Source organism: Primulina eburnea, chromosome 14, assembly GCF_022965805.1.
Source record: "Primulina eburnea isolate SZY01 chromosome 14, ASM2296580v1, whole genome shotgun sequence".
Lineage (NCBI taxonomy): Eukaryota > Viridiplantae > Streptophyta > Magnoliopsida > Lamiales > Gesneriaceae > Primulina > Primulina eburnea.
The window spans coordinates 29,411,971-29,467,860 of NC_133114.1; the positions used below are offsets into that span (position 1 = coordinate 29,411,971).

The following is a 55,890-nucleotide window of genomic DNA, read 5'->3' on the forward strand; positions in this document are numbered from 1 at the left end:
TTTTGAAGTAGTGGGATAAAAGTAAAGAATATTTGGAAATAAAATTTTAAAGCTAATACAAGCTAAAGTTTGATTGTAGAAAAAAATTTATTCCAAAAACGTATTTATATAATTATTATTAAATTTTGAATTTTTTTAAATCAAAATTATATTTTTTTATAGCATGAATGCTTGAAAATTTATATAATATTTAATAAAAATAAAAAACAAATGAAATTTTTTGTATAAATTCACAACATATGTAAAAAAATAAATATGGAAATGTAAATTATGAAAAAAAATAATTTTTAAATACAATATGCTTGTAATAAAATATGATTTTTAATCTAATGAATTTCTTTCGAAACTCTTAAAAATTCATGTATAAATAAAATTTAACATTTTAAAAAATATTTATTAAAATTGAAAGTAATTGTAGAAAAAGATAAATTTTTTAAATATTCAAATATCAAATTTTAACTTTAAACTATAAACAAAATTACATAAACAGAAAAATCTCAATTTTATCCCTTGAGAATCCAAAGCAAAAACTAGTTTTCTTTCATAAACACTCCAAAATAATTTTGATTAAAAATTATAAAAATTTAAAGAAAAACTAGTTTTCATAAACACCCCAAAATAATTTCATCCCGTGAGAATCCAAAAAACACTTCCTAAAACTCAATCAAACACTCCCTCTCTCAAATGTATTCTTAGTTACAGTTAAGTGGTCAAAGCCCGGATCCTATATTCAATCTTTACTGTACTAACAGATAAACACCAGGCTACCTCTATTATTACTTTTCGAACCAAATTCTCTCTCCTTAGCTGCTGTCTGATAAAGCCGTTAACCTTCGTCTCTCTGTGTTTATCCTCCATGAGAGAACAAAAATAAAATTGAAACTACTCACGAGCAAACACTTTTACGGAGATTTTTCAAACTTCAAAAAAAGGGCATCCACAAACCATAAACTCCATGTCGAGTTATTAATGATTATATATATAGGACAAGCCAAAACAAAAGCTTAAAAACAAAATCTACATAGCCCCCTTGAGTCAATTTGTGGTGCATATCCAATTCTTCCATTCTCGACCTTGTCACACCTGTACGCTCCCAAAAATAATAAAAGAAAATTACAGCAGCGAATTAAATCCAGACAGACTTATATAAATCTGAGTTTCTTGTTAGTTTATTTTATTTTTTTTTTGTTGTACACACACACGCAAAACGTACGCACATGTTGTTCATTATATGAGCTGTATTTCATGAAATGTTGCATATAGATTGAGAGAGAGCTTGAGACTTAGTGAATCTAGTTAGTTGAAGCTCTGGAATGCTAGCTGTTTCGCCATTGAGGAGCGCAAAGAATGAAAGGGAAAGTGAAATGGAAGGGTTTTCAATGGAAGAGAACGGGTTTCTTGATTTCTCAGGTGGCAATTTGCTGGACAACATTGATTTTGATGACCTTTTTATGGGAATCAACGATGGAGATCTGTTGCCGGATCTGGAAATGGACACGGAGATTATTGCTGAGTTCTCAGTCAGTGGAGGCGAAGAATCAGACAGGAACTGCACCACTTGTTTATCAGTTGTCTCGGTTAATCATGATGATTCAGGAAAAGATGAGAAAGTTTCAGTTTCAGTTTCCGCTTCAGCCTCGGCTTCGGAACTTGGCTCAAGATCGTCCAGCTTGATTAATCAAGGAGAGGAAATCGTTAGTAAAAGGGATGCACATGCTGCAGTTAATCCATCCCCAGAGGAAAGCCATGATAATAAGGGAAGAAAATCATCCGCTCTTTCAAAAAATTCTCTGGGCAAGAGGAAGGTGAAGGTATAAAAAATTTACATTAATTATTAGATTCAGATCTTCACTTACCGTTAAAAGTTCAAAATTAATCCTAAATCCATGTAAAAAACAGACTTGAAAAAGGAATATATGCTGTAAAAACTAGGTTTGCAGTGTGAACTAATTTATTGCAAGTACGAAAAAGGGAAAGAAAAAAGGTCTTTACTAAAAAAAACATAAACTTATCTATTCAGAGTAGTTTTAGGTCTTTTCCTTTCTTTTTCATGGATTTGTCACACAAATCATGGGAGCCAAAAGCCACGTGAATCTGGGGTGCTTTCTATTGAAACCGATCCTATGTAAATGCATCTACTTTTAACTCATTAAAAGCTTATACACAGCGGGATTTATATGGGTTTGATTTGATAAGAATCTGAAATGACTATATATATATATATATATATATATATATATATATATATAACATGAACAAAGGATGAAGAGATTTCTTGAAATGTGTGTTTAGGTGGATTGGACACCAGAGCTGCACAGAAGATTTGTTCAAGCAGTGGAGCAGCTTGGCGTGGATAAGGCAGTTCCTTCGAGGATTTTGGAGCTTATGGGAATCGATTGTCTCACTCGCCATAACATCGCAAGCCATCTTCAAGTATGTATATTCATTAATTCCATCTCCATGATTTCTTTTAATGCTTGATTTTATGTGTTCTCTCAGAAGAAATAGGATCCGAGTCCATAACAAAGTTCTCGCCGCCAACCCATTAATTTAGATCCTGGGTTGGAGCGAGAAGATAACTTAATTCCATTTTCAAAATTTTAAGATTTTTAAAAACAATTATTCAAAACATGAATGCATTGGCATTCAAAAAGAAAAACATGAATGCATTGTGTTGAATTAAATGTGTTAGCAGTATTTATGTTAATTTTTATTTTCTGTATTGATATTTAACTAACTCAGTTTCTGCGACTTAGTATCTATTTTTCTTAGAATTGTAAAAGGGTGTAAATTAAATTAATATTTCAATCCTTTTGTATGTTTTGGGGCAAAAAAATTCATGTGCAACATATAACACCGAAATTTATAATCTAGCTCTATATATATATATATATAATTCTTAGAGATGTGAAAGAACAATGAAAGTTTTTGGCCTTCCATGATTAGCCTATATATATATATATATATATATATATATATATATATATATATATATATAATTCTTAGAGATGTGAAAGAACAATGAAAGTTTTTGGCCTATATATATATATATATATAATTCTTAGAGATGTGAAAGAACAATGAAAGTTTTTGGCCTATATATATATATATAATTCTTAGAGATGTGAAAGAACAATGAAAGTTTTTGGCCTTCCATGATTAGCCTATCTCCTTTGTCCCGTGTCTTTTGTCACTTCCCGTTAAAGCCTTCATTTTATACATTCAGATTACTTTTCAAATGAACTCAAAATGCTCAAGATTTTTCTTTCTATGGATTGACAAAAGCTAAAAAAAGAAACTTCACTTTAATAATTTAAATAAAGTTGACGAACAAACAATTATTTACGTTGTATGATTGATGAAATCTTTTGTACTCTAAACCCAAATTATGTATCCCAATAATTTTGTCTTCCCACAGTAGGTATATGTTGTCCCGTTTCGAGTAATAATTTAGACACTGTGCGTTTTACTTACTATATGATTTGAGGATTTTGGATATTTCACATTTTTTTTTGTAAATTTCTTAAATATTATGTGAAAACAATCAATACAAAGTTCCTGAACGGGTATGTTTGACAACATTGGCGTGGCGGTATTACAACATTATAGATTTACCTATTCGACCAAATTGAACAGCTGATTATACAGAATAAACATATGGGATGTTTAGTATAAAAAAATTGTTTTATTCTTATTCAGAAATACCGGTCCCATAGGAAACATTTGCTAGCCCGAGAAGCTGAGGCGGCAAATTGGAGTCAGAGGCGGCAGATGTACGGTGCCGGATGTGGCACCGGGAAGAGAGACATAACCCCTTGGATTGCACCCACCATGGGCTTCCCTCCTCCTGTGTCACCAGTTCCTCATTTTAGACCCTTGCATGTTTGGGGTCACCCATCCGTCGACCAATCATTTATGCACACATGGCCTAAACATCTATCGGCACCCCCACCACCACAATCTTGGCCTCCACCGCCACACCCCTTGCTACCGCCACCATCTGCGGACCCTTCTTTCTGGCATTCCCACCACCATGTAAGTCCAAAGGCATAAAGGTCTCCAGAAAAAAATTTATGTTGATCAGAAAAGAAGTGACTTTATCTGAATCTTGATTTTATATGTACATGTGATTTTCCTACGGGATCCGTGCTTGCATGCATACGTGTTTACACGAACCACATTCTTGAACTTGTCTCTATAATGCATCATTATATTTGTTTTTGTGTGTACATAGGTGCCAACACCAGGAACCCCTTGCTTTCCACCACATCTGCCACCCACGGTAATAACACTAAACCCTACTACAACATTTTATTATGGCTTCAAAGTTTAGTAGCATATCTCTACGTACTTTGTTTTTGGTCATTCTCAAGTTTCCATGCATACATATAAATTAAATGTTCGGATACAAACTAAACAATCTAATTTTACCAATTCATTAATGTTGCAGAGATTTCCCACAGCTAGAGTTCAAGGGATACCACCACCTCCTGCAATGTACTCAACCGTGCCCTCCGGACAAACTCTGCCCCAACCCCCTTCCGACGTCCATCCGGTAAACTTTATATGATTTTTCTCTTCTTTAATTAGTCATACCCACAATATTAGGAAATATATCATTATCTCAAACGAAATATTTATGTTATATACATCTATAATTGGCCATATATCACTCAAATTTATTTTTATAACATCTTTTTTGTTTTAAAACAGTCAAAGGAGAGTATAGATGCAGCCATTGGAGATGTACTATCGAAACCATGGCTACCGCTGCCACTTGGACTAAAGCCTCCATCTACTGACAGTGTAATGTCGGAGCTACAACTTCAAGGAATATCAAAAATACCACCAACATGTTCCAACTAAGAAGCTTAACTAATCAAGCTCTTTGCAGCTTTTTTTCTTTCTTTTTTTTTTCCTGGATTTTTCCAGATAAAAAAAAATAAAAACCCTAAAATTCGACGACATTTCCGGCACACAGATCGATGAATTAAAAATCATGGTCTAATCTTCATGTTTTCCTCTTTCATCTGTGTGTGTGTGTGTGTGTGGGCTTTGTTCTTTTTCCCATGGGTGCAAGAACATACTGTGTATCGGGACGACGCTACTTTTTGTATGTTAAATATTTAATCTAAAATAATAATAAATAGAGTCTCTTTTAACGGCAGATTGATTCTTGTTTCAGTATTGATTGGTTTTTAGTTTCATTTCTTGTATGGATATACATGAGTTTATGTTAAGACCAAAATTTTTAATTCAAATAGAGACTAATTCATTTGTACACAATCATCCAACTCTATTACTGAAAGAATGGTTTGGGTTATTACAAACTAACTAAGACAGCGTTTGTCTATACGATGATATTCGACGTCTTTGTATTAATCTCATGTTTAGTTCAAATTTTACAACAATATCAGTTATTTTTATATTTCAATTTATCATCTCATCTTACGAATCAAACGTATGGATACAAATTAAAACAGCCTCAAAAATTCAATAAACTCATGGTGAATAATCCCATATGTATTAAATTGATCACTTGTACTTTTATCGCACACTTTAAAAGGCCTCGTTTACAACTCATTTCGGTGATTCCTTATTCAAACTTAACGTAGATTAATGATAATCATTTCTTTATCATGTAATTAAACATTATTTTGATTTATCGGTCAACTTTATTGTTCTCCAAATAATTAATAAGTCATAATTTCATAACCAAATATTTAGGTCTTTTCAATAATATTGATTAATAAAAATAGTAAAATTCAATAATGAAACATTTCTTTAGAAAATATAATATATATTTAATAAATTAAAGTATTAAAAAACCAAATGATCCAACTATATATCGAGCAAAGAGACCATTCAATATATTGACAACTCGACTAACTATAATGTTGTATTAAAATTGATAGATTTGATAATATATATTTCAACTTCATAATAACAAAATTCATATAACAAATTTATTGGTCTGTTCGAACAAATTTGATTGACAATTATTTAATTTTATTTAAATATATATATAAAATAATTAACTCACAAATAAATAAAAAATAATAATGAGGATGATGTGGCCATATGGAAACCACAAACAAAATGTGGCTATTGGGTTTCTCTTATCATCTGTCCCAAATCGCATGTTTCCGCAAAAATAATAAACAGAACTTTCCCAATCACAGTGATTTGTCACATATTTTGGCGCACAGTCTTAATGCTACAAAATCTATATATTTTCCAGATAATGGGGCCATATCTATATTATTTTTATTTATTTGTGAGTTAATTATTTTATAGTCTTTTTTTGGGGGATATTTTATAGTCGATTTTGAAATGATGAATACGTTGAAATGGACTACTGAGAAAAGCTAAGTCCAGCACAAAAGGGCCCTCAAAAAAGATTGTGCTTTCTTTTGTAGACCAACTACAGTGGACAGTGTCTCTTGAGTTTGAACACACATATATAATCGTTAAAACGAACCAGACTCGTTACGTGTTAAATAGACGTGTTGAGTTGATAATATTTTAATTCGTTCAAATGACGAGCTAACACATTCTGCCCCCACTAAATGATGTGTTGCAGCAGGTTGCGAATCAGTATGTTCTAACCTGTAAAATATAACTAAAAATTGATGAGTTAGTCTATCTGTCAAATGAAGATTGTAGCTTATCTAGTTGTCCGTATATCTTAAGATATATGTTAATTACTAAGAGTACATATATGCATGTAACATGAACTAAGCTACCTTATTTTAATTATAAATCTATAGCTAACAGGTACATGTATCATATTTCTAAAAAAATATATTTTTTTTTATTCTCGGATAATATATTTTAATTATAAATTTCAATTTAAAAAATAGTAATATAATAAATTTTAATATAAAAAATGTGATAATAGTGAGATTAAATTTAAAAAGTTATGAATAATATTAAGTTCGTGGAAAAATAATAATTCAGGAATAGCTAGAATATTGTATAAGATTTGTTAGATAAATGAACATTTTTAAGCAATTTATCATCATATATTTTTGTTGTAATTTTTTATTTTAAAATTTAAGTGATAATTATGTGTACATACTTAAAAATATTATTAATGAGCTCTAATTATATATAGCATAGATTAGAGTTAGTTTACGTTTTGATTAATTTAAATATTATGTGGCCAAATCAATACTGATCATCTACAAAATTTTGATAGAAATACTTATGCCAGTAATTAACAAGAAAAAATTTATTTCAACAAGATGTTTAATTTGATTTTATAGCTATCTGATAGATGAAAAGCTCATCATTAAAATTATTAATGTGAATGCTGCTTGATCAAATCTCTTAGTATCTCTTTCAAAAGCTGTATAGTGCACAACCATTTTTAAAATAGTACAATTTTATTTTTTTTATATTCGTGATAGAGCATATTGTATCTATTCGGGTACTAATGACTCGGGCTATTATGTTCATGAGTTCGGAGAGTTGCATGTCTATCTTCAAATGTTGTCTCATATCTAAATTAGTTTTACCCCTTTCCTACCGTCGATCATGTTCTCAGTTGAGACTATATTATCAGTTAAGATCTGACGTCATTCTTTTACGGTTCACCTAACCAATCAGATCAAACGGCGTAACTTCAATAGCTTGATGCACCAAAACTTCTCGGGATATCACTTATCTCAATTCTACTATCACTTATTAATTTACACTTAAACCAACAACTTTTTTATTTCCCAACTAAATTAGCAAGCCATCACCTTAGTTTACATTAAATTATGTAGAGAAATTTATTAATGGCATCAACACATTTCTAATATCGTCGAAAATTTGTGATAATGTACTAGCTAGCTACTCCACGTACCCCACTTTTCATCCCATTTTGTTAGAGTATGTCTCTTATGAGATGGTCTCACGAATCTTTATCTGTGAGACGGGTCAACATTATCGATATTCACAATAAAAAGTAATATTAATCTTAGCATAAAAAAGTAATATTTTTTCATGGATAATCCAAATAAGAGATCCGTATAAAAAGCTTATGTGAGACCGTCTCACATAAGCTTTTACCGTTTTCTTATGATGCTATCGTCAATTCTATGGTATGGACTCAATGACTATCTAAATCTTTTAAAAAATTAGTTATATATGCTAAATCAAAAGCTTGACATAATTAAGGAATAATTTGGAAGATTGTACAACGAGCATGCTAGGAAAGTTATTTGGTCTCTGATTTTCGCATGATGCTATATCAACTTGCAACCATATCAATGATATCATTGTGATTTGTAGTTAAAATTATGAATGACAAAATTTATATATATTTAGTGATGATATCTCTAAACTTCATAAACCCCTCATTTTTTCGCCTTCAATTATGATAACTGGATTATTGTCTAATAATATTACATGTATAATTAAATTTATAAAACAATTCTTGCAACGCATAAAATTCAATGAAAAATTTCATTTATCAAAATCTCATGATAAATTCAATACAAAATCTCTTGATGTAAAAATAAAATCTCATGATATAATTGTTATAAACATCGTTATACAATATATTTGTGGGGGCCCGTGCTCCTGATTAACGTTTAATGACCAAACAACCAGGATTTATTAACGTAAACAGCGAAAGCGATTAAAAATTTTCCATTTTGGGCCTACAGAAATTTCAGCATGACCTATTCGTAAATAGGACATCCCAAAAAAAATCAAAACATCACAAACAATATTTATATACTCGAAATAAAGTCACAACATCAATTCACAACCTATAGCCGCACTGGCCGGGACTAAACACATGCAGAGCCGGCAAGGCTCGATCACACAACTATCCATTCAAAACATCGTAAAACAACATTACAGCTACACGGGGCATCTCCCCGGTAAATGTATGACTCCATAATATAGTGTATATATATATCTGGGAAACTCTCAACCACGACTCGACGACTGGGCACCACTACCTGACGCTCCACCAGACGCGTCAAATCCTCCTGGATAACCTGCTATGACATCAAAAACAACCACAGCATAAAAGAAACGAGGGGTCGGGCCCCAGTACGACGAACCAGTAATATTACGACAAATATAACTGACATGAAATAAAATCAAGTACAATGCTATGCGATGCAATGTAATGCAATGCGTGAAAGGTAACAACAAAATAATGGATACCAAAGCGGAGTCCAAATGAAACGCATCAGCAACAAGAACAGTGGCCACCCGTGCCAGGAATGCAGCAACGTAATAGCATGCCGCCGCTATCCATGCACGTAGCATCGAGGGTACGGGTGCGACCCGCTCAGCCCTCATGCAAGTCATCAGGAGTGCTAGTCCTATCACCCATTCCATCGATGAGATGTCAGGAGTGATCTAATCCTATCACTCACTCCATAGATGACGCAACATCGCAACAGATCAGTAATGCTAGCAATCAACGGAGTCAAGGCTCGAAATGCTATGCATCAACTCAAATAAATCCATGAATGCAATCAAGTATTCACAGAAGCACATAAAGCACGTCACAACTTATTACAAAGTACTTAACGTCATTTCACATCACTATAGACGTCATAATAAAACGGTTCATACGTACCTCAACAGACTTTAATTTACCACAAAATATCTTAAGGATTTCTCGCAGAATCCAATCCTGTGGCAAATAATACATTTCATATCAAGTCCCATTTATTTTTCCAATATTCACTAATTTAGCCTAAAATTCCAAAAATTCTTAATTTAGGCTTTAAAATTTCTAAAATTAATATATGTCAATTCTATAGCGTCTAAACATTTAATTGTTGAACACTAAAATTCGAAAACCCAATCTAAAATTCTTGAATTTTCGAAATTATGCCCAATTAAATTCTGAAATTTCGTTAATACCTCCAATGAGCTCCGATATATCACCTACAATCAATAATACAACATATATTAATTATTGGAACTCAATTGACATAAAATCCCCAAAATTCGAAACCCTAAATTAATAATTATACCTCTGAAATTTCGAAAAATGCTTAAAGCTTCGAATTTAAGCTTTACACAACCTAACCCAAGCTTCCTTCCAACTTTTCCGGCGAAAAACAGGCGACGGTCTCCGACGGGTTTCCGAGAGTCGCGAGTTTTCTGTGAAATTTTGGTATCAATGGATAGCTCTCGTCGAGAGGATTCCGAATATGTATTTACTTTATTTTTTTGGACAATCGGAGCGGCCACAATCGACGGTCAAAGCTTAGAAATCGAAAAGAAAGAAAGGACGATGAAGCTTTCGGTGATGGAGGAAAACGGGGAGAGAGAAATAAATTTTTACGTTTATTTATTTTTTTTTTTAACTTACTTAATGACATTTGGGCTGGGCTTTGAGGAAACTTTGGGCTGGGCTCTCACATTCTCCCCTACTAATAAAAGATTTCGTCCTCGAAATCTAGCATACACAATATTTATACAAAAGTGGCTTACAAACATTCACCACTGATAGTACATAGGGAAATCAGAATACATGGAATAATTTATTACATTTTCAAACAAGTGAGGCCAATCCTGACGCATCTTAGCCTCTAATTCCCATGTAGCTTCTTCTCTCCCATGTCTACTCCATTGCACCATGACCAATGGAATCGTCTTATTCCTGAGTTGCTTTTCTTTATGATCTAGAATTTGCACTGGATGCTCAACATAGCTAAGGGAACTATCTAACTCCAACTCATCAGTCCTCAAGACATGAGAAGGATCCGGCTCGTACTTTCGCAGCATAGATACATGAAACACATCATGTATCGCAGATAAACTCTGCGGCAAGTCCAAACGATAAGCCAACGTGCCAATCCTCTCAACAATCGCATATGGACCAATATAACGCGGAGCTAGCTTCCCTTTGCGCCCAAATCTCATAGTACCACGAAACGGTGATACTTTCAAGAAAACCTGATCGCCAACCTGAAATTCTAAAGGCCTACGCCTTTTATTAGCATAGCTGGCTTGACGATCCTGCGCTGCTTTCATTCTTTTCCTGATCATTTCAACCTTCTCTTTCAATTCTTGTATAAATTCTGGTATTGCCATCTGTTTTTCTCCTACATCTTCCCAGCATATCGGAGATCTACATTTTCTACCATATAAGGCTTCAAATGGTGCCATTCCGATGGTTGCTTGGAAGCTGTTATTGTAAGAGAATTCCACAAGTGACAATGATTCCTGCCAACCACCACTAAAATCCATCACGACTGCTCGCAACATATCCTCGAGTGTCTGAATGGTCCTCTCTGACTGACCATCTGTCTGTGGGTGATATGCAGTACTCATCGCCAACTTTGAACCCAATGCTGATTGCAAACTACCTCAAAACTTTGAGGCAAACCTGGGATCACGATCTGATACTATGGTTACAGGCACACCATGCAATCTCACTACATGATCGATGTACATTTTTGCCATTTTCGTATAAGTACAAGTACGATCATAAGGAATAAAATGGGCTGATTTAGATAATCTATCCACAATCACCCAAATCGCATCACAACCACGATTAGAACGAGATAGGTGTGTCACAAAATCCATAGCAATATGCTCCCAATTCCACTGTGGCACTTCAAGACTATGTAACATACCACCAGGTCTCATTATCTCAGCTTTAACCTGTTGGCACGTCAAACATCTAGCAACAAAGTCAGAAATCTCCTTCTTCATACCTTCCCACCAATAATGAGATTTCAAGGTATGATACATCTTTCTGATTCCAGGATGAACACTGTGCCGACTACAATGAGCTTCACGAAGTATAGATTCTTTCAAATCTATCAAATTCGGAACCACAAGTCTACCATTATAGCGCAGACATCCATCTGAAGCAACACTGAACTTGTCTGATTGACCTGTCTGAGTCAATTCTTTCAATCTATGAACATGCGGATCAGTTCTCTGTGCTGCTTTGATTTTAGAAATAATCTGTGGCTCAACTTGAATAGATGAAACTATAAAGTAGTCGCCCTTAGACTGATAAGTCCATCCTGAAGTTCCCAAATGCTCATGAACTTTTGAAATAGTCAAAGATGTCAACATTTTAGGCTGAACCTTTCTGCTCAAAGCATCTGCAACTTGATTCATTCGCCCTGGCTGGTACTGAATTTCACAATCAAAGTCCTTAAGCAATTCCAACCATCGACGCTGTCTCATATTCAAGTCAGACTGTGTGAAAAGATACTTCAGACTCTTGTGATCAGAATAAATCACAAATTGTTCTCCGTACAGATAATGACGCCATATCTTCAATGCAAACACAATGGCAGCTAACTCCAAATCATGAACTGGATATCGAGTCTCATGTGGCTTCAACTGACGAGAAGCATATGCAATCACTCGCCCATTTTGCATCAAAACACAACCCAGTCCATTTAGAGAAGCATCTGTACAGACAACAAATCCACCTGAGCCTGAAGGCAAAGCTAGCACCGGAGATGGGGTCAACTTTTCTTTCAAAGTCCGAAAACTAGACTCACATTCTGCAGTCCACACAAAACGTCGATCTTTCTGTGTCAACTGGGTCATAGGCCTAGCTATTCGAGAAAATCCCTCAATGAAACGCCTATAATACCCAGCTAATCCCAAAAAGCTTCGAATTTCAGACACATTGGTTGGTTTAGGCCAATTGATAACAGCTTCAACTTTACTAGGATCAACAGATACTCCTTGTGCTGATATAACATGGCCCAAAAATAAAACTCTTTCCAACCAGAACTCACACTTAGAAAATTTGGCATACAACTGCGCTTCTCTGAGTGTTTGGAGAACTAGTGTCAAATGTTTTTCGTGCTCTTTCTTTGACTTGGAATAAATCAAGATGTCATCAATGAAAACGATAACGAATTTATCTATGAATTCCCGGAATACACGATTCATTAAATCCATAAACACCGCTGGAGCATTAGTCAAACCAAACGGCACGACTAGGAATTCATAGTGTCCATAACGTGTCCGAAACGCTGTCTTAGGAACATCTTCCTCTCGGACTCTGAGCTGATGATAGCCGGAACGAAGATCAATCTTGGAATATACGGAAGTACCCTGCAACTGATCAAACAAGTCGTCAATACGCGGCAGAGGATACTTATTCTTCACAGTAGCCCGGTTCAACTGCCGATAATCGACGCACATTCTCATCGTTCCGTCTTTCTTCTTTACGAACAATACTGGAGCTCCCCAAGGCGACATACTTGGTCTGATATAGCCTTTCTCCAGTAAATCCTGAAGCTGTTCTTTGAGTTCTTTCAACTCTGTCAGAGCTAAACGATATGGTGCTCTAGATATAGGATTTGTCCCTGGCATCAATTCAATGCTAAGATCTATTTCCCTTTGAGGCGGAAAACCCGGAATCTCATTAGGAAATACATCAGGAAAATCCTTGACAACGGGAATGTCTGAAACTTTCAATTGTTCTTCCCGTGTTGCATCAAGAGCATAGATCAAAAATCCTTCGTTGCCGATTGACAACAATCTGAACATTTCCATTGCAGATACTAATGGAATTCGAGACTGTGAATCATAACCATAAAAATTCCATTTGCTGCCATAATACGGTCTAAATCTGACAATTCCATGGAAACAGTCCACAGTAGCTCGGTAATTCGTCAATATATCCATACCAAGGATACAATCGAAATCAGACATAGCTAACTTGATTAGATTAGTTATCATAATATTATCCTCAAATCTAATCACACAATTTATGACTATCTCGCGAGACATCAAGTATACACCGGCAGGAGTAGCCACATACACAGTATCCAACAACGGAATAGTAGCAATCTCATGCTCATAAACAAATGCAGCAGATAAAAATGAATGAGATGCTCCAGTTTCTATCAATATACGTGCAGGATAATCGAAAACATAGCAAATACCTGCAATAACTCCGCCTGGTGCATCCTGGGCCTGGTCCTGAGTCAAAGCATGGACTTGAGCTTGCTGCGGCCCTGGAAATGGCTGCTGAATAGGACCTCTAGGAGGTGGATAACCGGATTGCTGAAATGACTGGGTAGGAGCATATGGTCTAAAGACTGGTCCACGGGGAACTTGTCCAGACTGTTGTGGCTGAAATTGCTGTCTTTGTGCATTAGGGCATACTCTGGCAAAATGCCCAACTTGACCACAAACGTAACAAGATCCCTGTACTCCTACACATTGGGAACTAAAATGTCGACCACCACATCGGTCACAATGCACAGTGCTAGACGACCCAACCGAACCTCCTCCTCGTGCACTTCCTGAACTGGAAGAGCTGGATTGAGACTTCTTCTTGAATTGCTTTCCTTTTACCTTGTACCTTGGCTGTTTGGGTTGTTGGTATGACTGTACAGGCTGATATGGAGGTAAATCCACTGGCATTGACATACTACTACCAGATCCCTGAGAAACAGATGATGGACCTGGCTGTGGGTCTCCTCTGAGCAAACTTGCTTCAATTTTCCTCGCCTTTTCCACTGCTTGAATATACGTATTAGGCGATCCAGTCATTACCAAAGTATGAACAGTCCGTTGCAACCCATGCAGAAAACGTGATAGTTTAGCCTGATCATTCCTAGCAACATGTGGAACATAGGGCAAAAGAGCAGAAAACTGTGAAGCATATTCCACAACTGATTTGTTTCCCTGCACCAACTGATTGAACTCTTCTTCTTTAGCAGCATAATATGACGGTGGTGCATATTCTTGGGTAAAGTGAGCACGAAATGCATCCCAAGTAATAATTTCACCAGAGTCCTTCATTTCTTCCTCTGTGGCTTCCCACAAGAGTTGTGCTCGGTCTTTCAGTTGGTAGATGGCAAGCTTCAATTTAATATCTTGGGAATACTCCATCAAATTAAATAGATGATTTATGCTTTTCAGCCAGCCTGCTGCTTTTTCTCCGCTCTCGTTGCCAAAGAATTTTGGAGGACGTAATTCTTGGAACTGCGAAATTATTAACTGCATTCTTCCAACTTTCTGTGTCAGCTGTTCCACTTCTTGCTCAATCACTGCCTGTCTAGCTCCAGGTCTTTCAGGTCGAGGAGGTTCTTGATACACTTCTTCTTCAATGTTTTGAGCGACTTGTCCTCGAGGTCGACCACGTCTACCTCTAATGATATCAGCAAGTCCTCGAACATTTTGTGCCTCAGATTCTTGCGCTATTTCCTTCCCTTTTCTACCTCTACCTCCAGGTGCCATTCTACAATACACGAGGATTAAATACACAGGCAGATAACAGGTAAAAGAAATTAATAGGCAATTTCTAAACTACATATCATGCCTAATCAGCTAATCGTCAGGCAAATTCAAAGAAATCACACCAAATAATTCAAATAAGAGCAAATAGTCAAACACATGCACAATCATGTTATTTGTGTCTAGACTCAAGTGCCCTAGACTCTAATTCGAGCATATCCCAGTTACGCTCTGATACCAACTGTGGGGGCCCGTGCTCCTGATTAACGTTTAATGACCAAACAACCAGGATTTATTAACGTAAACAGCGAAAGCGATTAAAAATTTTCCATTTTGGGCCTACAGAAATTTCAGCATGACCTATTCGTAAATAGGACATCCCAAAAAAAATCAAAACATCACAAACAATATTTATATACTCGAAATAAAGTCACAACATCAATTCACAACCTATAGCCGCACTGGCCGGGACTAAACACATGCAGAGCCGGCAAGGCTCGATCACACAACTATCCATTCAAAACATCGTAAAACAACATTACAGCTACACGGGGCATCTCCCCGGTAAATGTATGACTCCATAATATAGTGTATATATATATCTGGGAAACTCTCAACCACGACTCGACGACTGGGCACCACTACCTGACGCTCCACCAGACGCGTCAAATCCTCCTGGATAACCTGCTATGACATCAAAAACAACCACAGCATAAAAGAAACGAGGGGTCGGGCCCCAGTACGACGAACCAGTAATATTACGACAAATATAACTGACATGAAATAAAATCAAGTACAATGCTATGCGATGCAATGTAATGCAATGCGTGAAAGGTAACAACAAAATAATGGATACCAAAGCGGAGTCCAAATGAAACGCATCAGCAACAAGAACAGTGGCCACCCGTGCCAGGAATGCAGCAACGTAATAGCATGCCGCCGCTATCCATGCACGTAGCATCGAGGGTACGGGTGCGACCCGCTCAGCCCTCATGCAAGTCATCAGGAGTGCTAGTCCTATCACCCATTCCATCGATGAGATGTCAGGAGTGATCTAATCCTATCACTCACTCCATAGATGACGCAACATCGCAACAGATCAGTAATGCTAGCAATCAACGGAGTCAAGGCTCGAAATGCTATGCATCAACTCAAATAAATCCATGAATGCAATCAAGTATTCACAGAAGCACATAAAGCACGTCACAACTTATTACAAAGTACTTAACGTCATTTCACATCACTATAGACGTCATAATAAAACGGTTCATACGTACCTCAACAGACTTTAATTTACCACAAAATATCTTAAGGATTTCTCGCAGAATCCAATCCTGTGGCAAATAATACATTTCATATCAAGTCCCATTTATTTTTCCAATATTCACTAATTTAGCCTAAAATTCCAAAAATTCTTAATTTAGGCTTTAAAATTTCTAAAATTAATATATGTCAATTCTATAGCGTCTAAACATTTAATTGTTGAACACTAAAATTCGAAAACCCAATCTAAAATTCTTGAATTTTCGAAATTATGCCCAATTAAATTCTGAAATTTCGTTAATACCTCCAATGAGCTCCGATATATCACCTACAATCAATAATACAACATATATTAATTATTGGAACTCAATTGACATAAAATCCCCAAAATTCGAAACCCTAAATTAATAATTATACCTCTGAAATTTCGAAAAATGCTTAAAGCTTCGAATTTAAGCTTTACACAACCTAACCCAAGCTTCCTTCCAACTTTTCCGGCGAAAAACAGGCGACGGTCTCCGACGGGTTTCCGAGAGTCGCGAGTTTTCTGTGAAATTTTGGTATCAATGGATAGCTCTCGTCGAGAGGATTCCGAATATGTATTTACTTTATTTTTTTGGACAATCGGAGCGGCCACAATCGATGGTCAAAGCTTAGAAATCGAAAAGAAAGAAAGGACGATGAAGCTTTCGGTGATGGAGGAAAACGGGGAGAGAGAAATAAATTTTTACGTTTATTTTTTTTTTTTTTTTAACTTACTTAATGACATTTGGGCTGGGCTTTGAGGAAACTTTGGGCTGGGCTCTCACAATATTTGTTATACATTTAACATTATTCTAAATCATAAAAATATATAATGTTTAAAAAATACCGAGTACTACATATATCTATCGCATGTATTGTACACGTTATATTATCTATATTTCTATACTAAAATTTAATGAATCAATACGGTGGTATAGTAATCATTTTTCGTATTTTTAATTGAACTTCCAAAAATAACCATGCCAATTTAAAAAAAATAGATCAAATACTTACAATTTAGTAATTTCAACTTTCCCACAATTTCCCATCACGTCGGCAAATTTTAGTCATTTTCACCCGTGTATAATTGCTTGAGGTTGGTTTCTAATTTTTTTTAAATAATGAATAACGTTTACGTATAAGAATATGTCTCTTGTGAAACGATCTCCCAAATTTTATTTGTGAGACAGGTCAATCTTATCGATATTCACAATAAAAAATAATACTCTTAACATAAAAAGTAATATTTTTTTCATAAATGACCTAAATAAGAAATCTGTCTCCAAAATCCGACTCATGAGATCATGTCACATAAGTTTTTTTTGTCTACGTATAAATGATCTTTTAATATTATAATTTAATAATACACATTTAATATATAATATTTATTGATTTTCGTCATACATGTGCGTGTTCCAATAGTATATATCAAATACAAAATGTAAAGGCAAAAAAAAATGGTAAAAATTTGTATAAGACGGTCTCATGTGTCGTATTTGTGAGACAAATCTCTTATTTGGATCATCCATGAAAAATTATTATTTTTTATGTTAAAAATATTATTTTTTATTGTGAATATGGGTAGAGTTGACGCGGATTCGAGACTCACTAAAAAAATTGCTTCGTACTTTTAAATTTCTAAGTATATATCATTTATTTTATTATAATATTAATTCATGATCACAAGCTTTTCAGGACACTCACTGGCGCAGTCATGCCTGTTCATAACTCATGAATGATTGTTTGATCGGAGAGATTTTGGAGTGGCGACGAGTTTAGTTCGGAATCACTACTCAACAATCAGCGTTTCGAGATTGTGTTATCGTTGTAAGTTTGACTCGAAACTCTCTGCTGATCACCTCTACTTGTTCGGGCATCGGCCGTGGCGCGTAGAAATGGCGAGATCTCGTAAGTCAATGTTCAAATTTCTTGCTTTACATAGTGCAGGAGTATTTCTGCTACCTTAGCTAGCAGAATTGTGGCTTGGATTTTTGTTATTATTTTTCTCGTGACTACATTTCTGGAGTGGAGGTTGTGTGGATACCGTGTAATTCTTTTTACCTGTTATTTCGTGCTTTAGTTGGAAGGAGACTTGGCCTAGAAGCAGCTGCTGATCATGAGAGCTTACATGAACCCGATCCTGTGTTGCAGAAAGTTCCATCTCAGAGCGTGAAGTAAATTTAGGCAAAAACTTAGTAAATTTAGGCAAAAACTTGTGTGAGACGGTCCTTATAGCTCGTATTTTGTGAAGCAGATCTCTTATTTGGGTCATCCATAAAAAAATATTACTTTTTAAAGATTCGTGAGACCGTCGAGACCGTCTCACGAGAGACTGCTCTTAAATTTATCTCTTTTTTGTGGAGGACGTTGTTTAAAGTTGAATTCAGCTGTCTAGTACTGGTAGTCTGGTATATTCTCTTCTTGTTTTTATGGAAAAAAGAGGAGCATATCGTGTTTAGTTCCAATCATCTTGTGGATTAATCTGGGTTGCAAGCTCATAATTAGAACATATGTATAGAGTATTCAGTAATAGTTTTTGAATTATTTTCCCTAAAGTGGCTAATTTTGTTTGTTTGGATCCGGATCCAATCAATCCTACATCTTAAAGGTAAAACATCAAAGCTTGTTGTCTGATCTATTTTTCCATTATTTTTCAGACGTAAATTCCTTGTACTAGATTTCAGACGACAACTTCCATTTTTGCCTGGTGTGGTTTTAGGATATATAAATTTAATGTCCATGGCTAACAAATTTTAGACCAGTAAATTTGTTGTTGAACTGGAGTTAATTGCCTCTTGAAACTAGTAGTTGTTAATCCTTTTAACTGTTAGTATATAATTGTATTGTGAGCAAAAGCATAACACATCAGTCTCACTCATTCTCATTCGTTGCCGTTCTCTGATATGCGATCCCATGTGGCTTAAGCCTCTCTAGTCTTAATATTCTATACAGTATTGTATTCTATCCCATATATTCTTAAATTTCATATGCATGTACTCATAATGTCCAAGTATCGAGGAACGCATAAACTAGTTCTGAATGGATTGGAAAATTCTTGACTGTTTAACTGGAATATGCTTGACATTGTTATCTGATGATCTTTTTGTGCAGATTGGGATGACTAGCTGGATATGGAGATGGACTCAAAAACTATTGCTGAAATCTCAGCTTTTGCCGATGAGAAACTGGAAATGATTACTCATGTTAGTACATCAGCTGAAAAAATATCTGAAGAAAGCAATTCAAACAAAGAAGTAAAGGCAGCCTCTGTTTCAACCTCAGCCTCAAACCAATGTTCAGGATCATACTTTATTCGGGGAGAGGAAACTGTGATTAAAAGCAAACGAACATTTGTGGTTAATCGAGAAGCTGAGAAAGGAAGTAAATCTTCAGTGCAATTGAAAATTCCTGTAGGGAAGAAGAAAGTGAAGGTAAGCAAATGGAATTTGTAAAACCAGATTGAATTGTCCTGTTATGCCAAAGTGCAATTCTGTGCAATTTGATGGAATTTTCTCTATCAAAGTCATACTCGTTAAAATTTTCAACTCATTCTATATGCTATATGCATCACGCCATAGCTATTCAGGTCCTTCCTTAAAATTAGTTTATGAACTTTGGGCAAAATGTGATTTTTAATTTTAGTACTTCTTAGAGTTCAATGGGTTTGAATGAACTTATCTACGTTTAAGATTTCAAGAAAAGATAAGTGGTTTCTTAATTTGTACGTAGGTTGATTGGACGCCCGAGCTACACAAAAAGTTTGTGCAGGCAGTGGAACAGCTGGGTTTGGATAAGGCTGTGCCTTCAACAATTCTGGAGCTCATGGGAATTGACTTTCTCACTCGCCATAATGTTGCTAGCCATCTTCAAGTATGCACATTTTTTAGGATTTTTTTTCGCTGTACTTAATTTATCATTTCTTTCATTATCGTCCAGCGATCACTTTGTTCCTTGTCTCTGAAATGGCAATTTTTTTGTAGTTTTTTCAGCAAAAGCGGATTGTTCTTCCCCATGTAATGTTTTTATTTTATTTTTGTATAAATGTACTATTTCAAATTGTTTTTCAGTTATTGATCACAGCTATGGAGATTGAATAATCATTTACTGAAATAATTACTTCAATCCGTAAATTCAAAGTTTTCTGCTATTGTTGGATCTTGACATGCCAAATGTTGTCCCAAAATGTGTTAAACTTGTCTTGATAGCAGAAAATAATGTTTGCAAATAATTTAGTGACATTGGAAATCCTTGATATTCTTATTGATGCATGCTGTTCTTTTTTCACAGCTAATAAGCTTCAATAGGCTCGTATGTGTTTTTCCTGTTAGCAGAAATATCGATCACACCAGAAACAAGTGCTTGCTCGAGAAGCTGAGGCTGCAAGCTGGAGCCGAAGGAGGCATGGTGTAGCAGGCAGGACAGATGCAAAATCTTGGGTTGTACCTACCACGGGCTTTCCCCCGGTGACAACATTTCCTCATTTTAAACCTTTACATGTATGGGGTCATCCATCTGCCGACCACTCATATATGCACTTGTGGCCTTACCACCAATTCCCCTCACCTGTTTGGTCCTCAGGTCATCCTTCGCCGCCATCACTATCCAGCGACCCTAATTTTTGGTATTTCCACCACCACAATGTAAGTGTACTCAATACACAAATTTGCCTAAATAAAATTTTATTGCCTTTAATGGCATGTATCATTTATGTAGGTTCCGGCACCAGGAATGCCTTGCTTTACGACGCCTTTTACACCCATGGTAGTTGCAATATCTTACTCTTCAGATTGTTGTATAGTTCATATTCATTTGTTTTCTTCCAAAGAATTCATAGACTCAAATCTGTGCGTTGGTGTTGTCCACGTAACAATCATGCAGACATTTCCCTCGCCTGCTGTACAAGGCATACCATCTACTGTCATGTACAGAGTGGACCCTGTTGTTGGTGTCCCGACTGTACCCCCTGGACAAACACTACCTGAACCACCATTTGACTTACATCCGGTAAGATTTCCTTTTCGTGTTTAAGAATTTTATGAAGTATTTAAATGTCAGAACACTGCATATGGCAGCCACATATACATGGAATTAGCGTATAGATTCTCTTTCAGAAATGCAGTTCACTGTTGCACTTTGATTTCTTGTAAAGTGCTGGAAACCTGCTCCATGGACTGAGAACTAAAAACACTACTTCCTAGATTTCAAATAATATTACTTACCAAAAAAAGAGGACATAAATGAATGACACCGAGCGTGATAAAATGGTTGTCTTGTGATCAATCTAGTCTTGGATATACAGTGTTGAGACCCCATTCATGTGCAGCTTGCACCATACGAAAAGCAAGCAATTTTCTTCGAACGGTTTAATTATGAACTAAAAGTCTGTCTTAAAGTTTTGCTGAACATTACTCTCTTTCTTCCCCTGACTTTGTCATCATCAATGTTTTATCAGCCAAAGGAGAACATAGATGCAATCATTGGTGATGTTTTATCAAAGCCATGGCTTCCTCTACCACTGGGACTGAAGCCCCCCTCAGCTGATGGTGTACTGGTCGAGTTGCAACGTCAAGGGATATCAAAGATTCCACCATCTTGTGCTTAACTGGCTGCTTCATTCTTCGATTTTGTCACGCCACTAACAAAAAACAGACAATTTTTTTGTAAAAATTCATCTGTGATAAAATGGAAATCTTTCTGCATATTGGTTTTTCGTGCCGATTCCCCTTTAACTGCACACGGCGATATGTCAGATTGGCTCCAAAAGGGTGACATTTGTACGTTCCTGTTGTTTTGTCATAAATGAGCTTAATACTTTAGCTTATAGTAAAATTGAATAGAATAAGTTGGGGAATTACTTATTTTAATCCAAGTTAGAACTGTATTTTAAAAAATTGCCTTAATTTTATACAACATAGCCTCTTCTAATTTAAAGATCCTAAAATACCATTCTTTACTTTCTCAATCACAATTAACACAAAACTCGTATCAAATCAATCTATCTCAATATCAAATGTTAAAAATAATTATTTCAGAAATATTATTTTTCTATTTCTTTTCTATTACATTAATATTTACTAATTCATAACAAATAAATTAATTAGACTATCATTATTAAGAAATAAACTAATAGTAAGAATGTTCCTGCAAAAATAATAATAAATAATAGAAAAATATTGATGATAATACTACAATGTTAAAAATATTAATAAAACTAAGTATAATAATAAAAAAAATGAAATTAGCGAAACTATGATTTCTCCGTTTTATCCCGTATCTTGAATGATTAATTAAATATTTGGAAAAAAACTTCTTTCCAGAAGTATCAAACCCTTCTTCCCGAAATTCTGAATTTATGATACCAATAGCACTCAGGTGAAAGTGTCCGCCATATCCATAAACTACTCTTCAAACATCTGATGTTGCTATATGCATTTGGATAGTATATTTTACGGTACTGTTGGTCTCTTATTCAGCAGTGTTTTTTTTTCTTGCTCTGAGGAAACTAGTGGCTTGCATCTGTATTTAACTGTCATCCCATATTTAGTCTTTCGATTGAATTTCAAAGCAGCTTTAAAATTGAATGTATATGGTCATCAATTATAATAAGTCAAACATTATGTGATCTATTTAAAAATAAGGAATTTGACTTGGGGCATAAATGTCATGAATATTTATTGTGGATACCATATGCAGAATTTCTAATTTGATGAAGGGGCTAAATTAGAAATAGGCAAACGATATGTAACTGCTTAATAAAAGCAGTAAGGTAATGGTCCCCAAATGTAGAAAAGAAACGTAAAGATATCTCTTTATATCCCCATCAATAGAGAGAATTAGGAACCTAAGGAAATTCTACATTTTGGAAGATCAAAACCGCTATAAACTATGACTAAAGATTCAGGTACGCTTCCGTATTCGTTTTTATATTTAATCAAGAACATGATTGTGATTCTCTGGTATAGTTTCATTTGGGATTAGAAACACAGAAAATCTAGAGAAACAGTTTAACAATTGGTATCAGAGCACCATTAATCTTGTTCTTGATTTGAGAATAAAAAAAAAAAAATTTAATTTTGGTGTGATCTTCCAAAATTTTTTTTTTTCTCTGTTGATGAAATCCTCAATGATTTGTGTTTATCGGTCAATGGTGGATGAAATAATAGCCTTCCCAGGAACTTTGGGTGGAAAATTGATTATTCTACTATTAATTTTCATGCAACTTTGACCAATGATTCAATTTTTTGGATTTATTTATTTTATTATTATTTAATTAATTCGATTGAATTCAATTAATTGGCATACTATATAATAAAATTATTATAGTTCATCATTCCGATTGAATTAATTGAAACAAGATGTCGCCAAAGTGATCTCTCTTTTGTAGATTGTTCATGACGAATTTTGAATGTTTGTAAGTTTGTAAGTTCATGCGATTATTAATCGGCTCAAAGGAAGGTTAATAGTTGGCCGGACGACATAATTACCTGTGATAGTAAACACGTAACGATTATAAGGATTTTACATGAGAATAATAAATCAATCCAAAGAGGGGTTTGTTATTTGTCATGCATTATTGTTAGTGTTTGATTATTACAACAAGAGTATCACTTGCAGTTAATTTTACTGTCCAAAGACTTGAAATTAATGGTGCGCTAGGTATCTTGAGATGGGATTTGCCAATTAATTTTGAATTTTATTGATAATTATGATTGTGAGCATGTTATTTATTTATTTTTAATGTTCTCTTTTAGTGAATGTTGCTAATATTTCTGCCAACTTAAGTTCAGTACCGGTCCTTAATGGTACTAACTTTAAGGACTGGAAGGAGAACATTCAGATAGTTCTCGGGTGCATGGACATGGACCTTGCGATTCGGACGGAGAAACCCACTACTCCTACGGCAATTAGCTCCTCTGAAGAGAGAGCTATATTTGGGAAGTGGGATCGCTCCAACCGCATGAGTCTGGTGATCATCAAGCGTGCCATTCCGGAGGTGTTTAGGGGTGCAGTGTCTGAGGACATCACCAATGCCAAGGAGTACCTTGCAGAAATCGAGAAGCGCTTTGCCAAAAGCGATAAGGCTGAAACAAGCACTATTCTAAAGAGCTTGATTTCAATGAAGTATAAGGGCAAGGGAAACATAAGGGAGTACATCATGGAGATGTCTAATCTTGCTTCGAAATTGAAGGCACTAAAGTTGGATTTGCACGAGGATTTACTTGTGCATCTCATCCTGATTTCTCTTCCGGTTCAGTTCAACCACTTTAAGGTCAGTTTTAACTGTCAGAAGGAAACGTGGAGTTTGAATGAACTGATTTCTCACTGTGTCCAAGAGGAAGAGAGATTGAATCAAGAGAAGACAGAAAGTGCTCATTTGGCAAGCACCTCTAAGACAAGGGCAAGAAAAGAAAGAATGTAAATGCTGTGGGTCCGAGTGAGAAGAAACAACATAAAGTTGGTGACCTTTGTTTCTTCTGCAATAAACCCGGACACATGAAGAAGGAGTGTGCCAAGTATCGCGCGTGGCGCGAGAAGAAAGGTACATTTCTTAATTTGGTTTGTTCTGAAGTTAACTTAGCTTCAGTACCTAGAAATACTTGGTGGTTAGATTCCGGTGCTACTACTAACATCAGTATTTCAATGCAGGGTTGCCTGAGCTACCGAAAGCCAAGTGATGCTGAAAGAAGTATCTATGTAGGCGATGGAAAGTCGGTAGAAGTGAAAGCAATTGGTCATTTTAGATTGTTGCTTTGTACTGGTTTCTATTTGGATTTAATGGATACTTTTGTTGTACTGTCATTTAGACGGAATTTGGTTTCTGTTTGTTATTTGGACAAATCTGGTTACAATTGTTCCTTTGGAAACAATCAGTTTATGTTATCTATTAATTCTAATGTTGTTGGAACTGGTTTACTTATGCAATATGACAATCTCTATTTGCTTGATAGAAATGCTTCATATCATGAAACCCTAAATGTTGAATCGAAAGGTACAAAACGAAAGCTAAATAATGATAATTCGGGTGCATTATGGCACAAGCGCTTAGGTCACATCTCTAGAAATAGAGTTGAACAACTTGTGTCGGATGGAATTTTAAATTCCATTGATTTTACGGACTTTAATGTCTGTATTGAATGCATTAAAGGAAAACAAACCAAAAGCAAGAAATTAGGTGCATATCGAGCTACGGAAGTCTTAGAATTGATACATACGGATGTTTGTGGACCGTTTCCAACACCTTCTTGGAATGGTCAACGCTACTTTGTATCATTTATAGACGATTTTTCGAGATATGCATACATATAAAAGGCTCAAACATTGGACGTGTTCAAGTCATTCAAGGTTGAAGTTGAAAATCAACTCGACAAAAGGATAAAGAAAATAAAGTCCGATCGTGGTGGTGAATACTATGGTCGGTACGATGGTTCGGGTGAACAACGTCCAGGGCCTTTTGCCAAATTCCTAGAGGAGTGTGGTATCGTCCCACAATACACCATGCCGGGCTCTCCATGCATGAATGGTGTAGCAGAAAGACGAAATCGCACTCTACAAGACATGGTAAGGAGTATGGTTAGCCATTCATCCTTGCCGGAATCACTCTGGGGTGAGGCACTAAAGACGGCAGCATACATTCTAAATAGAGTGCCGACAAAAGCAGCTGCTAAAACACCTTTTGAGCTTTGGTTGGGGCGAAAACCCAGTCTGAAGCATTTTCACGTTTGGGGATGTCCAACTGAGGCGAGGCCTTATAGGCCACATGAGAATAAGTTGGATCCCAAGACTGTGAGCAGCTACTTTATTGGCTATTCTGAGCGATCAAGGGGCTATAAGTTTTACGATCCCAAATCAAGGTCAATTTTTTAGACGGGTACAGCTATATTCTTCGAGGATATTGAGTTTGGGGGGAAGAATAAAATAAAGGACTTTGTCTTTGAGGAAGAATCAACTTCCAGTACGGTTAATGAGGAGTTGATTCCTATTCCGATTGCTTTAGACAATGATCAGGATTCCACTCTGGTCATTAATAATATCGGAATTCCAGAAAATCAAGACATCGTTGATCTCCCAGATGTACAAACTCAACAACCTCTTGAAGAAGAGATTGAGGTCCAAGTGCCATTGCGGCGGTCCACGAGAGAAAGGAGAAGTGCTATTTTGGATGATTATGTAGTATTTCTTCAGGAACATGAGGATAATGTTGGCATGATGGAAGATGATCCTATCAACTTTCGTCAAGCCACAGAAAGTTCCAATTCGGTAAAGTGGGTCGAAGCAATGAATGAGGAGTATAAGTCAATGCAAGACAATAAAGTTTGGGAACTTGTCCCACTGCCGGAAGGTACAAAACCTGTTGGTTGCAAATGGATTTTTAAGACCAAAAGGGATTCAAACGGTAATGTGGAGAAGTATAAAGCTCGTCTTGTGGCAAAAGGCTTTACTCAAAAATACGGGGTTGACTATAAAGAGACTTTTTCTCCGGTTTCAACTAAGGACTCTTTTAGGACAATCATGGCACTTGTTGCACATTTCGATATGGAGCTACATCAGATGGATGTAAAGACGACGTTTCTCAATGGCGACATTGATGAAACAATATATATGGTGCAGCCAGAAAACTTTGTGTCGGGAGACCCAAAGAATATGGTTTGCAAATTAAAGAAATCCATCTATGGACTTAAACAAGCGTCTCGTCAGTGGTACCATAAATTTCACGAAATAATTCTCTCATTTGGTTTTGAAGGGAATTTAATCGATGATTGTGTGTATCACAAGTTCAGTGGGAGTAAGCACATATTTTTGGTTTTATATGTGGACGAAATTTTGCTTGCAACAAACGATATAGGCTTATTGCACCAAACCAAGAGTTTATTGTCAAGAAATTTCGAGATGAAAGATCTTGATGAGGCCTCATTTGTATTAGGAATTCAGATACATCGAGATCGTTCTCGAGGTGTTCTTGGATTGTCACAAATGAGCTATATCGATAAAGTACTTAAAAGATTTGGCATGCAAGATTGTAAACCAGGAAACACCCCAGTCGCTAAGGGAGATAAGTTTAATCTCAAACAATGCCCTAAGGGAAGTCTTGAAATTCAAGAAATGCAAAAGATTCCCTATGCTTCGGCGGTAGGAAGTCTTATGTATGCTCAAGTTTGTACGCGTCCGGATATTGCGTACATAGTAGGTGTGTTGGGCAGATATCTAAGCAACCCAGGTATGGATCACTGGAAAGCAGCCAAAAGGGTTATGAGATACCTGAAAAGAACTAGGAATTACATACTCACATATAGGAGGTCAGATCATCTTGAGATCATTGGGTATTCTGACTCCGATTTTTCGGGATGCCAAGACAGTATGAGATCCACTTCGGGTTACATTTTTATGTTAGCTGGTGGAGCTATTTCTTGGAGAAGTGCCAAACAGACACTTACAGCTTCCTCCACTATGGCGGCAGAATTTGTTGCTTGTTACGAAGCATCAAATCATGCGATATGGCTGAAGAACTTTGTCACTGGGCTGCGTATTCTGGAAGGGATTGAAAGACCCCTTGGATTATTTTGTGACAATAGATCAGCTGTATTATATTCCAACAACAATAGGAGCTCGACAAAGTCGAAGCATATTGACATCAAGTTTCTTGTTGTGAAAGAAAGGGTACAAAGTGGACAGATTTCTATAGAACACTTAGGTACAAACTCCATGGTAGCGGACCCCTTGACAAAGGGTTTGCCGCCTAATGTCTTTCATGAGCATACTGCTCGTATGGGTGTCGTAGAGATGGATGATCTCTAGTTTGAGTGGGAGTTTGTAGTTTGGTTGTTTTATAGACAGTTATTTATGTATTTTTATTCTGATCAGAAATGAAGTATTATTCAGTTCATTACACTTTGTACAATTATGTTTAAAAGTTTGATCTCACTATAGTTGAGTAGGACCAGTTGAAAATTAACATGAACAGATCACCTTGCATGTAATTTCATGCCACTAATTCATGTTTGATCTATGTCATTTAGTGATGTTGATTTACGTTACCATGGATGAGTTTAGTTGTGATTGATACAATTAAGACCGCTTTGATCCTATGTCAATATGATTAATGGACGAGATTGTTAGGAATGTCCTCAGATTTGATGACACGACATGTGCACACTAAGGATATCATATTCATTATATTGTATATGTGTCCAGTGGGAGATTGTTAGTATTTTTGGGACACTTATATAATTAAATGAATGTATATGGTCATCAATTATAATAAGTCAAACATTATGTGATCTATTTAAAAATAAGGAATTTGACTTGGGGCATAAATGTCATGAATATTTATTGTGGATACCATATGCAGAATTTCTAATTTGATGAAGGGGCTAAATTAGAAATAGGCAAACGTTATGTAACTGCTTAATAAAAGCAGTAAGGTAATGGTCCCCAAATGTAGAAAAGAAACGTAAAGATATCTCTTTATATCCCCATCAATAGAGAGAATTAGGAACCTAAGGAAATTCTACATTTTGGAAGATCAAAACCGCTATAAACTATGACTAAAGATTCAGGTACGCTTCCGTATTCGTTTTTATATTTAATCAAGAACATGATTGTGATTCTCTGGTATAGTTTCATTTGGGATTAGAAACACAGAAAATCTAGAGAAACAGTTTAACACTATCATCTCGTAGTAATGCAGACAAATGAAGATGGCAATTGTTACAGCAATGCTGCTCGAAAATTAAATGAATTAAGCCAGATGTGTGCACAAAGATCGTGTCTCTGCCATGCAAGACTCGAGTAGCTGATTTTAAATAATCTTAAGTGCATGCTTATTCTTTCTATGTTATTCAGTACACATCATATGCTTTACCAAGATCAAACGATATTGATTACTCGCCAACCGGTCGTGAATTTGTTACGGGATCTTATGATAGAACTGTGAGTCCTCGTTAAACTGTCTTTTGCTCTTTTGATATTGTGGCCATATACTATTCCATTTTCCAGTAGGATGAGGAAGGATAGAGGTGTTACATCTTTACGAGCTATTAGTTACCAATAAAGATCTGAGTTCTGGCTATATTTTATGTTTTGCAGGTGAGGATATTCCAGTATAATGTGGTCACAGTCGAGAAATCTCTCGTACCAAGAGAATGCAAAGGTTTGAACATTTCTATTTCTTTCAGATATTTATCTTCCTGTCAATGTGTATATATTAGTATAACTTACAGCATTGAAGCTTTACATTATAGTTTAAACCCATTATTAATTATTAGACCTTAAATGTAGCCATGCTGGTGACTTGTTATACAGAAATGTCTGTCACAAGAATAAAATGTTTATATATATTTTTTGTAATTGGTTGAACCTTAATGAGGTAAATTTTTCACTTTTTTTTCTGAAAGAAACTTCCATTTAGACAAATATTTACAGATCATTTTGCACATAAGAGTCTCAACTCCAAAGAATTACGCTTTTATGTTATTCCAAAAATGAAAAAGGAGAGCAAAACATCAAGTTCTTAAAATAATGTAAAAACACTATTTTTCAACCATTTGAGGGTCCTTTTTTAAAATTTTAAATAACAATGGCTTCACCAATTTTTATAATGTTTTTTGCTCTCTATTTTTTTCAAAAAAAATTATATATTCAATTTTTTTTAATTAGAGTTAGGATTTTGTTGCAACTGGATTTCCACGATTCGACACTTTGATACCAGAAATAAGTTTCTTGTTAGACAGTTTCACGAATCTTTATCTATGAGACATGTCAATCCTACCGATATTCACAATAAAAAGTAATATTCTTAGCAGAAAAAGTAATATTTTTTCATGGATGATCCAAATAAGATATCCGTTTCACAAAATACGATCCGTGAGACTGTCTCACACAAGTTTTTTTCTATACCAAATAGACAAACGAGTCTTCTGTGTACATAAATTAATTAAAATTATTATTATTTAATACTACATCCAAAAACCCGTATCAAGGGTTTTAGGCCCTGGAAACCCTTCCATCGGACTAAAATAAATCCTGCAATCACTTAACTTTACATTGAACCAAATCTACGATTTGCGCAGAGCAGTTCAGCAAAAGGAAATGGCCATCGCCGCCGCATCAACTGCCGCTAGATCAATATTCCGGTCGTCATCCCTCCGTAAAGCCACCTCTGGACTCGCCTCCCAAACGAAATCCGCTCGCTCGTCGTTCGGCCTCCCTTCCAGGACCCCGCTTGCTCACCGCATCTTTAGGTAATCATCTATATCTACACGTAAAATATTCTGGGTTCAATTGTCTAAACCTGAAATGATGGAGTTTAATTTAGAACTGAAAACGTTCATAATATTATCTTTCGGTGTATAATTCCGAAAGGTCCCCTGCTGAAATGAGTGCGTGCTTGGAGTCAATGCAACCATACCACACTGCCACGGCCTCGGCCCTGATGACCTCGATGCTTACTGTCTCTCGCTTTGGATACGGTTGGCTTCCAGAAGGTACTTCTCATTGAATTTAATCTTTTTTGTTAACTTCTTTATTATTTCGCATTTTGTGTTCTAATAGTTTCGTGCTTAAATAGTTCTTTTTTCAGTGCAAAATCAATCTGAACTTGCCGTACATGCCTATGCTTATACATGAAATTTTTTGAGTACATATTCGATATGTGGTGCATTGTCATGCTATTTTTTGTCCTTTATGTATAGTTGGTTGTGTTTGTGATGAATAATACATGTATAGATTTTCAAATGCTCAAGATGGTGGATGCGATTTTCAGTGTTTTTTCTATTATATAAGAAGCAATATGATACAATAGAGTGATCATTTCTATCTAATTCTTTATCACAAGTTATATGAGAATTGAAAGGTAGCTGTTGGGATGAGGGGTTGGGGATGGAGTAAAGTTGGTGTCAGTTTATCATCAGTTCTCATTTACCTGATCATTAGGTTTGCCTTTTCATCCTGAACAGAGGAAGCGTGGAATAATAGTATGTCCTAGTGCCGATAGGCGACATCTTTTCTTGCGCAGTCCTTTCAACTTCCGAGCCAATTTTTTGGGGGTTACAAGTTTACCATGTTATTTAACCTTGAATTCTTGGTTCATTTATTTTCGACTCGTACATCCACTTTAGTGGGTGGGTTTCTTCAAAATATTACTTTATTTTGGATTCGGCGTACTTAGATATTTCTTGACATCTTTGGATTTTATGATTTTTTTTTCTGGATCTTTCTCCATAAACCACTGTTCGGGAAAGTCCTTTTGGTGCAGCTTCGCTATGCGCAGCTCCTTAAGTTTCATGAATGCCAATAGGTTGCCTGACCAGCATCTTCTCGTTCCTTTATTTAGGTATCTAGCAAGATCTGTAGAGCCATCTTTTGCTGCCCTTGTCCTTCTTTCATGTATCTGGTAAGTTAGTTTATTTTTCAGTTGTGCCCATCTTCCACCCAAAACATCATAAAGCCCTTGCATATTTGTCGGATTCTAGCTAGTTTAGTTGTTGGCAGCATTCCCTTCTATATTCTCCTTCTCCTCCCTCCTCTGTGCAATATTTTCTTCACATTGTTGATGAGACTGAGCTCCTAAAAATGATGATGACTATATATGACATCCAGCTTCGATATCTGTTTACCTATGCCTGTTTCTTCATTTGAATAAAAAAAATTCCTTCTTCATTCTTCCTGTTGTGTAGGCCTTGACAAGACTAGATGAAGACGGAGAAGCAAAGATCATTGCATTTGTTCTCATTCTTTCAGAACTCTTTAAACAGAAGACAATGTTTTTATTTGAAAAAACATTTTCCTTGTTTCGGATATGAATAAAACTTTCCTACTTTATTCTGTGTGCCAAGAGGTGGAATATATCTATTGTTGAATTTCTTTACCAATGAATTAATCTGTTTCTTTTGCTGATGTTCATAGTCCCAAATTCTTTTAACTGCATCTCTCCACTCTTCTAAACAACTGCAGAATTTCCAAACTAAGTTTGGGTTAGATGGTTGCTTGCTTATTGGCTTGGAGTACTTGTGTTTGTGTGTATACCTTCATCGAATTAGGACTCCATGTTTCTGTAGGATCAGTTCCATCAGATAAAACTTTTGAGGGAAGTCAATCAAGGTCGAAACTTACATTTTATCTTTATTCGATCAGCTTGCAATGATGATGTGTGATGAACTTTGGAAGGCAAGGAAATATTTAAACTACAATCTTCTATCGAACACCAATTGTGGAAAGTGAAGAAGTTTGATTGGCTACGAGAAGGGACAATATATTGTGTCAATGCCTAGAAAACTAATAAATTTCTTGTTGCTCATGATAAAGTTTGAGTATCATCATTTTCTTTTCCTTTTGAATGTTAAATACATTTGCTCATGAAAGACGAGATCGATTTGCATGAATACTTTATTAAGTGACCCTTCTTTGAGATTTAATTGCTGTTGGATGTTTGGATCTCTGTTTAAGATGTGATTGCAGTCAAAATTTTGCATTTTTGAAGTATTTTACTGATTTTCCATGTATTAATCAGCTTGCAATGATGATCTATGATCGGTACCATCCTTCAAAGGCTCAATCAAGGTCTCTTCCAGAAATTGTCTTATCTGAACAAATATTTATGTCCTGGAGAACACATTTGACCCATTTTAAACTGTTGCTGATTCCTCTATTGTGAAATCCAGCCACATGAAAAATATGAAGCAAAATGCATAATAAAAGTTACTTGCGTGTATATTGTTGGGTTAAAAGTATCAAATGAACTGGAGATATCATGATTGTGTATTTCCTGCCGTTCTTAGTTGCCAATTCTAATAATTCAGAGTGGAAGCCTTACTTTTTATGCTATGCCAATTATCAAGTTTAGTTTAGATGCTGTTAACATTGTACTTAAACCTGACGTTTCGTCATGTATTAGTAATGCATATCTCAGTTTTGTTATATCAAGCATTACTCCCACATAGCCGTAATGTGTGCTTCGTTATTTTTTGGCACATGTTTCGATAACTTTGTTAAAAATTTTGTTATAGACGCCACCTTTGGACTCCAAATGTGGTGCTTCCTATTATATTTCTTCGTAATGAAAGATATATTGTGTCGATGTTTAATAATTTTTGTTAGTATTGGAGATCTTGATAGTGAAGTACTTCGTCATTTTATATGTCGCCTGCCCATGTAATTTCACAAGAAGCAAACAATTTTCTTTTGAACAAAATATAATAATTTGATATATAGATGAAATCAGGTTAAGCCGTACCCAATTTTTATATTTTAAAAAGAACATCAATAAAAGTACAGCCAAGGGATCAAGTGTTTAGAAGTGCGAGAGAGCCTGCTAACCAAACGAACAATGCGGTAACTAATACCACTCCGTTTGGTTCGAGGGATTAGGAGTGATAGACTAATTTATCCGGCTCAATCAAGTGTTTGGTTCAATTTTAAATAAACCTACCTTATCCCTCCTAGGTATGATTAGGTTATATTAGGTAGGTTAAAATAATACCTCCTCACTCCCTAGGATTATTTATCCCACTCTTAATATCTCCTATTTTTCCGATTTTACCCTTCTCCTAAATTCAAACTCACCACCATTTCCCGCCACCGACCGCCGCCGGCCAACCACAGACGGACCGCCGACCGCGGCGAGCACCGGCCGACCAGCGACGAACTGCCGACCACCGGCCGAACACCGGCCGACAGCGGTTAGCGACGGTTTGTCAAAAAACCGTCGCTATTAGCGACGGTTTGTGTAGAAAGGTTTGTCAAAACACCGTCGCTAATGGTGTGTTTAAAAAACGTCGCTAAATATCTAATTTTTAGTAATTAAAATAATTCAAAACAAGATCGGCGACGGTTTCTCAAAAACCGTCGCTATTAGCGACGGATTGTTTTCTCAAAAACCGTCGCTATGAGCGACGGTTTTTGAGAATCCGTCGGTAAGTTTCTGGCAGCCGTTTCCGGCCGTCTCACCTGCTGACCTTTTCCGATCGACCATTTCCGCCGGCCGCCACTGTCGTCGTCGCGAAGGAGAAGGACAATTTCATCTTTTCATCAAAAAATTCAAAATTATCCTACACTTAAAAATCTGACCAAACATAATATTATTTTACATCATATATTACAATTCTATCACAATAATTTTCTTTATCATTTACGTACTAATCATTAGTTTATCCTATCCTTCCAACCAAACGCAGCCTACAAGTATAGACTATATAGTAAGTGCGGAATCACGAGCTTCCAAGTATACAACATACTATTGAACGAGAAATTGAATTTATTGCCTGAATGGATGATTTGGTGTTAGATGTCATAAAGTGTCGTGGTGAGAATGAGAAAGTACGAGCCTAATTCGCACCCGGGAAACACAAGAAATGAATCATTACTTGGATTAGATTTCTATGGCAACTAATGCCTGTGTTTGCTGCTGCTCATGTTCCTGTTTTTCCTGTTCCTGTTTTTTTTCTCCTATATCTTCCTCATTCTTTACTTCTGTGATCTGTCTCCGATATCTAATTATTACAAGGCACAAGATTGCTGCACAAAACCAACCAACAATATCAATTTTTAATGTACCCACTAGTCTCTCGAAGTTTATAAATCGATACGACTTCATCAGTAATCTTCTTAAGGAATACCAGCAAAAATCCGAGTTCTGATGGCTGTGAGATTCCAAAAAGCAGTCACGAATGATGCTGCCACGATCTTTTTGTGTGTGCAAGCTCCCCATGTTTCCATCGCCCAGGATTTCATATATTCAACTGTTCATTCAACAAATTACTCAGTTTTCTGGTACGAAATGTCACAAGATTAATTAGATTGCACTACAAAGGATTGACCAACCTTTCCTGGATAATTCAGTTGAGTAAGTGGAATACATTTTTGGGCAACTGAAGCCAATGAAAAAACCTGAAAGAATCACAAGAACCACAATCGAGGTGTTTGTCATTCATCAAGAAATTCAGACGATTTACCGGTTAACGAATTTTCAATGAGCTTACTAAGTGCACATAATCTCCATAGGGTAATAAGATGGCCATATTCAGCACCCACAAGCAAGAAAGGAACAACCTAAATTAGCAGAAAAATGAAGTAATTTAACCCCATTCTCATAATATTTGATTTCACAGAGTTAAAAACGTCAGATACTCACTTTGAGGGTCATGGCTGGTTCTCCTGAGTGTTCACTTCTCTTGTTTTTGAGATTGAATAATTTGCTGCTGGAAGTATTAGTCTGCCAAGTTTCGCTATATTTTCTTCTTTCAACTTGAAACCATGCTTCATATCATTGGCATCCCTTCGAGATCCGCAGCAACAGTCAACAACATAGAAAAAGATACTAAGAAAGCATAATTTGGTTCCGAAATTGCTCCTTCAACCGTACCTTTTGCGCATGGAATTTGAGAGAAATGACACTCCCAAATATAGAAGTCCCACTTGTGATAAGAATGAGAAGATGCTACAAGAATTGGGCAGTTTAAACAATGTTTGTGGGTTAATTTTTTTAGAAAAAGGCGATAATTTGAAAAATGATCTTAGTCAAATGTTTTTTTTTTATTTATGACATTTCTTCAAAAAAATTTGCCAAATTAAAACATACAAGAAATACAAACACTAAACAAAGAGCAAATATTAAGAATGTTAGATTTCGAATTTACGGTTAAACAAATGTCATTTAGTTAAATAATCTCTGTAGAAAAGAAATAAGGAACACGAGAACATAACCTACCTAAAGCTCACACCCTTTGTAAAACAAGAAGACAGGAAACAAAGGAAGCCAAAACCGAACCAAAGGCTTGATTTCGAGACATCTTTCCACATAACCAAATCATTTATAAGCTCCTCGATTCGATCAAGATTGTACCCATCACCATCAGTCGTTCCTGATTCACCAATGCACACTCAAATAAGCCAAAAGAATAACCACCTAAAATTGCTCATTATAAAAATAAGATGCCATTGTAAAAGGATAGATGATATTTCATACTCAGTGAAGAAGCAGAAGTGACTGAAATCGATTTTTCCTTCTTAGGCCTGCCACCATTCCTCTTCTTTCTTGACTTTGCCATAAGCTCTTCGCCCACGCCAAACTCCTTCTCTTCTCTCATTTCTTGCTCCAATCGTCTCCTCGACTTCCGACTACTCCTTGGAGATGCAGCACAGCCCAATAAAGCATTTATACTATTGCATCTTTTTCTAACTCCGCTGGCCTCAACAAAATAATCATCTGCCTTTTCAAGCCTATCTGAAAAACGTTTTTTTGATCTTTTGGTAGACGGAGGAGAAATCATCAGGAGCTCGCGGAGCGGTAGATTGTAAGGTAGCCCAGGAGAAAGAGTGGAAGCTGGTGACGGAGTAGATAGTTTCGGTGTGTAAGGGACTATTTCCAAAGATAGCTGTGGGATGTCTGCTTCGTAATGACGGAGTTTCGACAGCCTTGAAGAGGATTTGGTTGGGGTTCGAGGCTCCGATCGGCGAGAAGGTGGTGTGGATTCCATAGCTTGAGGCAAAATTTTGTGGGATTCTGAAGTTTAGTGGATTTTCTTGAAATGTGAGAAGACAAAACAGTTTTTTAATTATTATTATTGAAGGGCGACAATAGCCGTCGAAGATGGTGTCGACTTTTGAAGATTTTGAAATATTAACTGCCATTTTAACGGTCAGGATACGGGAGGCAAGTCCGTTAATTTTTATTGACTTTTAGCAAATTTCTCCTTGATTATTATGCAAACAGTAATATCTTTTTATTCCTAAAAAGGTAATAATATTTTAGTTATCATATAACAATTTGTAATCCCTTAAAGCTCATGGCTATGATAATTGTTGAACTAGTTAGTCATCAATGATAAATCTATAGAGTTGGCAACAAAAACGAACAAGTTCAAAAAGTTATTGAAAACTATATGATCATGTTGGAATGCCCGAAACAGAAAGCTTTGATTCTCTCAAGCCCCTCTTCCAAAGAAGCCAAATCTGCTGCAAAACTTATCCTCAACCAATTCTTGAGTCCCAAAGCAGACCCTGCATGCACCAAACACCTATATATAAGGGTTTTTATTAAAATTAATCTAATTTTAAAAATTTTTTTCAAAAATAATTTTAAAAAAAAAACCATTTCAAAACTACCCCAATCCGCGCTTACGGAGCGCGGACGCTGCACACGTGGATCAGCGTCCGCGCTCCGTAAGCACGGACGCTGGTCTATGTCAGCATCAGATAATATTAGCGACGGAAAATATAACAAAACCGTCGCTAATAATAGCGACGGTTTATAATCCGTCGCTGTAATGGAATCTGCCACGGTTTCAAAAACCGTCGCTCATTTAGCAAAGGTTTTAACCGTCGCTAAATGCCTAAAACCGTCGCTAAATGCGCATAATTTAATCAGACGAAAAAAAAGACAAGAAATAGGGGTGTTCATCGGTCGATTTTTTTCTCTATCTGCACTATGCACTAGGCGTGTTCATCGGTCGGTTCGGTTTTAAAAATATATGATCCGATACCCGAATCATTTTTCTTCATATTGGTTCGGTTTTCTACCAAAACGGTTCGGTCGGTTAATTCGATTTTGATATAATTATTTAAATTAATAATATAAATATATTGTAAAATATAATATGTTAACTTTCTACATGTTTTCTTAGTAAAATCTTTAAATATAAGGTCTAAATTAATTAAGAAAACAACAATCAACTAAAAATTGCTCAAAATAGTTCTTCATTCACTAAATATCATATCAAAATATATAAAATAAATAAAAATATAAAAAAATCATTAATTTAATGAAATTTCGATTTTTTCGATTTTGACATATATAATCCGAAATCGACCAAATAAACTTTGGTTTAATATTTAGATCTGAATTTCAAAATTCGATTTTCGGTTCGGTTCGGTGTTCGGTTTCTTCGGTTTGGATTTTCGTTTTTATCCGAAGTTTGAACACCCATAATCTTCACTACAAAAAAATGGCTTTTCGCAGCGCAAATTCTCTTCCCGCAGCGTATATTGCACGCTACAAAGTTGCAGGCCGTTGAAAGTTCAAGATTATCCGCAGCGTATATGTGCACGCTGTTGATACAATTATGTGTAGAGTGCGTAGAGGTAGGTATCTCGAAATTAAAGTGTGCGTCATAACAACAAACAAGTTGAAATTGTCACATCGATAATATTGGATCGTCGATCGGGATTATAATGAGATTAATATAATGAGGACATGGATCGTGGGCTTGCAAGAGTATAAGCCCATCATGCAAATTTATTAAAGTTGAAATTTATTAAAATTCTAATTTATTAAAATTCTCATTTAGCGACGGTTATGGCGACGGATTATAAACCGTCGCGTGTGTTAGCGACGGTTTAGCGACGGTTTTTAAAACCGTCGCTAATTAGCGACGGGTTTGTTATATTTTCCGTCGCTAATATTATCTGATGCTGACAAAGACCAGCGTCCGTGCTTACGGAGCGCGGACGCTGATCCACGTGTGCAGCGTCCGTGCTCCGTAAGCGCGGATTGGGGTAGTTTTGAAATGGTTTTTTTTTTTAAATTATTTTTGAAAAAAATTTTTAAAATTAGATTAATTTTAATAAAAACCCTATATATAAACATCATCCTTCATCTACTTGAAGTGTGTGTGTATGTGTGTGTATGTCTGTCTGTCTCTGTGTGTGTAACCTGGAACAATAAGAACTGATTCCTCTTTAGCAAGCCTATAGCAGAAATCCATGTCATCTTCTATGCCTTCCAGCCTTTCAAGATTTAACTTCACCTGCAAAAACGTGTTCAAGCTTAATTCGAAACAACAAAGCATATATTGTTAAGATTGGAACTTGGACCTAACTCAACCCCAAAAGCTAGCTCAAGGGGGGAGGGTTGTCCATGCCAATATATACTACTCAAAGGTTATTTATCCTACCGATGTGGGACAATTAACACACCCCACTCACGCCCAGGAATGAACATCTGGAGCGTGGAGTTTACAAATGACCCAATTATGGGCAGAACGGGTGGCCTAATTATAGGCAGTCCAACACATAACGGTGGAACCCGGGCTCTGATACCAAGTTAAAATTGGAACTTGGACCTATCTCAACCCCAAAAGCTAGCTCAAGGGGGGAGGATTGTCCAATCCCATATATACCACTCAAAGGTTAATTATCTAACTGATGTGGGACAATTAACATACATATAAGTGAAATCTGACTTAGAATCAATATGTCTTGCACTAGCTCTCACCATTGTAGACATGGCTCCTTGTGGTTTATGATGTAAGTCAAGGAAAGGAATCTCGATAATCTTTTGAATAGCAAATATCCGCGGCTTCTCTAAGTAGAACCATAATGTTTGCTATAAAATCCTTTGGTGTTTTCTCCAGGATTTCAGGAATTGCTCCCTAAATATAATTCATGAGATAAATGCACTTTAAAGAAACTATACCAAGAGGTTGTTACTACATGGTATTAACATTTAAATTTCAGTCAATCTATGCACCAAAGATATTACATATACCTGAATGAGAGTTGTAGAATCCGCCGAGATGTTACGGTACTTCTTGATGCATTCTGTTATCTGATTAGACAAAACAAAATCAAGTTTCTATATATTCATCGCATCTTTAGAAAGTGGTTCTCTGTGTCGCTTAGAAATCATTAAATTTGTTAAATTGGAGGGGGCAAAGATAGGGGAAAGCTATTAATTAACCCATATTTCCTAAGAATTCCATTCGGATCAGAGAGAGCTATCCAACCAAGCCGCCACCCCGGAACCAGCCATCTTTTCGACATCGTTCCAAGACTGACAACAGGGGTGACTGATCCAAAAACACCCATTGGCACAAATTTGTTGCCTCCGAAAACAAGATCGTGATAAACTTCATCAGAGATCTACACGATCCCAAGCCTTTTCGCGGTCTCCGCGATCTTTTATCCAAAGATTCAACATTTCCAAGAGTTAGCCAACCAAAAAACAAAATTGCACTGCTAAAGTATATTAGATGAGAGATCTAATCAAATTAAACCTATTGGCAATTCCACTCCATTGAGCCGCTGTGAACACCAACATTAGAAGTACCAAAAACCTTTTACCTTCTGAAGATGTTCCAATGAGAAAACACTTCCACTTGGATTCCCAGGGTTGATGACAACCATCGCAACAGTGTTATCATCTGCCAGAGCTTCTACACCATCAATATCGACCTCCCAGCCTTTCTCCGGAAGAAGATCGAAATGCCGGACCTCAAGACCCATATACACAGAGTGAGCTTCATAGGATGGATATCCAGGCCTGGGAAGTAAGATGTTGGTACCGGGGCGAGCCAAGACAGTTAATATGAGTTCTATTGCATGAGCTGCACCAGCGGTGATGAAAATGTCTTCTTCCGATAATTCATATGGAAGATCCTTCGATAAAAAAACCTGCAACTGTCCTTCGATAAAAATATTGCAACATTATTCCATTCTTCAATGATTTGGTGTTTTTTAGAATACTTTTAAACATTCTAATCTTAGGATTGTTTTCAGTAAACATCATGGCCCCAGACTGCGTTCCATGCAAGATATTCAATCAATCTGTGTGAACTTAAGAACCTCCTTGCTTCAGGCAAGCCAGCAGCCGGCGCATAGCCGTTAAATTTAGCCGATCTAACTCTAAGCGCTCCGTTAACGGCTTCTTCGGCTACAGCGTAGTTCTGAAATACGAATATGCAGAGGGATCTCCATTCCCAAGATGGATCACCGGCCTTTCGTCATCTTTCTTCAGTTCTTTCTTCATTGTTTCGAGAAGATCTCTAATGGTAAACTTAGCCTCTTTCTGGTTCTTCAAACCCCATTTTGCACATTTATTCTCCATTTTTCACTGCTTTTATTACAGGTTTTTTTGTTCGAAGTATACCAGAGGTGGTGATTTTGCTTGTATTTATTTATATCGTAAAACGAGTGATTATCATGAGTTAATGAGGCATCACTTTACAATAAACAAGCTCCCGGAGCCAACGGACAGGATTAAACTTTCTTCCAGATTGTGCCGAAGATATTAGAGTTTCTCAACTCTCTGTAAGGTCGTTTTCATTTAATATTAATATTCTCGTAACCTCGTCTCAACGCAAGATTTTCCTCAGTCCAACAACTGGAAAAAGTATTTTTTTTTTGGGATAGAAGAAATTATCACGGTCATTTTAGGTTTTGATTTCAAATTTTTATTTTATTCTTTAAATAAGTCAAATTTTGATTCAAAAAAGAAAACAATTTTATTTTTTTATGCTTTTTAAGTTTTTGACCGATCGAAGTTTGATGTATATTACTGAGTACTGACGGCTCTGGAAATTGCAAAAATATCCATCCAACAACCTCATAAAACTCATCATGCTTATTAAATGCAAAATGCTTGTAGATTTATTTATTTGCAACTCTCATGAAATTTTTGTGCTAACAAAATTCACACGAAGAAAGTGGATAACAGCCACAAATTTTTTAACAATTATAACAAATTTGGAACGAAGACATACAAAACAAACAGCGAGCACTGTTTGAAACATTATTCCTAGAGTTCAATAGATATTGGAAATGAAGAAAGACCTCCTTCTCTTCGCTTAGTTATTCTTCCATACTTGTTGAACCGCGGAATCCAAAGGCTAGTTGCATCCGCAAATTACACAACATACTATCCAAGAAACAACTTTCATTGCTTCTTAGCATGCCTCTGGTGGAAAGCTTTTATTCTTCGAAAACCATCGTCAAGATATGATGGCTCGACAGCAAATGTTATTCGGAGCCAATTCTTGAGTCCTACTGCAACCCCTGCAATTGCAAATGAAATTTCTCTCTTTATCAAGCTAGTAAATAAACTAATCGATTTTTAGCTCGATCAGTGATCAGTGTACGTTGAGTAATGAGAAAAAATTATGATAATGAGATAAAGAGGTATCCGACTGAAACTCGTAGATATCACCGAATGATATGCGTGCTAGCATTTTGCAGAGATCATTACCAAGAAAGATAATTATAGATCGGTAGATTTGCAACACATACAGCAGCAATCGCCACTTGAAATACTCTAGTAGTTTATGATTTTTTATATTTACCTGGCAGAACTATCACTGATTCTTCTTCAGCCAGCATGCGGCAGAACTCCAAATCATCATTGATACCTTCCAGAAGGGGTAGATTAAGTTTGACCTGGAATGCAATAACTCATTACAAATAATACTATGGACCGATTCTTAATTATTTAGGAAAAAAGTATAGAGCTGTTCTCGCTTACCATCACGAACATGGATCCTTCAGGCTTGCTTGGGCATGTTAAGCAAGGAATTTCCTTGATTCGATCATACACTATGTTTGCACATTCTCTAAGTACAACAATGATTTTCTCAAAGAAATCTGAAGGGGTATTTTCAAGAATTTCCGAGAGTGCCCCCTGTTCAAGCAAAAATGAAGTGTTACTAATTGATTAAAAGACGATCTCTGATTCACAGTTTGGTTGGACAGTTGTCACTCCTACTCCCTAGCAGTATGATCACTGGTCAACAACCTTGGTCTTATTTATGTAACCAGGGGGGATCTTATTTGAGGTTAAGTCAAGCTGTTGCCCACAAGAATTTTTTTAAAATTATATGATTTTACCCATAATTTTCTTTTATTTTGTAACAAAATTTTATAAAAACAAAAATTTTATATTTTGTCCACCAGACATATTTTGCCCTCCTGATTTTGAAATTCTGGTTATTCCACTTGTTTGTAACATTTTGTGCCAGTCAATGCATCCATCAAAATTTCTTGAGGGCGAAAGTTAAAAAGGATAATGAAAGACAAAATAGATAAGAGTAAGAAGTTACGAGATACGTGAATAATATCAACTGTCGAGGAAATAACCTGACTAAATGTTGCTGGGTCAGAGGAAATATTCAAGAAACCTTTGATGCTATCAACAATCTGCAGACACAAAAATCTTTTCATCATTTCTCATGATTTTTCAAAAGGTTTCAGAAATCAGTTAAGATGGTTCACAAGGAGAAAATTACTTTTCGAAGTGCTTAAATTATTTTAACCAACAAGTAAAATATATACATCAAGAGCACTGCTATCAAGTTCCACATCAATCATAGTAAGAAGCTTGAGAACTAACTGTTCATTTCAATACACAAAGCATAAGATTCCTTCATCCTTCAATAACTACGAGTGCGATCTTTACTTTTGGTTAGGCTTAGACTCCAAGATGATACAAAATGGACTCTTGCTTTCGATAGCTATATAAACCGAAGATCAAAGGCCAAGTACATTACTGATTGTGACGCAACACAAAGTCAGTGATACAATTTTCAATGCACAATGTGCCTATCAAGTATCAAAAAGGGAAAATGCTAAGCTGCAATGGTTGATCTCTCAGGGGAGCCATTGGATACCCTAGGTCCCACATGGTTTTGTGTTAGTCCCACGCCATGATGTGGGGTCCAGTTCCAATGGCTTATGCTCCACCAGGTGGAGTATAGTCAATCCTGATTCTGGCAATCAGAATACCAACACTTCAATGAGAATTTTTTTCTGGATGGCATGAAAGCAGTAGTTCCAGTATATGAACAAGTATGGGCAGTAAGTGTTCCAGTATATGAATAAGTATGGGCAGTAAGTCAAAGTATACCTACTCCCAAAGAAGCCAATTATTTTACTCCCTCGCGATAACGAGAAATGAAATTGTTACAAACCACAAAAGACCCTGCTAAACATAAGTTTAATTTCAAAATCACTTTACATCAGTAAGATAGCTACAGATTTATCAAAAAAACTACTTTGTTCACAGAAAATTTGAAGGTTGTAATTCCAACGTTAATTTTAAACTTATCACATACTCAAAATGAAGAATTTGCAGAAAACAACTGAAAAGGGAGGAAATATAGAATTTGAGAGATGAAAAAGTACCCCTTGTTTCATAAGAATGCCATCTGGATCATTAGTAACAAGCCAACCAAGTCTCCACCCAGGAACAATCCATCTCTTTGATATTGACCCTACTGTAACAACTGGAACAATGGACGCGAAGACCCCCATGGGTACAAATGGGCTACTTCCAAATGTAAGGTGGTCGTATACTTCATCAGAAATTACTAAAATTCCAAGCCTTTTAGCAGTCTCTGCAATCTAGGAAATCAAGTGGACAATTAGAATACTGAGACCATCAGCTATGCATTCATTATAATCTTTTTCGATGCCATAACCAACCATAAAAAAATTGCGCACCTTCTTCAAGTGTTCATACTTGAAAACATTACCACAGGGATTGCCAGGGTTAATAATCACCATGGCAACTGTATTTTCATCTGACAGAGCCTCAACAGCATCCAAATCAACTTCCCAGCCTTTTTCTGAAACAAGATCAAAGTGTCTGACCTCGAGATGAGAAAAACCTGCCCTAGCTTCATAATAAGGAAAGCCTGGTCTTGGAAGTAAAATGTTGGATTTGGGACGTGAAAGGACAGTTACAACGGCTTCTAATGCTTGTGTGCATCCAATAGTCAAGAAAACATCATCAGGGGACAACTTGTGTGGAAGATCTTTAGAAAGGTAATTTGCTACTGCACTGTAAAGAGAAAAAGAATAATAATGTATCCAATAATACCAGGAATGTGGAAACTTAGTATATTCACTTAATGCTCCTACTTGGGAGCCTTGCACCAAGATTATCAATTGGTCACAACTATCAAGTAACCAAGACAAAATCAGAAGGACCAAATCTATGAAATATTAAAAAAAATTACATAGAATAGGACCATATTAATCCATAACCAAGTCAAACATAGACTACCTGTCACCCAAATTTCGAACTCAGGGAAAAGTAACTGAAGTTAAAACCTCATACAAGGGAGGCTAAAAAAACTAAAGGGCTCCGCCTAGCTAGTGGTCAAAAGTAGAAGAAACTTTTCTGTTATCATAATTGTCTGTTATCATATTCTTCTCCCGGGAAGTATTGCATTTTGCATCCGACAAGCGATCACAGAAAAAAATAAATAGTTAAAGCTACATGTCGAGCTCTTGAATTCACACAATGAAAGGGAACAATCAGCTCTAAATAGCAAATATGAATTAGAAGGATTTTTCCACATCTTAACTTGCTGCTAAAAAGTATTATCAGCTTACAGCTCATTTGGCAAGGTCGCAAATCCGGGACGAAATCTCGGCTTTGAGTCCAAAAACATAACTCTCTCCCGACTATTAGGATTCTCCAAAAATGTCTTCTATAAACTACTATAATGAAATTTGGCCTGAGATTAAGTTGATTTTAAAAATTATCCTTAAATTCAAAACATATTATTAGAGTCTTTTTATAAAAACAAACAAGCATATTAATAAGAGTTGGTCTCATGTGAGACCGTCTCACGGATACTAATCTGTGAGACGGGTCAACCCTACCCATATTCACAATAAAAACTAATACTCTAAGCATAAAAAATTATACCTTTTCATGAATGACCCAAATAAGAGATCCGTCTCACAAATTCGACCCGTGAGACCGTCTCACACAAGTTTTTGCCTATTAATAAAGCAAATATTATAATATAATTATACACAAATTCATAATGAAAATATCAACTTTATGAAAGTATTATCAAAGCTAGAAGCCGCCTTCTTATCCTACAGAAAGATAAATAGCGGTTAATGATAAAAAAAAATTTCACTATATTGAAAAATAACTTTTATTTGAATTGCTTAACTTATATAATAATTATTGGCAAAAACTTGTGTGAGACGGTCTCACGGGTCGTATTCGTGAGACGGATCTCTTATTTGGGTTATCTATGAAAAAGTATTAATTTTTATGCTAAGAGTATTACTTTTTATTGTGAATATGGGTAGGGTTGACCCGTTTCACAGATTAAAATCCGTGAGACGGTCTCACGTGAGACCCACTCATAATTATTTATGAAAGAATTTCGAGAATTGACACTATTATAGTTTCGTGGAAAGAAAATATTTTTGAACCACGAAATAAGAGATATAGTTAGCAAGGTTATTTTTTTAAAATTTTCCAGAAAGTATATTATTACACAATTGATTTATTTTATGTAAATCATTTTAAATTTTTTCCGAAAAATTCGATTTCGTAAAATTTTCGAAGTTATTTTGAACTCATAATCTAAATATCTTATTCGGCCACCTCGATTAACAGTACTTTTACTTTTCTTCAAAGAGACTGAGTGGTATGGTGTTAAATGCTTGAATAACTAAAATGGAGGGAACAATCTCAAAGCAAAAATGGAATGAACTCAGGAAAAAATCATATTTAGTTATTCAAGGATTTTAATTACATCATATTGAATAAAAGATAGCCTTTTCACATGGACCAGAAAAGGCAAAAATTCCCAAAAATAGGGGATTTAACCAATTCAAAGCCAAACAAGATAGATGGTTAGATGTGTATTCACGCAGATGGCCAATGAATGGACTGAAATTTTGACCCCGGATGTACTTTACTAAATAACACGAGGAAATGTCAGGGATATCTCGGCCTTGGGTTTGCAGTTAGTTTAGATTTAGGTAATGCATGTGCGTGAAACTTGGAGAAAATCAAGTCAATTGAGTGCACAAATTAAGGTCAGTAGATATACACCTGCGCGCAGCAGGAATTCCCACGGTGGAGGAATAGCCGTCGAACTTGGCGGAGCGGATGGCGGAGCAGAGGGCATCGACGGCCGAAGTGGCGGTGCGGAATGAAGGAAAGGCGGATGGATCGCCATGGCCGAGTGGAATGACGGGCCTGGAATCATTTGCGTTGAGATTACCCATAAGCATATTGAGCACGCCTCTCACGGTTATTGCCGACGCCTTTGTAAGGTCCTCGTTAGCTCTGAACCGCCATTGATTTCTCGATAACCCACCGTTCTCCATCGTAAAAACAACGTCGTCAAGCGGCGCACAAGTGGGTCTGTCATGTGTGTAAAATCACTATTATATAGAAGATATATGGTAGTCGGCTTCAAAATTTTAATTAATAAAAGAAATAAAATTTTAAGTATATAATTATCTTAATTATCAAATAATTTGTATTGTTTATGAAATAAGAAAGAATGAGAAGATCGAAGATAGAAAATTACTGGGAATAAAAGTAATAGGTTTCATTCATACAAAGAAAAATAGCTAATATAAATATTTAACTTAACTTTAATAAACTATATAGATAACAAAATAATATATAATCAATTTATCAAACTTCTCGAACAATATCCTAAATAATTACTCCTATCTTTTTTTGTATAGTTATACGTACCAAATCTTGTCTTTTATTTTAAAATTGAACGTGAACAAGTTGATTGGTGTATTGTAAAAATGGCATGGATCACATGTACATTATTCCCTTTTTTTTAATATATATAGTCATTTTCACTAACCATAAAAAATGTTGATCTCTTGTAATAATTAAGTTTTTATGAGTGTCATTAGTCCAAACTCCAAAATTTGCTCCATGTATTTGAATAAAACTACTATTTATTATTATGGTTTTTAATATGTAATGTTTTCAAATTTTTAAATTTTATTCCTTTTACACATTCAGTATGCTTAAAGTTTTTCTAAAAAAAAACTAACAAATTGTTTTTTAATTAATGGGACGGAAGTTCGTGAGGTAACACGTGATATCACAATTATTTAAATCATAGCATCATCGATTTGTGTTATATAATATAATAAATAAAATATGAATTTTGAAACAGAAACACCTCGAAAATAAGTCGTGCCGTATTTTACCAGTGCCTTAGGCCATCTCCAACCCAACACCATGTTGGTGCAATACTCCATCATGGTGTGAGTTTTTCTTCTCCAACCCAACACCATTTCCTACTCTATTTTGGTGGTGTGCTACAGTATTGCACCAAATTTGGTGCAATACTGTAGCAATAGCGTTAATTCTGTTTTTTTTTTTTTTGATTTTTTTATGTGATTAATTAGCAATTATTACATTCAATTAAGTATTAAGCTTAAGTATTTAAAATAATAATATTAAATACTAAAAAATTTAACGTAATTCAAAAAACATTATTTAATTAAATTTTTAATTCATGTATATTTATAATGAATTTCGATATATACATTATTTTAGATATTAATGATATTTTAATTATTGTGTTTAAAAATATTTTGTGAAATAAATTATTTGTTGTGAATAAAATAATAGGGAATATTCTGAGAATATTTTTTTTGATGTAGAGTTTAGAGTTGATGGGTTGGAGATGAGTTTTAGATTTAGTGTAAGAATTACACTATTTTAAAGTTAGTGTGACACTAAGATAGTGTAATGGGTTGGAGATGGCCTTACATATTGATATCGTGACCCCCAAGAAAATTAGACAAGGAGTGTTTTTAGAAAGATTTTGTTGATTATTTTAAAATTTATATTTGAGTGGTGGGAAATTTAAAGTAAAGAGTGCTTGAAAATAAAAGTTTAATGTTAATATATTGAGTTTTCGGATAATAATATTTTTTAAACTTAATTTTCAGTTAGATAATAGTCATATTTTTAAAATTATTTAAAATTTGATATTCACGATATTAACAATGTGTTATATAATTATTGTTACATTATGAATATTGTATTAAAATTCATTTATATTTTATAACATGCTTGAAAACATATATAAGATTAATAAAAATAAAAATATAAAAATTTACAGAATTTATATAAACACACAAAATATATAAAGAAAATTCTGGAAATGTGAATTATATAAAAATACAAAATATTATTTAAAATAAATGTAACATGATAAATATTTTAATGATATAAATGTGTAACTTTAAATCTTAAAATATGCAAAACAAGAAGAAAAAAATTATATTATAGCTTCTAATTTTTGGATAAAAACTATAGAATCTGAAGTCACGTTCATAAACACTTAAAAGCACTTTCATGCGACTAAAATCTAGAAAATGTTTCCTATAAACTCTTCCAAATATTACAATAATATAGTATATTACGTAAGATAATCTTCAATCTTTCATTCAATCTATATATAGCCTTCTTTAATTGACTTACTTTTTTTTTCTGTCATGTGGTATGAATCTAGGTGCTGAAACCTTTGCTATTAGGCAGGAACAAATTGGAATTGGTTTGGACAGTGACCAAGATTGAGAGAGGAAACTGATTTATTCAGAGAATGTCCCCACTCGTTTTCTAAGCCGGCCATCCACAGTAGTGAATATATTTCCTCCAAATATTTGTGGGTCTCATAGTCCACATCACTAATCAAATATTTCACTACTCAAATATTTCAAATTTCACAATCAAATATCTCATCAATCAAATATTTATGGGTCTCATTGTCACTTTAATTAATAGTTTATTTTCATTTAAATAAAATAACTTACAATTTTATAAAAAATATTAAAAATATTTTTGAATATTTTTGAATATTAAAAAATATTAAAATGATTATTAAAATTAGAAAGTTTAATTAAAAAATATTTAAAAAATGAAAAAAAAATATGAATAACCGGTTACAAATTTGTAACCGGTTATTCACTTAGTACGCAAAACAAGAAAACACAGTGGTGAATATTTGGTGGCTCCAAATATTTGGATGACATGACACCCACAATACCCACTATTGTGGGTGCCCTTAGGTAGTAGGAACAAATTTGAATTGGTTTGGACAGTGACCGAGATCGAAAGAGGAAAATGATTTATTTAATGCACGTATGGTGGGCGATAAATTTTAGCTACTATTTTAAATTAAATAAATATTAAAAAATTGCAAAAAAACTCCCAAAAAGTAATAATAAATCAGAAAAACATAGAAAAATTATATAAAAAATCTTAATATATGTGTATTTTCGTTTTTTTAATTATGCGTGTTTTTTTAATTACCACGGCTTTCAAAAAGATATGATCGAAGATATTCGAAGTTTACACAAGGATATATAGTAAAATTCATCCACTTTTTAATCATGTGTATTTTATTATCTGTAAATGTCTTTTTTTTAATTATCTGTAGTGACCCGTTCCAGAATCACCTACTAATCAAAAACTAAGCATGCAATTAACCTAATTAATTATAATCAGAGATAACAGCGGAAATATAGCCAACAACAATAGTTATACAACCCAATCGAAATCGAAGTCTAGACTAACTCAAAATGAAATATCCAGTACAACCATATCGAATCAAATGGAAAACACTGAAAACTAAACCAACCAACTACTCAACGTCCTCCTCCTGCTCCTCCTGAGCCATCCAACCTGAGGCCTGCCCCGTGGGAATGGGGTGTCCAAGAATAAACAAAACCGAGGACGTGAGCGATAAGAACGCCCAGTACTAAAGTATGAGTATACAAACCTATATGAAATGCACATGCTATGATATGATACCAGGGTAGTCAAGAAACAGGAATCACAAAGGATCTCAAAATGCTCAGTCTAGAGGCGCCAAGTGGATAGTGCCGCGCGGTCCAACCTCTGGGTCACTGCATCCACTACAAGACAGACGTGGACCTAAAATGTCCCGGACCACCGAAGCCCTCCCGACCCGTCGGCCACTGTGTACTCTCGGTGTCCATGCGTCCACAAGACAGGGCTGAGCGGCCCCAAGATATAGCTTATCTCGAAAGAGATACAGCTCAACAGTAAAGGCTATCTCGAAGGAGATACGGCTCAACATGATATGCAATATGCATCATAACTCGTGACATAATAGCATGCATCATATGACATATAACAATGCAGCAAATACTCATGCAACACATATATGAATGTATACTCAACCAGGATATCTCGGATAGTACTTTCGTACCTCTATCACAGCAAGCCTAGCCTTACGCAACACCGCTAATCAGGTCTAGCACAAGCCTACGCATCAAAAGCATACTCAATCAATACTACCATGCTCGACTAGCAAAACCAGTACTCCCTAGTACTACCAAAGGTTTAGGGTTTACCTTCGTCCGTCGACAGCCCTTTGATGTCGATTGCCTTGAAACTCAGGCGCCGCTACGCTACTACTCCTGGCAGCTCTTGGCTATCGTTCGACCAACAACTAACCCTAGAAACCTTCCAAATCCTCTCAACTATGAGGCAAAATCATGAATTGGCAAGTCACAAATGAGAAATCCGAGCACTATTTATAGGCCATGTTCGGATCCTCCGAACAACACTCCGGAACGTCCGAACGCTACGTGTCCATTGGCTCTTGACAGCTCATGATCGGATCCTCCGATCATACACTTCGGACCGTTCGAACATGCATGGAAAATGACGTGTCGATCAACACTTGACACCTATGATCGGATTCACCGAACTACACTTCGGATCGTCCGAACTCTTCGGTGCTTCCGAACCCTCTTCGGTCCGTCCGATCATGACCATAGCCAAAATTACACCTTAAACCTTCTTAATCACCATTACTCCGTTAATTACCCAATTTGGAATTCGGGCTACTACATTCTTCGCCAGGCCAAGACGATTGAGCTCCTGAGCTCTGATACCATGTTAAGATTATGGGCAAAACTCAACCCCAAAAACTAGCTCAAGGGGGGAGGATTATCCAAGACCATATATACAATTCTCAGGTTAGTAATTCAATCGATGTGGGACAATTAACACACCCCTCTTACGTCTAGGAATGAACATCTGGAGCGTGGAGTTTACAAATGACCCAATTATGGGCAAAACGGGTGGGGTCTAACACATAATGGTGGAACCTGAGCTCTGATACCATGTTAAGATTGGAACTTGGATCTAACTCAACACAAAAGCTAGTTCAATGGGGGAGGATTATCCAAGACCATATATACAACTCTCAGGTTAGTAATTCAATCGATGTGGAATAATTAACAGTTATTTTTCACAACTTGTTTGTATCATTGCTCACATAATATACACTACAGTTAGCACGAAATTTTTTTAAGAGTATAAAAATAGATTAAAAATTAATACTATTTCAACAGTATATTGTTAGACAACTAAAGAACTTTTTTGGATAAGCTGACCATAAGGTACATTCAACAAATACTAAAAATCTAGTTTTTAGTATTAATTTTTATGATAACAATGTTTATATTAACTACTTTGTAGTGAAATATTCTTTTGTATTGAGGCTCACTTATAAAATATAAACGAACCAACTCAATTCGCGAATTTTTCGATACACTACAAAAATAAATGCTTATGGTGACATTCATAAATGTCATTATATTCATTATTTAGTGACACTTAAGTTTTAGTGACACCTCCGACAAATGTCCTCTATTCCAATGTCGTCTTAAACTTCCTGACATTTTTTAATGTCATTACAAGATGTTAATGACAACCTCATATGTGTCACTAATTATTCATATAATAACAATTTTAAATGTCAGAAAAACCCATGTTTTAAATACATTTATTGTAATGCCCGAGAATTAATTACTGTCAATCAAAGATTATTGACTTATAATTAACGGGATTAAGAAAGGGCCCACTGAGACACGATTTAAGATAATGTGCGGCCATTTATTCTGAATTTTTGAATGTGTTGCCGAAGCAACACCGCACCTGCGCTCATGGTTAGACCGCACCCGCGGTCGATGTCCAGTAGGGTAGGAAATTTTATTCGAAGCAAGACAGCACCCGCGGTAGAAACAAGACCGCACACGCGGTGCAAACAAGACCGCACCCGCGGTCGTCGAATTCCAGAAAATGAAAGTGCTGCCGAAGCATGAGCGCACCCGCGGTCTTGAAGCTACCGCACCCGCGGTGCTACGTGTTTTGCGAAGAAATGGGCCACCTCGACGTATGCATGCAAGGATATATATATAGTAGGATTCCTTCGAAAATTCAGCAAAAATTAAGAAAAGTCTGAGGGAATTTGCTGAAAATCCTTACGCTTTCTACGAGAAATCCGTCCGTCTGATTTTGAATCCGACTTCGGTACTGATTTCCTATCGACGTAGGCTACAACTGGACGTAAGTTTTACTACGTTTTGACATGTCTTGAAATTATGATATTGTCAGAATTGAATGGAATTCATATATGATGTTCTTGGCATGTTAGACAGCGTAGAATCGAAGTCAGATTAAGAAACAGACTGATTATGGAATTGTTGTGAATTTCAGAATGAAATTGACTAGAATTGATGTCAGATTTGTACGCTGGTTGATTGTAAATTATTGGAATCAGTAGATATTGGTTTGGTATCACCGGTATCGCAGAATTGTACTATTGTACTGCCAGAACTTGATAAAACAGAGATGTTGTGATTTGATTAGAATATTGATATTGTCATTGCCAGATTGAACAGTGACAGACTTTGACTCAGGACTTCGATTGTATCAGAACGACAGCAAGAAAAGTATAAATAAATGTTGATTCGGGATTGCACAACTCGAGTTAGGCTTGACTTGAGTTTCCCTAAATCACATACTTTATTTTATTGCATTGATATTTGCAGATTATCAGATTGATATGTTAAGTCTATTGAATGATAGCAAAGTCAGAATTTGAGTCTAGGGCAGATCAGCCTAGATAGGGCAGAACCGCCGAGTCTTGGACAGAACTGCTAAGACCCTAGACTTGTGGTATATCGATGAGCTTAGATGTAGATCGACATCTATTGTAGACACTCGATATAGCATGCTCAAGTCTAAGTCTTTGTCAGAACTGCTCAGACCTTAGACTTACGGTGTATCGATGAGCTTAGATGTAGATCGACGTCTATTGTAGACACTCGATACAGCATACCAAAGTCTAACTTAGATCGGGATCCCTAGATTAGAAATAGGATCAGATCAGATCACGAGTCATTGATTCATGTAGTCAGATTAGATACATGTGTTGATGTTTGTTTATGTTTTTATATATGTTTTATATGATTGCATGTATACATTGTTTATACTGGGATATTTGTATCTCACCGGAGTTATCCGGCTGTTGTCTTGTCTGTATGTGTGCATGACAACATGTGGGACAGATACAGGATCACAGAGATGAAGAAAGATCGAGTTAGAGTGGAGACTACGGACTTGGACTAGAGATAGGGTTTAAACACTTGATAGTAGATGTTGAACCTGAGTATGTATGATTGTATATTTTATCAGATTTATACTTTTATACTGATATGTATAGGAGTTTGATTCCATTACCTTCCGCATTTTAAAAAAAAAATTTAGACTATGTTTACTATAATGGATTAATTAGTCCCAATCATGATTAAAAAGATGATTAGCGTCCGGGTCCCCACATTTATACATACCTTGTTATTATAGTAATAATGACAAATTTATATATCAGTTAAAATCATTATAATGACAACTAAAAGTGTCGTGTATGTTATTTATAGTGACATAACAAATGTGAGAATATTTGGGTTGTATAAATATTGGAGGAGGGAAAAATATTTATATGTCAGTTAAAATCATCTAATATTTTTTTTTTTACACATTATTAATTTTTTACAAATGTCATTATTAAGTATTTGTAACAACATTTACTTAAAAGTGTCTACAAAAAAATATCACAATAGCCATTTATTGTTGTAGTGACAGTTTGAAAAATATTTTATTTGTTTTCAAATTTATCAAATTCAAACCAAACACAAACATGTACGAACTTTTTTAAGTTAAACTCGATCCTAAATTAAATTTTTCGATAGTTCGAGAGCCGCTTGCTAGTTTTAATATTTAATTGATATTATATAAAAACTTAGATTTCGAGCTTTTCGAGTATTTACTTTCGAGCAATAGTTTAAATAGCTCGCAACCATGTTCGAAGCCGAAATCGAACCCAAACCTGAACATTAATTTGAAACGAACTCGAAGACATCTATTTCGAGCCGAATTCGAGTCTTAAATTTTTTTAGCATATTCTTCTCGATCTCGTTAGTTTACATATCTAGACTTTCACCAACTTCGTCAATTAGTGCAAAAATGATAGTACACGAGAAAAGGTAAATACTAAATATATTGTGAATGTAAGTTTAAAACCCGTTGCTAAGTGACTCAGAAAGCAGAATCAAGAGGAAAATAGATTTAAAAAAAAAAAAGATAGGAAAATAGAGAGGATGGAGACATTGTCCGGTGGGGTAAGCACATTTGGATTATCAAATCCTTGTGGGTGGATCATAGGTGGATGTGTACATACTAGCATCTTCTCATTTTGGCTTTGCCTTTTCGGATGTTTCGTCAATTTCTTGGAGTAAAAGATCCTCTTCTTAGCCACTCGCTACTGTTTCAGTCAAATAATAGCGCCTGAATTTTTTTATTTTATTCTTCCAGTGATTCATGCGAACATTGACATCTACACAAAGAAAGTATGTCAAAATTCCTATTTTGCAAGAGGAGATGAAAATGTTTACCGACAGAAACATGGAATATCCTTGAACGTTAGACGCCGTTAATTGTAATCACAGACATCGACCGGAGGCGGTACCAGAAACTTTAAATTTGGAGGTGCGAATTATATACTCGAAAGTATAAAAGGGGAGAGGAATTGA

The 55,890-nt window shown here is 35.6% G+C and overlaps 6 protein-coding genes, 1 long non-coding RNA gene and 2 pseudogenes across 21 annotated transcripts; 4 read left to right on the top strand and 5 right to left on the bottom strand.

Moving 5' to 3' along the window:
* The first annotated feature begins 942 nt into the window (after positions 1-942).
* Positions 943-4,883, top strand: LOC140811945 (probable transcription factor GLK1). 2 transcript variants are annotated; one of them, XM_073170079.1, is made up of 6 exons: positions 999-1,811; positions 2,293-2,433; positions 3,700-4,035; positions 4,235-4,282; positions 4,451-4,555; positions 4,714-4,883. In XM_073170079.1, exons 1-6 carry the CDS (start codon positions 1,314-1,316, stop codon positions 4,864-4,866), a joined length of 1,281 nt encoding a protein of 426 aa, XP_073026180.1. In that variant the 5' UTR covers positions 999-1,313; the 3' UTR covers positions 4,867-4,883. The 2 variants fall into 2 exon arrangements, with proteins under 2 accessions (XP_073026181.1, XP_073026180.1); XM_073170080.1 differs by lacking the exon at positions 3,700-4,035 and having other exon boundaries at positions 943-1,811.
* A 3,827-nt stretch (positions 4,884-8,710) lies between these two features.
* LOC140812796 (uncharacterized) lies at positions 8,711-17,146 on the bottom strand. 5 transcript variants are annotated; one of them, XM_073171161.1, is made up of 5 exons: positions 16,873-17,146; positions 16,760-16,783; positions 16,470-16,526; positions 13,893-15,876; positions 8,711-8,996 (listed from the first exon to the last, which is right to left on the bottom strand). In XM_073171161.1, exons 4-5 carry the CDS (start codon positions 15,193-15,195, stop codon positions 8,926-8,928), a joined length of 1,374 nt encoding a protein of 457 aa, XP_073027262.1. In that variant the 5' UTR covers positions 15,196-15,876; positions 16,470-16,526; positions 16,760-16,783; positions 16,873-17,146; the 3' UTR covers positions 8,711-8,925. The 5 variants fall into 5 exon arrangements, with proteins under 5 accessions (XP_073027262.1, XP_073027258.1, XP_073027259.1 ...); XM_073171157.1 differs by having other exon boundaries at positions 8,711-8,999; XM_073171158.1 differs by having other exon boundaries at positions 8,711-8,999; positions 13,893-15,879.
* On the bottom strand, positions 9,043-10,277 carry LOC140812798 (uncharacterized). Its single transcript, XR_012113753.1, has 3 exons — positions 9,993-10,277; positions 9,880-9,903; positions 9,043-9,646 (listed from the first exon to the last, which is right to left on the bottom strand). It is a non-coding gene; the product is annotated as an uncharacterized lncRNA (long non-coding RNA).
* A 1,103-nt stretch (positions 17,147-18,249) lies between the features above and the next one.
* LOC140812632 (probable transcription factor GLK1) lies at positions 18,250-22,312 on the top strand. Of its 4 annotated transcripts, none has more exons than XM_073170951.1 (8): positions 18,308-18,387; positions 18,560-18,653; positions 19,591-19,910; positions 20,209-20,349; positions 20,808-21,119; positions 21,193-21,240; positions 21,358-21,483; positions 21,932-22,308. In XM_073170951.1, the coding sequence occupies exons 3-8, from the start codon at positions 19,611-19,613 to the stop codon at positions 22,079-22,081; spliced, it is 1,077 nt and encodes a 358-aa protein (XP_073027052.1). In that variant the 5' UTR covers positions 18,308-18,387; positions 18,560-18,653; positions 19,591-19,610; the 3' UTR covers positions 22,082-22,308. The 4 variants fall into 4 exon arrangements, with proteins under 4 accessions (XP_073027053.1, XP_073027052.1, XP_073027055.1 ...); XM_073170954.1 differs by having other exon boundaries at positions 20,811-21,119; positions 21,932-22,282; XM_073170952.1 differs by lacking the exon at positions 18,560-18,653 and having other exon boundaries at positions 18,250-18,387; positions 21,932-22,311.
* Positions 22,313-23,364: 1,052 nt separating this feature from the next.
* On the top strand, positions 23,365-24,827 carry LOC140811323 (uncharacterized). Its single transcript, XM_073169182.1, has 3 exons — positions 23,365-23,380; positions 24,231-24,748; positions 24,813-24,827. Exons 1-3 carry the CDS (start codon positions 23,365-23,367, stop codon positions 24,825-24,827), a joined length of 549 nt encoding a protein of 182 aa, XP_073025283.1.
* A 5,630-nt stretch (positions 24,828-30,457) lies between these two features.
* On the top strand, positions 30,458-33,271 carry LOC140812668 (protein NUCLEAR FUSION DEFECTIVE 6, mitochondrial-like). Of its 6 annotated transcripts, none has more exons than XR_012113729.1 (4): positions 30,458-30,716; positions 30,838-30,959; positions 31,808-31,867; positions 32,984-33,271. XR_012113729.1 is itself a non-coding variant. In XM_073171007.1 (3 exons), the coding sequence occupies exons 1-3, from the start codon at positions 30,565-30,567 to the stop codon at positions 33,001-33,003; spliced, it is 294 nt and encodes a 97-aa protein (XP_073027108.1). In that variant the 5' UTR covers positions 30,458-30,564; the 3' UTR covers positions 33,004-33,271. The 6 variants fall into 6 exon arrangements, 3 of the variants coding, with proteins under 3 accessions (XP_073027108.1, XP_073027109.1, XP_073027110.1); XR_012113728.1 differs by lacking the exon at positions 32,984-33,271 and adding an exon at positions 32,608-32,948; XR_012113727.1 differs by lacking the exon at positions 32,984-33,271 and adding an exon at positions 32,151-32,295.
* Positions 33,272-34,831: 1,560 nt separating this feature from the next.
* LOC140812122 (reticulon-like protein B17) lies at positions 34,832-37,163 on the bottom strand (annotated as a pseudogene).
* A 153-nt stretch (positions 37,164-37,316) lies between these two features.
* Positions 37,317-41,314, bottom strand: LOC140812670 (probable aminotransferase TAT2; annotated as a pseudogene).
* A 495-nt stretch (positions 41,315-41,809) lies between these two features.
* Positions 41,810-47,369, bottom strand: LOC140812349 (nicotianamine aminotransferase 1-like). 2 transcript variants are annotated; one of them, XM_073170596.1, is made up of 7 exons: positions 47,045-47,369; positions 44,677-45,016; positions 44,359-44,577; positions 43,315-43,374; positions 42,704-42,859; positions 42,525-42,618; positions 41,810-42,240 (listed from the first exon to the last, which is right to left on the bottom strand). In XM_073170596.1, exons 1-7 carry the CDS (start codon positions 47,320-47,322, stop codon positions 42,122-42,124), a joined length of 1,266 nt encoding a protein of 421 aa, XP_073026697.1. In that variant the 5' UTR covers positions 47,323-47,369; the 3' UTR covers positions 41,810-42,121. The 2 variants fall into 2 exon arrangements, with proteins under 2 accessions (XP_073026697.1, XP_073026699.1); XM_073170598.1 differs by lacking the exon at positions 47,045-47,369 and adding an exon at positions 45,574-45,706.
* Positions 47,370-55,890: the final 8,521 nt, after the last annotated feature.

Bases quoted from the DNA above. Each gene is read 5' to 3' on its own strand.
- LOC140812668 (XM_073171007.1), top strand. From the start codon at position 30,565: ATGGCCATCGCCGCCGCATCAACTGCCGCTAGATCAATATTCCGGTCG. The intron at 30,717-30,837 runs GTAATCATCTAT...TAATTCCGAAAG, and splicing joins CTTGCTCACCGCATCTTTAG to GTCCCCTGCTGAAATGAGTG. The intron at 30,960-32,983 runs GTACTTCTCATT...TGTATTAATCAG, and splicing joins ATACGGTTGGCTTCCAGAAG to CTTGCAATGATGATCTATGA.
- LOC140812632 (XM_073170952.1), top strand. From the start codon at position 19,611: ATGGAGATGGACTCAAAAACTATTGCTGAAATCTCAGCTTTTGCCGAT. The intron at 20,350-20,807 runs GTATGCACATTT...TTTTCCTGTTAG, and splicing joins ATGTTGCTAGCCATCTTCAA to CAGAAATATCGATCACACCA. The intron at 21,484-21,931 runs GTAAGATTTCCT...ATGTTTTATCAG, and splicing joins CACCATTTGACTTACATCCG to CCAAAGGAGAACATAGATGC.
- LOC140812796 (XM_073171159.1), bottom strand. From the start codon at position 15,195: ATGGCACCTGGAGGTAGAGGTAGAAAAGGGAAGGAAATAGCGCAAGAA. The intron at 9,000-13,892 runs GTATTTGCTATG...TTGATGTCATAG, and splicing joins ACCAGGCGGAGTTATTGCAG to CAGGTTATCCAGGAGGATTT.
- LOC140812349 (XM_073170596.1), bottom strand. From the start codon at position 47,322: ATGGAGAACGGTGGGTTATCGAGAAATCAATGGCGGTTCAGAGCTAAC. The intron at 45,017-47,044 runs GTGTATATCTAC...TTCTCTTTACAG, and splicing joins GGAATTCCTGCTGCGCGCAG to TGCAGTAGCAAATTACCTTT. The intron at 44,578-44,676 runs GTGCGCAATTTT...TTGATTTCCTAG, and splicing joins AGTATGAACACTTGAAGAAG to ATTGCAGAGACTGCTAAAAG.
- LOC140811945 (XM_073170079.1), top strand. From the start codon at position 1,314: ATGCTAGCTGTTTCGCCATTGAGGAGCGCAAAGAATGAAAGGGAAAGT. The intron at 1,812-2,292 runs GTATAAAAAATT...ATGTGTGTTTAG, and splicing joins TGGGCAAGAGGAAGGTGAAG to GTGGATTGGACACCAGAGCT. The intron at 4,036-4,234 runs GTAAGTCCAAAG...GTGTGTACATAG, and splicing joins TCTGGCATTCCCACCACCAT to GTGCCAACACCAGGAACCCC.